The following is a 71,565-nucleotide window of genomic DNA, read 5'->3' on the forward strand; positions in this document are numbered from 1 at the left end:
GATTAGACAAGAAAGGTGGGGAGTGGCAGAAAGACACACAGAGAGAGGAAGAGAGAGAGAGAGAGAAAGAAAGGATGCAAATCAACACAAATGTAGAGACCGTAGAGAAGGAGGTAGGGAAGAAGGCTAGAGAGCAAAGTCAATGAGAGCAAGATACATGCTAATGTTAGACTCCCATGTTCATTTTTGTTTCAGCAAAGCCGCTCACTGCAAGGTGACTTCTCGCCATCACTTTCAGTCGGCGGCCCTTTCTTCTGAATTGCAGGAAACGAGAAGAGCCCGTTCCTGCCATTCACCAGGACCAGGAGAGTTCTTGACGACAAGAGGAGCAACCAATGATGCCTGTAGGAGGGGAGCAGGCTAGAGTCTCATCCTTTCTTGTGATGGCTTGCAGGTATCACGTGACAATGAACTATGAGAAATCCTCAGCTGATACAATAGAGGAAGAGAGTTGGAATAAAGCGACAGAAGAAATGAGAATCACCAAGCAAGGGCGAGAAGGAAAAGACACAAAAGCAGTGGGAAAGAAAGCAAAGGCGATGTGAGCCAAAGCAGAGAGAGCAACAGAGAGGGAGGGAGGGAGGGAGGGAGGGAGGGAGAGAGAGAGAGAGAGAGAGAGAGAGAGAGAGAGAGGGAATCAATGCAGGGGGCAGAGAAGGGAAGTCAAGAGCAAATGAAATGCCAAGATGCTGAAGGTCAAATCAGAAGCAATGCACAGTTATGTGTCTCTTTCCAAGTGGCACAGCCAGCTAATTTTAGATGCTGGACTTCCAGGTCTTCCAGGTGTTGGGGAGGGAGTAAGCCTTAATTTCTCTTCCCTCTTCCCCCCCCCCATGCCATGCTTTGTAACTACTCCTACATTCCCGATAAATTAGAAGAAGAACAACAAAAAGTTTGCCCACTCTAGTTTTTTTTAAGTAAATATATATTCTTGAGAACGTGCAGTTTCACATTTTTAACTGACTTAAATCTTAGCAACGTCATCACTAAACAAATAAATAAATAAATGGCGTTTGCTTCTACTGCTAAATATTTGGGAATGGGCACAATTTTGCTGTAGAAAAGGATAATACTGTATTTACTCAAATGTAATGCACACTTTTTTTGGCTAAATAATGTCGCAAAAAAGATCCACTTGTCGCATACAAAACAGGCCTGGTTGCTAAAGCCGCCCAAAGTATTTGTGCTAGCTGTATAAAAGACAATGCTGTAGACTGTGCAGGCGATTCATTAATACTGACTTATTGTAAGTGGATGTATACCTCTGGATTTCTTTTAACAGCCTTGCTGGATCTGTAATTGAATTTGTAATGGCTTTTAGCCAAACACAATAAATGATTGATTGATTGATTGATTGATTGATTGATTGATTGATTGATTGATTGAATCAGGGTGCACATTAGATTTGATGGCGCATTTACATTCGCCAGCAAATAACATTTTGGGGTGTCAAGGTTTTGAAAATTAAGACACGCATTAGATTCGATGGCACATTAGATTCGCGTAAATACGGTATATTTTTGAAGTAAATGTAGTAATAAAAATGGGCATCTGTGACCATGTACATGCCTGGTCCACCACTCTGACTATAACATATTTAAAAAAAAAAAAATAGGAAGAAAGGATGCCAGGGAGACCACTATCAGCCTTGATGGGCCCTGGCAGGTCCATGCTTGCTCAGGTGCCGATACCAGTCTTCCTTCCTTGTCTCCCCATCATCTCCCATTCTCAGATGGTCATCTGGAGGACCCCTGGATTTAGGCCCTAAGGTCAAGCCCTAGCTGCCCCTTTGGTATTCCCCCCAGTATTTTAAATATATAAAGGTAACCTTGGGAGAGGCTGTGAGTGGAGAAATGGATGGCAATGGGGTGGTAGGGACTGCTTAATCTGTTTCCCTCCAGACTATTACCCTGATCAGAAACCACCCACCTTCAAATTGCTTTTCTCCTTGCAGGGGGGGAAAATAGTATTCCCCCCCCCAATGAGTGGGAAAACAGAAGGGGGCGATTTCAAGCAAAAAAGGGGGGGGCAGATGACACAGGGTTAAGGCATTCCCTCCCTCCCATTTCCTCACATATCACGTCTAATTTGAACCAGAAATAAAGGGTGCCGGTTAAACCACAGAGCCTAAGACTTGCTGATCAGAAGGTCGGCAGTTCGAATCCCCGCGACGGGGTGAGCTCCCGTTGCTCGGTCCCTGCTCCTGCCAACCTAGCAGTTTGAAAGCACATCAAAGTGCAAGTAGATAAATAGGGACTGCTCCAGCGGGAAGGTAAACAGTGTTTCCGTGCGCTGCTCTGGTTCGCCAGAAGCGGCTTAGTCATGCTGGCCACATGACTTGGAAGCTGTATGCCGGCTCCCTCAGCCAATAAAGCAAGATGAGTGCCCCAACCCCACGACTGGACCTAATGGTCAGGGGTCCCTTTACCTTTACCTTAAGCAATAAAAAGAGGACAGAAGCAAAATGGAGATCGCATGCAGGACAGAATGCAAGAGAGAAACAGAGAGCAGTATAGGAAAGGAGAAAGGAGCATCTGTGAGCAAGCAATAGGGGTTCGAGGGAGAGCAGACAAGCAAAGGAGCGCGAGAGTAAGTGGCCAAGGAGGCAGAAAAGCTCAGCGGAAGGCAAATGCAGAGATGTGCCACAGTAAGCAAAGGGCTGGGCTAGAATCTTTCTTCCTTGTATTTTGGTTTTCTACGTGCAGGATTTAGCTTTTATTTTTGAAAGGACAACGTTCGGTATCCCCCAGCTGTAGTCCGGGCCCTACCACACCACCCAACCTCTTCATCCAGCTGCGTATGTTGAACCAGACCAAGTCTTTTGTGCCCAAGACCCTTTAGCTTGACTTTCCAGCATGATCTGGGGCAAGCAGCAATGCTGAAAGATGTCAGGAGGAGGGAATTATGGGATGAATGAGCAGAGAAAGAGTAAGCAGCAGGAAGCAAGGCACTGAGGAAGCCCCCATTCTGACAAAGTACTAAGGAGCCATTTCTCTTCCTTCCTTCCTTGAAAAGGCAAATCAAACAGCTAAGTTTATGAGAAGCTATGCATTGGATAGCATCCCCATTAAAACCGCATCATTTCAGGTCACCTGTTCTGCCCACTAAAGAAACTCAGATTAAGCCCTCATTAAAGGCTATAGTCAGGAGGATGTGTGCTCTGTGCGTGTTTTTAAAAAATGAATCTTGGGACAAGGAACTGGGGAAGAGTACCAGAATCCCACCCTAGACCTACAGTAGTACCCTGGAAGTCGAATGGAATCTGTTCCAGAAGTCTGTTCGACTTCCAAAACGTTTGGAAACCAAAGCGCAGCTTCCGATTGGCTGCAGAAAGCTCCTGCAGCCAATCGGAAGCTGCAGAAGCTACGTCGGATGTTTGGCTTCCAAAAATCGTTCGAAAACAGGAACAGTCACTTCCGGGTTTCAATCGTTTGGGAGCCAAGTTGTTTGAGATCCAAGGTATGACTGTATTTTTCTCAGATCCTGTCTCTGCTTTCTGCAATTTCCACAGGCACTGCTAACATGCATTCAAGCGTCACAGTCAGAAGGATGAGGAACTTGGTTCTTAAGAAGCAAAAGTTTAGGGTGCTGAATGCTGAGCCTCAGCACTTACCCAGGGCAACATACAAACCACTCTGGCTAGAGGGAAATCCAGGCTCCACGGTACTGCAAGTTACAAAAATGCAACCAACCTCGTTCCGTTTCACCATTGGGGTTGGGTGACCCAGTTTATCCCTCTCCAAAGAGCAGCAGGGAAGTTCACGATCCTGTGTTCCATGCTCGACCCCTGTAATCAACTATTCTTAGTCTCAAGGCAGGCAAAACACGCTTAAAACAAGTCAAAGTAGTTTTGAGAGAGGAATCGCTTACTATGGTGTATACAAGTGTCTTTTGTTCCACTGTCACCTGTGAACAAACAGGTTTGGCAGGGTTTTTAAAAAAAACCTACCAGGCCTATTTAACCAGAGGCAAAGGGTGGGATGAAGGCACCAACAGCAGTGCTTTCCAGTTAACTCCAGCCTTGCTTTGCTCCTGTCCTTCACTAAATACCCTTGCCAGTTAGGAGCTGAAAGCAAGCAAGTCTTCAGTCACATCCTTAACATACATTTAAAGCACTCTTAAAGCCGTATAAGAGTCATGCTTCCGCCACCCAAAGAATTTTGGGAACTGTATTTTGTTGGGGAGGGGCTTCAAACAACTCTCCTTAATAAGCTACAGTTATTAGGATCCTTTGGGGGAAGCTGCATCTCTTAAAAAGGTTTAAATGTTTGGTTTGGATGAGGCCTTCATTCCAGACAAGAGGAAGTAGGCAGCAACAGCAACAGAGGAGGAGGAGGAGGAGGAGGAAGAGGAAGAGGAGGAGAAGGAAGTAAAAGAGGCAGAGTAAAAGAAATTAGCCAGAATCAGGATTTTATTACAGTAACAAGGAAACAGTGAAAAAAAGAATAAGCATCTATATAGAAAGGTTTCCCTGAGATATTGCACTGTGAACTGAGCAGACACTGCCAGACACCCAAGCCCAGAAATACGTGGAAAGCAAATTGCTAGAAACAGAAATGGCTTCTGCTTTGGGTTCAGCCTCCTTCAGAGGAAAATAAATTAGCTGCTGAGATGCACTGCAGTTTTGCCTTTGTTCTGTTTTTAAACTGCCTCGTAACATTCCTTAGGCTTCCACTCTGCATGAGTTCTTTAATGCCCCTTTGCTTCATCGGAAACTCCTTGTGTTATCAGTTTCTATGACTTCTTTTTGGATTGTCTCTTTTGCATTTTTAAAATATCAAAATTTCTTTTCCAGCTATAAACATTCCCAACTTGGTTTGGTTTTTTTAAAAAAATGAATGAGTCAAAACCCCAGCCCTCAAAAAAAAACTTTTTATTTTATTTTTTAGGGGAAATCCAGGCAAAATTAGGTACAAGTCCTATGGATTTGAATGGGAAACCATTGAGAACATTCAGATCAATGGGACTTGGAATAGTGTGTAACCTAAGTTTGATGCAGCATTGGCTGAGATCCAGAAGAATGTGTGAATATATACATACATGTGTGTGCGCGCACATCCTTCTCTATGCACAGATATGCAAAACTCTTGCACAATATGATGTGCACAGGAGGGTCCTGCAAAACAGCACCTGATTGTTGAACAGGTTCAACACGTGGCATAGAAGCCCTGCTTGAGTTCATTTGCTTTTTCTGTGTAAGGAAAACTTCCGCTACTAAGCCTTGCACACAAAGCCATTTTGCTGCATCATGGCCATTAGATATATAGTGGACCCTTGGGTTACGTTACCTTCAGGTAACTTAACTTTTGGGTTGTGAACGTGGCAAACCTGGAAGCAAACTCTGTGTGCTTTGCGCATGCACAGAAGCACTCTGTGTGCATGCACAGAAGCGTTCTATCGCACCGCGTGCATGTACAAAGGCAGCACTTCTAGGTGCGGACTTTTCTGGGTACATACAGACCCCTGGAACGAATTAAGTTCATATCTGGAGGGTCCACTGTAGATAGATACACAAAAGAATAAAAAATAGGGAAGTAATATTTATAAAAATATACTGTGATTTACCCCTGGCTTTGATAAAAAAATAGTCTCAAAGTTTTCACAGAAAAGTAAGAGGCTGGCTTGAGCCACTACCTATCATAAGCTGATACCCAAAGCAGATCAGAAGTACAGGAGAGCACAAAAGAATACAGTATGAGTGCAGAATGAAGAAAATATATATTTATAAAAGAGCAACCAAAGAGGAGGGAAAGGACAGGGAATGAGAGAAGGAAGGGGAGAACTCCAGAGACAGATAGAGACAGATCAGCGCCAGATTTAGGGTGGTACGGGCAGATTCCCTGCACAGGGCGCCAAGCCAAGGGGGTGCAAAACTGTGAAGATCCAGAATTGAGAAGATCAATTTGGGGGTGCCAGTTTTTGGCCTTGCACAGGATGCCATATTACAAAAGGTTACCAAAGTCCACCCCTTGCACCGATGATTCTGAACCTCCGCTCGCTAAACCATATGGCAGATCTATAACACGAGGTGGGGGGGGAGACTATACCCCAGGGAACCCTGGGAATTGTGGCCTGGGACGGGCTTAGGAACCAAAAGCAGAGAATTCTCAGCATTTTCAAAACTACACTTCCCAGGATTCTTGGGGAAGCCATAACTGATGCACATGTTGTAGTGAAGGCGAATTGAAATCCAAAACTAGTCTGGAATCCGTTTTTGTTCTCAAAGTTCCCCAGTCCATCTGCCAAACTCGAAGGGCCTGAGTATTCTTGGTTGAAGAAATACACTATTCTATCCTTGAATCTCCAATCCTCCTCAAGGTTCCATAATCAGGCGCCATAACTATTTAAACTGGTTTATGGTTGTGGTGGAAGGACACAAAGGAGATTTACTCTATCACAGAGAACTCCAGGGAATGGCTTTTGCCTAGGCCCTAGCTTGCCCCACTGCCGCAAAGTGAACTGGATTTCATCCTATGCACCTTGCCAATCCTGTAACCTAGCTGTGGTAGCCCGTTTTCAGTTTGCCCTGCATCTGAATTGTGTCGACCATCCAACTGCTGGCCTCTGCCCAACAGCAAAACACAGGAGAGGCCAGAATTTGTGAGGAAAGACGAAGGCTTTGAAGAGACTGGAGGAAACACCTGAGCTGTCGTCATCTGACTGTCACCCAGAATTAGCGTCCTGCTGGTTGAGAGGCATCTTCACCGATCACCTGCCTGCCTTCCTCTCGCACACATATACACCACACACACAAACACACGCAAGGTTCTCAGCGCCAGGTCCCACCACCTGTGCCATCAGCTCACAGGTGCCTCCGAGATGCTCAGCGCCAGCGCTTGGTCCCTCAGTATGGAGTGAAACGGTTGCATCCTCCTCGGTACAAGCTGGCCTGCCGGAAAGAGAGGGAACAGGCATGGTGAAGGGAAAGTTGTACAAGAGGAAAAGTCAAAATAATAGGATAGGAAGGAGTTAACAAAACAAAGCTACGTTGACTTCATAATCCTCATCACCTCCCTTAGCAAAGCCTATATGTCATGTAATCCCTCTTGCTATCTTCTTCTCTTCCTCTGGTACCTCCTACAGTTTTATTATAATAATTTAATAATAATAATAATAATAATTTATTATTTATACCCCAGCCACTTTGGGCAGCTTCCAACAGAATACTAAAATACAATAGTCTATTAAGCTTCCCTAAACAGGGCTGCCTTCAGATGTCTTCTAAAAGTCTGGTAGTTGTTCTTCTCTTTGACATCTGGTGGGAGGGCATTCCACAGGGTGGGTGCCACTACTGAGAAGGCCCTCTGCCTGGTTCCTTGTAACCTGGCTTCTTGCAGCGAGGGAGCCGCCAGAAGGCCCTTGGCACTGGACCTCAGTGTCCGGGCTGAATGATGGGGGTGGAGACGCTCCTTCAGATATACTGGACCGAGGCCATTTAGGGCTTTAAAGGTCAGCACCAACACTTTGAATTGTGCTCGGAAACGTACTTGGAGCCAGTGTAGGTCTTTCAAGACCTACTTAAACTGGGAACTCTGCGAGGACTTGTCTATTTACATGCATTATGTTTCTGAGCACAGTTAAAAGTATTGGTGCTGACCTTTAAAGCCCTAAATGGCCTTGGCCCACTATACCTGAAGGAGCATTTCCACCCCCATTGTTCAACCTGGACACTGAGGTCCAGCTCCAAGGGCCTTCTGGTGGTTCTCTCACTGCGAGATATGAGGTTACAGGGAACCAGGCAGAGGGCCTTCTCGGTAGTGGCACCCGCCCTGTAGAACGCCCTCCCAGTCAGATGTCGAGGAGATAAGCAACTATCTGACTTTTAGAAGACATCTGAAGGCAGCCCTGTTTAGGGAAGTTTTTAATGTTTGGTGTTTTATCGTGTTTTTAATATTCTGTGGGGAGCTGCCCAGAGTGGCTGGGGAGGCCCAGCCAGAGGGGCGCGTCAAAAATAATATAATAGTAGTAATAGTAGTAAAATGCAGTGTACGTGTCTGCATTGTAGAAACGATGTAGGATCCGCAACAAAATGTTGCAGTGTAGAGCACTCCTGTTCAGTATTCCAGCCATGCCCCTTTCCCCAGGGTATTCCATTCTTCCACCACCACCACCAGATTTCTACACTCTCCCCCAGTCAGTTTTCCATGACCACTGAGCCTGCTAAGTCCTAATTATCTCCTATCCGTGTGAGTTGCATTTCTACAAACTTTGGGGTTCCGCTCTAAACCATTCAATACCTTCCCTCTTCTGCATGGATGGCGCTGTTTTAACTAAAGATGGATCTTTATTGAAAGCATTCCCTACTGGTATATGGGATCACCATCATAATCTATTTTAGTTCTTTGCCTAAAGATAGGTACATTCACGCAATTCATCCCTCATAGATCAACTGCATAAATTGAGAATACACCATATGTGAGCACCATGGCACCCTCAAGTTGCTGGGTTTTTTTTAACCTTGGGTGGGTAACAGAAAGTTGAGCCAGATAGGAAGAGCTGTCCTACCCTATTCCTTTCCATTCCCCAGAATTCCTCTTGGGGGCTCTCTTCCCCAACGAATAAGATGCCTGCAGCTCTAGATTATTTGAAAGGAAGATACAGAGGACAGGAAGCCCAAGAGACCTGTGCTTCTTGTCTGTCTAGGCTTCCCCTTCACATGCAATACAGTGGGGCCCCGCAAGACGAATGCCTCGCAAGACGGAAAACTCGCTAGACGAAAGAGTTTTCCGTTTTGGAGGTGCTTCGCAAAACGAATTTCCTATGGGCTTGCTTCGCAAGACGAAAATGTCTTGCGAGTTCCTGCAGGTGTTTTTTCCTCCCCCCCCCCCCCTTTTCCTAAGCCGCTAAGCTGCTTATCCGCTTATCCAATAAGCCGCTAAAAGCCGCTAAACCGCTAATAGCGCTAATCCGCTAAGCCGACAATGGGCTTGCTTCGCAAGACAAAAAAACTGCTAGACGAAGAGAATCGCAGAACGGATTCTTTTCGTCTTGCGAGGCACCACTGTATAGAACTCCCACCAACCACCCTACTTTGGGGAGTTGTATGGCTGTCCTCAGGTCAGAGGTTTGAGCTAAATCAGACACTGTGACATTTCTAATTTACAACGTTATGCACAAGCTCAACGCACTGTTTCGTTTCCGTCAGAACTTTTTAAGCTGCCAAACAAAGCACCGAAACTGGAATCCCACATAGAAGCAAAAGGAACAGGGATTGTACATGCTTGTACCCTTAATAGACAGGTAAACACTGCCCTCTGCTGGGCATTTTTCAGTCAAGCTACACCCAGTATTGTGATGAGAATTTTCACATATCTATGATGGTCCTCGCTTAAAATAGCACACCAGAGTTTGGTTTTAATGACTTTAGCTTTTCTGTTTCTGAGCCTTCATGGAAAACCTACTGCCGTGCTAGACCCTTGTACGAACAGCTGTATTCTTTTGATCTATGATTACATTATGGTAGTTTATTAAACAGCTGTTTGTTTGTTTGTTTATTCCATCCTCCTCTTTTTTTATATATAAAAAGAGCCAAGCCAAATCGTCCCCCACTATAATTTTAAAGCTGAAATTACTGCTCATGCTCATGTTTGCAGACATTGGGTTGAATCCAGTCTGACAGGGCAATCCTATATGTGTGTATTCAGAAATATATCCCATACAGTTCAGTGGGACTTACTCCCAAGTAAGTGAACACAGAACTTTAACTCCTGTTGCTTAAACCTGGCCCATTGACATTAGTGGGACAAGTTAGTCATGACTTCAAAGTCCCACAGATTTCATCAGGAACTACCTGCTGCAAACATGGATCCAGCACATTATTTACCCCTGTTGCAGCTAGACACCATCATCTAATCACTATGTCTTCCTCCTTGTCCTCTATTAGTCACATGGGCAACAACTGAATCACAGTACAGGCAGTAAATGGAACAATACTACAATTCTGCAGAACCAGTTTGGCTGCAGGCTGACATCATCAAGGGCAAATAAAGCCAATTCAGAAAGCACGGCCCTCACTCCAAACAGGCAGACATTTCCCAACCTTTTTATGAAGCAGCCACCAAAATGCCAGCTCAGTCCCAGGGGGTAAATGCTTCCTTGGGGATGAGGGGGTTGTCTCATGTGCAGTTATCTTCTGAAGCTAAACTGCTGCTCTTAGAATCATAGAATAGAATCATAGAATCATAGAGTTGGAAGAGACCACAAGGGCCATCGAATCCAACCCCCTGCCAAGTAGGAAACACCATCAGAGCACTCCTGACATATGGTTGTCAAGCCTCTGCTTAAAGACCTCCAAAGAAGGAGACTCCACCACACTCCTTGGCAGCAAATTCCACTGTCGAACAGTTCTTACTGTCAGGAAGTTCTTCCTAATGTTTAGGTGGAATCTTTTTTCTTGTAGTTTGGAGCCATTGCTCCGTGCCCGCTTCTCTGGAGCAGCAGAAAACAACCTTTCTCCCTCCTCTATGTGACATCCTTTTATATATTTGAACATGGCTATCATATCACCCCTTAACCTCCTCTTCTCCAGGCTAAACATGCCCAGCTCCCTTAGCCATTCCTCATAAGGCATCGTTTCCAGGCCTTTGACCATTTTGGTTGCCCTCCTCTGGACACGTTCCAGTATGTCAGTGTCCTTCTTGAACTGTGGTGCCCAGAACTGGACACAGTACTCCAGGTGAGGTCTGACCAGAGCAGAATACAGTGGCACTATTACTTCCCTTGATCTAGATGCTATACTCCTATTGATGCAGCCCAGGATTGCATTGGCTTTTTTAGCTGCCGCGTCACACTGTTGCTCATGTCAAGTTTTGAAGCAACTTCCTCCATTCTGCCTGCTCAGTGCTTACATTGCTGGGAGCTAGATCGCCTGAGCTGATCCTGCCTTGCAGCGGGTGATTGGGCACGCATGCTCTTCCATGCCCACCCAGCTTTGTGATTCTGTGATGGGGACGTGATACGCCTGGCCATTAATGCAGTGACTCACCATGGCACCGACTCCATAGGCGGGGGTCATGGTGTGATGATAGGGGTCGGCGGTAGTATAGACCCGTCCATACCTGTGAACCAAAAGACCCGAGAGGAGATAATCAGATAAGCCTCTAGGGCAGGGATCAGCAAACCTTTTCAGCAGGGTCCACTGTACCTCAGACCTTGTGGGAGGCTGGACTATATTTTTGGGGGGTGAAATGAACGAATTACTATGCCCCACAAATAACCCAGAGATGATGATGATGATGATGATGATGATGATGATGATGATTACTATTATTATTTATTTGTACCCCACCCATCTGGCTGGGTTTCCCCAGCCACTCTGGGTGGCTTCCAACAAAGATTAAAAATACATTAAAATGTCACACATTAAAAACTTCCCTGAACAGGACTGCCTTCAGATGTCTTCTAAATGTCAGGTAGTTGTTTATCTCTTTGATGTCTGGTGGGAGGGCGTTTCACAGGGCGGGCGCCACTACCGAGAAGGCCCTCTGCCTGTTTCCCTGTAGCTTTGCTTCTGGCAGTGAGGGAACTGCCAGAAGGCCCTCGGAGCTGGACCTCAGTGTCCAGGCTGAATGATGGGGGTGGAGACTCTCCTTCAGGTATACTGGACCGAGGCCGTTTCGGGCTTTAAAGGTCAATACCAACATTTTGAATTGTGCTCGGAAACGTACTGGGAGCCAATGTAGGTCTTTCAAGACCGGTGTTATGTGGTCTTGGTGGCCGTCACCAGTCTAGCTGCCACATTCTGGATTAGTTGTAGTTTCTGGGTCACCCCACATAGCCCCACGTAGAGCACATTGCAGTAGTCCAAGCAGGAGATAACTACTCATGTAAAACATGTTGATTCCCAGACCATCCGCGGACCGGATTGAGAAGGCAATTGGGCTGGATCCAGCCCCCGGGCCTTAGTTTGCCTACCCCTGCTCTTGGACAAAGCACACAATCTGTCTCAAACTTACCCATCGCTATAAGCCGTTGCTGTTGCTGCAGCTGCAGGCGTCTGGGCCACTCTGTAAGCTGCAGGATAACCCTGCAATTCAAAGATTCAATTCAATTCAATAGCCCATCATGCATGATTCTTGAAGGCCGCCCCATCTCCAGTTCTTCAAAGGAAAACAAAAAACTTCCTCCATGCACCTTCTTCCCCCCTTTCTGAATCGTGATCAAGAGTGACCACTGGAACTCACCTCGCAGTTCAACCCGCAAGAGAACCCATGCCTATTTTCTGCTTCTTCTTACACAAGAATTTTGCCCCTCGGCCATCCACTAGTGCGCCAATTTTGCATTTCGGAGACCTGCCTAGCCACCAGATGTTTGCACGAGCTCTACGCTGTACACACAGTCTTATGAGTGATGTTAGTTCACAAAACCTCTACATGACACTCTATTTGTTATTACTGTTAATTTTATTTATTAACTGTATGTGCATGGCCACACAACAAGATGCAGTCTCTGGACCGCTCTTCAATAGATAAAATACAGTCTTAAAGGATGGATTCCCACTCTTTCAGGCCCACATGAAACCCCCACATCAGGAGCAATTCTCATGCTGGATCACCCAGACTTGCACATGGCTCAATGCCCTTTTCCTTCAGGCCAAAGGTCTTGCCTCTAAAAGGAAGATTCTCATGTTCCTCATTCTCATGCCATCTTGTTTCCAATGCAATCCTTCGTTCTACCCAATTTTGTGGGTCCTGCCAGTTTCGCAGGACTATTTTGCTAGCTCACCTGCCCTGAGAGATGCACCCCCGAAGAACAACCTTGACCTTTGCCTTGCAAAACCCATGAAGCCAGTCCCCAACCCACTCTGTTTTCTCTACTCGCAGGTAACTGGTGCCTGCACATACCCAGGACCTTTGAACCCTAAAACCCAAAGAAACCTGGGTAAAGACTTACGTAGAGGTCAGAGCCATACAGACTGTCTGGATAGAGCACACTAGGTGGGAAAAGAAAAAAGAATATCAGCACAGATGGTCCTCTACCTTGCCCATCTTATCAACAGGGGATGATAAATCTGTCAATCTGTGCTTTTCTCAGTTTCTTATTGTTCTAATCTTAAATTCAGTTTGTCCTATTTCTGTATCATCTCATGCATTAAAAAAATATCTATTACCACCTACCCAAAAAGTGTTTTCAAACACATTTCTCCTAATACACACATTTGTGCCTAATATACGTCATGCATTTTTCCAAGCTGTTTCTGCTAATATAAGGCATATTTTGGATGTTACTTTCAGTAACGTACACATTTGTGTGCAAACTTCCCCTTAATAAGAAACTTTAATAAACTAAATAATAAACCTAATAAAATTTCCCTCAGTTTTTACTGATTGATTCATTGACAAACTGGATTAGGAAATTTGGAGAAGTACTTTCCATTTTTTTTAGGAGAAGGTAAAATGACAACGAGCATTCTGCCTGCATTCATTCACGTTTCCTCACGGGATGTTTATATGTCTTCCTGTTAAGCCATTCATTCTGCACTTTTCAATGCATTTCCCCGTTACTTTCCTAACTGCAAGAAGTCCATTTTACCTGTTCTTGCCATTAAGTCAGGCATGGCCAAACTTGGCCCTCCGGCTCTTTTGGGACTACAGTTCCCATCATCCCTGACCACTGGTCCTGTTAGCTAGGGATGATGGGAGTTGTAGTCCCAAAAACAGCTGGAGGGCCAAGTTTGGCCATGCCTGCATTCAGTGGAATGTTATATTTGCATCTGTTTTACTTGATTGAGGTTTTTACATTCCACTATGAGACTGATTACGATTAAAGGGCAACTTAAAATATTCCAAATGAACAGAGAAAAGAAATAACAAAGCTTTTTTCCTTGTTAAGGGCCGCATTCTCTTGGGTGTAATCTGCTGGGGGCCGAATACCAGCAATGGCCAGATCCCCAAGTGACTTGGGCTCATTTCTCTCTTTCTTTGTGCAGATTTGAAAAGGAAATGCACATTTATAATGCAAGTGTGCCTATTTAATAAAAACATATTTGCTCGTTGCAAAGATTTTGAGGGGGACTTTTAGCAAAATCTCCAGACTTCAGGACCTATTTTTAGGGCTATAGAAGTTGTCCCCATGAAAACAAACAGAACAGTTTCCGCCTCTCACCTGCCATAGGCTGGAACTGGAGACGGGGCAGGAGCTGCTCGAATGGGGTTATAGATGGCAGCTCGGCCACGCCCTCGCAGAGCCCCACGATATGCCAGGGCAGCTGGTGCCATCATGGGGTAAGGGATGCTCGCCACTAGATGGGAGGGAGAAGGATATTAATGTGTTTATTTCCAATACTTATATCCCACTTTATAGCCCCGGGAGGCTCTCAAAGCAGCTTGCTAAATATTCTCCACAATAAAAGTCACATTCAAGTCGGGTACCAGGAATGGAAATGACGTGGTGCCAGGATTATTCAGGTGCCCTCATTCTTGGCCTTCTATGGTAAAGGTAAAGGGACCCCTGACCATTAGGTCCAGTCGTGGACGACTCTGGGGTTGCGACGCTCATCTCTCTTTACTGGCTGAGGGAGCCGGCGTACAGCTTCCGGGTCATGTGGCAGCATGACTAAGCCGCTTCTGGCGAACCAGAGCAGCGCACGGAAACACCGTTTACCTTCCTGCCGGAGCAGTACCTATTTATCTACTTGCACTTTGATGTGCTTTCAAAGTGCTAGGTTGGCAGGGTTTCGAATCGCCAACCTTCTGATTGGCACGCCCTAGGCTCTGTGGCTCTGTGGCTTAACCCACAGCGCCACCCACGTCCTTTGGCCTTTTATGGACTTTGCCTAATAAGAAACAGCTTTTTTCACAGATGTCCCCAAAGGCCAGGGAGTGTGTCTAAGCATCTGGAGCTTGCTCAGTCCATAATGGAAGGAAATGGGACATACATATCCCACTAGGGGCAGAAATGGTGGAGGCAAACTTGAGCATGAACTCAAGGGGAATTGGGTGACTTAAAGAAGGAGTGGGTGGCCCAAATTCTTTTTCAAATAAGGAGAGAGAGAGAGGAAGCCCTAGAACAGGATTCTGAGAAGCCACAGAAGAATTTCACCACAACTGAGATTTTCAGTCAGGGTTGGATATAAGGAGGCAACCATTTCTGTCCCATCCTGTTTTCGCCACAATCGGGGCTGTTTCTCTTCCTCTGCAGTTCAGCTTCTTCCAACAATTCCCTCGTTCTCCAGTGGGGCTGAAACTAGCACAATGAATTAAGCAGCTGATTTCAATGAAAGGAGAACGTCAAAAACACTGGCGTTTGCATAATGTTTGCAGACTAAAAAGAAAAAAAAAGATAGCCAGGAATTGTTGCATTCTTCTTGCATGATTTTAGCGCCTTACCTTGCACGAACATACAAACTGCAGCAATTGATGCTCCTGTTTTTGATGAGATTTCCCCACATCCCTAGCTGAGAGACGCCTCAGGAATGCTAGTCTTGATACTCCTGAGGCCTTAGGAAATTATACACATACACGTTCAAAAAAAAGACCAAACCCAGCATGCTCCAGCTGGATCTCTGTCAGCCTGACAACACAGACTGCTTCAACTCAGCTGGGAAGCCTCTCCAGAGCTACAATAAACAGCAGCGAAGCCCTGAGCACAAATCAGGATGGCAGAGCCAAACAACTCTCTGCTCTGCAGCCCCTTGAACCCCAAATGAACGAGAAAATTGCAGGGGTAGAAATGCTAAACCTTGTATTCTGGTTTGGTGCTAGATAAGTCCACTGATCAGGCACAAAGCCAACCCACAAAATTTTGGAGTCTGAGGCAAATGGGGCATACATCTGACACTATTATTATTATTATTATTATTATTATTATTATTATACATATGACTGTTTAGTATTGCTTTCTAATGATCACAGAAATCTCATTCTAAGTCATGGAAGGACCAGTCCAGCGTGGGATTGTTAGTAATTGGGATCATAAAATAGAACTTACAGTGGTACCTCAGGTTACATACGCTTCAGGTTACATATGCTTCAGGTTACAGACTCCACTAACCCAGAAATAGTACCTCGGGTTAAGTACTTTGTTTCAGGATGAGAACAGAAATCGTGCTCCGGCGGTGCGGTGGCAGCAGGAGGCCCCATTAGCTAAAGTGGTGCTTCAGGTTAAGAACAGTTTCAGGTTAAGAACGGACCTCCGGAACGAATTAAGTACTTAACCCGAGGTACCACTGTACTTGATTCCAAGCAAATCCCCTAAATAAATGCGTACAGGAATTGGGGTCTTGGGTAGGTGGTGAATGAGAAAGGAAGGCAAAAATGTGGAACTTGGTGGAAGTTTAGGAGGGGAAAGTAATCGCAAAGAGGTGGGGATTTACCTGTGTACAGGTCAGGGGCATAGACAGCGCCAACCATAGGATTGATCTTCCATCCTAAATGGACACAGACAAACAAGGAGAGACTCAGAGAAAAAACTTGTCCTATCTTCATTTCTATTTCCCGGTCTATCTCCAGTTAGTCTTGACCCTAACCTTAATGAACCAATTATGATGATTTTGCTGTTCACAAGTTACAGTGGTACCTTGGGTTACAGACGTTTCAGGTTACAGACTCCGCTAACCCAGAAATAGTACCTCGGGTTAAGAATTTTGCTTCAGGAAGAGAACAGAAATCGTGCGGTGGCAGCGGGAGGCCCCATTAGCTAAAGTGGTGCTTCAGGTTAAGAACAGTTTCAGGTTAAGAACAGACCTCCAGAACAAATTAAGTTCTTAACCCGAGGTACCACTGTATATGTTTTTGCTGCTGTTTCGTTGTGTCTGTTGTTTGATTATTGTAAAGGTAACATGTAAAGGACCCCTGGACGGTTAAGTCCAGTCAAAGGCAACTATGGGGGTTGTGGCGCTCATCTCACTTTCAGGCCGAGGGAGCTGGCGTTTGTCCACAGACAGCTGTCTGGGTCATGTGGCCAGAATGACTAAACCACTTCAGGTGCAACAAAACAACAAAAGCCAGAGCACACGGAAACTCCATTTACCTTCCCACCACAGCAGTACCTATTTATCTGCTTGCACTAGTGTGCTTTCGAACGGAGCTGGGACAGAGCAACGGGAGCTCACCTCATTGTGCAGATTCAAACCGCCAACCTTCTGTCCGACAAGCCCAAGAGGTTTAGACCACAGCACCACCTGCATCCCACATTTTGATTATTGTCAGGGCCACCTTAAGTATATCTGGAGCTGTGGTTCAAAGATCCCCCCACCCCACCCCCCATTTCCCAGAGTTGCTCTCCTCCCGCAGAGGCTTGGGAGGCAAGCTGTACGCCCGCCAACCATATGGTTGACGGGGCACAGCTGGCGGGCATGCAGGAAAGGGGAGGCCGCCGGCAAAGCTGCACAACTCCCCCACTCGCTGGGGTGCCCCCGAGAGGCCAGCGCCCTGGCGCAACGCGCCAGTAAGCCCAATGGGAAAGATGGTTCCGATTATTGTTTAGTACTTACAGCTATGTATTGGTGGTTTTTTTTTTCTTTTTAAAATGCTCTTAAAAATATGTAAGCTGCTTGGAGAATTACTACGTGGCAAGTGAATCATAAACCAAATTTATTGTTGCTATTTTTATTCCAGCTGCTACATACCATTCACCACTGGTGCTGCCGGTGGTTTCTTGGTGACTAAACGGGCTGTGGCGTTGTTGACCTGGATGGGAGAAGGAAGCAGGAAGTGAGGCCACATGCATAACAAGTTGTTGTTAGCATCTTTTTCCTCCAAAGAAGTGGGACAAGTGAATAGATAGGCACACAGTGATGATTTTGACAAGGCTCTTAAGGGGTTTGAATTAAGATGGATTTGTGTGTGTGTGTGTGTGTGTGTGTGTGTGTGTGTGTGTGTTCAGTACTGGGCCTATTTGTGCCTGTGTGGTGTTCCTGGTACGCTCAAAGGCAAGTGAGGACAGGGATTCTGCACCTTTGATAATTGTACAGAAGAGGGGATTCATGCAGGTAAGGCTTGTCCAATATCTGAGCACCTCAGGTATTTCTCACATGTGGTATCTGAGCACCTCAGGTATCTCACATGTGCACATATGCACATTCACACGTAGTTATACAGGATCCTGCCTGGTGGGCAAACGAGAAGAACATGGCCTGTGACAAATTGTGTCCTCCCTAAAAGAGGGCACATGTTGTGGTGAGGCCTGGAGACTGACCTCCTGTGTTGTGGGTGGGTTTGATTGGTTGCCACAACACCCAATTGGTAGGTCCCTCGATGTTGGGTTAAATCTGGCCAATGGGGCGCAGTCCAAATGGATCGAGGGACCTATTTATACCCATGCATGTGACCCAGAGCTTCCTCTTTCGGCTCGTGCATTCGGAACACCCGCCCACCTCTCCCTAATATTAGGGCTTTGTGCTATTGACCTTGCTATGCCCTTCATCTGTTGTTGGGACAGGGGCACGGTTGGAATTTCCCCTTGACTGATGTTGCCATTTGGGTTTCGCCTGTCGCGTAGCAAATCGTCACAACTTGTAAGGTTGCGGATAGGCTCTGGTTCAAGTGATAGGGATGGGGGAACGCTCTCACTCTCGCCATCCCTATGTGAAGGGTATTCTGTTAAAGAAATCCAGGGACTCAACTGGTTTGGTCAACCCCTGAGAGGGGGTTGTGCCCATACCTGAGTCCAGGGGGGCATCTGGGTGGTGAACAGAGTCTGTACCCGGCTTTTCACCTTCCCAGGTGTTCACCCTTGGCTGACCTATGCTGGTGGCCTGGGTCAGCACTGCCTGCAAGAGTGCAGGGAGCTAGTTGAACCAGAGCCTATGCAACCACTCACCTTCTGTAATCAGTAAAGTTGTGGCCTAAATTCTGCCGAAAACCAAAACTAAAATTTGAGTCATGTGTGAATTTATTTAGTGGGGAGGTCTCTGGGTCTGAACATGCAAACTGCTGCCGCGTGGGGTGCTTCTGTTCCAACCACTCCATTCTACCCCTCACTTGGGTTTTTTCTGGTCCCTCCACATGCACTGAGCATGCTCAGTCCTTATTTATTTAAGGAGTTGCCTTCCACATGAGCAGGGCTGGATTTAGGTTTGATGAGGCCCTAAGCTACTACAGGTAATGGGGCCCTTTATATGTCCAGCTGTCCTTTGCGAAACAACTAATTGTCGCTGTTTTTTTATGTTGAATATATGCTATTTGGTAATGTATAGACCTAATACGTATCTAAAGCCATTTGCACATGAAGAATGTAGGCACCCTATATATAGAAATGAGCAAACCAGCGATATTTTAGGGAGCAGGCTAGCAGGCAGGGCCCATTACTTACATTATAGGAACCTACACAACACAAAACACTGTTGCTGTATGTAGGTTTTATTTTATTTGTTTTTTATCTTTTATTTTGGAAATGTACATCCAGATTTTTTCCCCTTTACATTTTTTGGGGGCCCCCAAGAGAGTGGGGCGCTAAACTATAGCTTGTTTAGCTTATACGTAAATCTGGCACTGCACCTGAGTCCCAAGGCAGTTTAAAGAAACTCGACTAAAATAACATTAAAAAGACTACACAACAAAACAACAACTGCTAAAGACAGGGGTTTTTTAAAAATTGTTTTTAAAACTAAGGCTGTGGGGGATTTTCCAGAAGTTTTTTATATATATACCTCTGCAAAAAAAAGCCCCACTGATATTTCCCTTTGGTATGCGGATGGTACAAGGACTAGCACTCGGAAAATTTAGTTCAGTATTAGCATATATAGTATTCATTGATCAAGGGACCTCTTTTTTTTTTTTTTTCTTTTTTAGGGACTAAGCTCCCAGGCAAGAGCCCATAGCATGTGGGTACTGAAATGCACACAGGCATTTATGCTGTGGACACGGTAAATTCTTACCTCAATCTTCCTTCCTTCCACAATGCTGCTGTTCAGCTTCTCCCGCGCCCGGTCAGCATCCTGACCGTTTTCAAAGGTGACAAAGCCAAAGCCCTAAGAGAGAAGATTCTTCGTGATCATGGTGTCCCCCCTGCCAGGTAAGTATGCCGCCAGGATGCTTTTAATAATAATAAATAATAATAATAATAAATTTTATTTATACCCCGCCCTCCCTGGCCAGAGCTGGGCTCAGGGCAGCTAACACCAGTAGAATTACAGTAAAATCATAATAGGAATAAAAACCCAATTTAAAATACAGGTTAAAATGCAATTTAAAATGCAGCCTCATTTTAAAAGTAGCCCATAGATCAAAACCATAAGGGGAGGGAAAACATAAGGGTCAGACTGAGTCCAAACCAAAGGCCAGGCGGACCAGCTCTGTCTTGCAGATCCTGCGGAAAGATGTCAAGTCCCACAGGGCCCTGGTCTCTTGTGACAGAGCGTTCCACCAAATCGGGGCCAGTACTGAAAAGGCCCTGGCCTTAGTTGCGACCAATCTAACCACCTTGCAGCTCGGGACCTCCAAAGTGTTGTCATTTGTGGACCTTAAGGTCCTCCACAGGGCATACTAGGAGAGGCGGTCCCGTAGCAATGGAAAGATGGCAAGGTCCCTACCAGAGTGGAATGGGAGACCAAGTTGATGGACTACACAGAGATGGCAAAAATGACCGGGGAAATCAGAAACCAGGAAGATCAAAATTTTAACAAAGAATGGGGGGAGATTTATTTTGTATTTGGAAGACCACTGTAAACAGCTGAATTCATTAGCAGAACTCTAATAATAACACTTGTAATGTAACAAGGACTTTGAATATAATGGACCAGGCATAGGCAAACTCCGGCCCTCCAGATGTTTGGGACTACAATTCCCATCATCCCTGACCACTGGGTCCTGTTAGCTAGGGATGATGGGAATTGTAGGCCAAAACAACTGGAGAGCCGGCGTTTGCCTATGCCTGTAATGGACAATCAAATAATTGGAGCGACTTAAAATATGCAGTAGAAAAGGATAAGTACGGAACCCAGGGAGGGGTGGAGGGAAGTCCAAAGATTCGGGAGAATCTTGTGTATTTGTTTTTATTTGTGATTTTGAATGTTAATTTTAATTTGTAATACCAAATAAAAATTAATTTGGAAAAAAGGGGAAGATTCTCATAATCTACCTGGCCCTTGAGATTCCAGGCCGAACACCCCTTACCCACCCTGCTTTGTCCTCTCCCCTTGAGTGTTTTGGCCTGGCTAGAATGTACTCTTGGATTCTGTTAACGCCTCTTGCTCGTCCAGATGGAAGACAGAAGGAGTTTGAGAAACACTGATTTAAAGGGAGATTAGGGGGATTAAATGGGATGCGGGTGACACTGTGGGTTAAACCACAGAGCCTAGGACTTGCCAATCAGAAGGTCGGCGGTTCGAATCCCCCCGACGGGGTGAGCTCCCGTTGCTCGGTCCCTGCTCCTGCCAACCTAGCAGTTCAAAAGTATGTCAAAGTGCAAGTAGATAAATAGGTACTGCTCTGGCGGGAAGCTAAAGGGCATTTCCGTGCGCTGCTCTGGTTTGCCAGAAGTGGCTTAGTCATGCTGGCCACATGACCTGGAAGCTGTACGCCGGCTCCCTCGGCCAGTAAAGCGAGATGAGCACTGCAACCCCAGAGTAGGTCACGACTGGACCTAATGGTCAGGGGCCCCTTTACCTTTACCTAGGGGGGGAAATGTGGAGTAGGCGGCTATCAGTGGCTCCTCTGCCATAGGGGGCATATGGAACCTCCATGTTCAGAGGCAGTGTGCTACTAGATACCAGTTGCTAATGGGAAGTGGGCAACACAGTGTGCTACCACATTCTAGCTTTGCTTGTGGGCTTCCCATAGGCATCAAGTTGGCCACTTGATCAACATCAAGTCCTGCACTTGTACAGTGTGCTTGTGAGACCATCGACTAGGGATGGGGAATCTGTGGCCCTCAAGATGCTGTTGGACTTCAACTCCCATCAGCAAGGCCAGTGGCCAGGAACGATGGAATTTACGGGCCAGCAATGTCTGGAGGGGCAGAGGTCTCCCATCCCTGGCATAGAAATTGCTCAGCTTTGCCCAGCAGACCCTGACTTTCTTGTCCACACACCTCTGCACTCCTTCTTGGCAGCTAGTATTTTCATACCTTGGAGCCACGTTCGTTAAAGATGATCTCCACATCCAAGATCTTTCCAAATTGCTAGGGGGGGAAGGGGAAAAGTCAGTCTTTGACATAGACAATACACAGCCTGCTGCCCTAGAAACCGTGCATAACGAATTTATGACAGTGTCTAATACAAAACTTAGACACTGACCCTACAACTCAGCCATCCTCCAGCATGGCTGGATACACAACTTATCCCTGAGCAGAAATATGGCACCTGCATCTCCTTATGCATTCCATGTGGCAACAGTGGAGAACTTGTGGCCTTCCCTATTTTGTTGGTCTACAACTCACATCACCCTTGGCCATTGGCCATGCAGCTGGGACTGGTGGAAGTTGGAGTCTAACAGTATCTAGAGGGCTACATACTGAGCCAGTGACATAACATGGGTTGCCAGTGCCCAAAGCCACACAGTGGAGGGGAGGAAGCACACTATGCATTCACATTCAACTGCCTAACAGCATCCACATCACCCAGGAGATTGCAGCTGCAGAGATAAGAAAAGAAGAGTTGTTCTGCTGTCTGAAGAGGTCACTTCCTGGTTCGCATGGAGAAGCCATTTTTGATGGAACCCAGCAACAGAAGAGTGCAGCACCGAGTGTTGAAATTTTGTGTCCCTAACAATTTTGCACCTGGGAAAAACCACCCCTGGGGAAACCTCCCTCACGCTATGCCACTGGATTCAGCCACCCCTGCAATATGACCATGCCACCCCAGACCTCCAAATCCAGCAAAGTGCTGGGATTGGCACCACAGCATCAACATCCAGCAATGTTGGGCAGCAGCCCAGGGCCCATTGATGCTGAAGGGCTCTTACACACCCACTCCAGACCAAGCCCTGAACCTTCCCTATTCTAGAGACCCGTGAGGAGGATGAATTAAAAGATCAATGCATACAAAAGCACCACACGACATGACTCAGGTTGGAGGGAAGCAGGGAAGAGGAAAGACTCACCCCAAACATCTGCCGCAGGTCTGGGTCACGGAAGCGGAAGGGGATGTTTGACACATGCAGGCGTTTGGGCTGGGCCTTGTTCTCGCTGCTTTCTGCTTCCTCTGCCTCGGGGGACAGCTCAGGCGCAGGGGCTTCTTCCGGCTGCTGTGGGGAGGGGTGGGGCAAGGAGGAAAAGAAGCAGGATCACAAACACCACTGAGGCAACCCTCCCCTTGCAACACTTGCACAGAGGGCATGTAGTATAACACTCCCAAGTCGTGCCATGGGCAGAACAAGGTGGTCAGAGCTGGGCAAGTTCCAACAATGGGCATTCTCCAGTTCATGTGCAAGTGGTCTTGAGGATGTGCAGAGACTCGCAGTGTGGCAACAACAGTCTATGGAGTCTAACTGTTGCCAAGATGGGGTGGGAGGAAATTGGGTACCATGGGGTGGGGGGATATTCAGCAGCATCTTTGTAGCACGTTTACTCTGTTGCTCTGATCTTTGTACAGGAGAAAGCAAGCAGGTGTGGCCTGTGTATATGTGTGTAGTGAAAGTGGTGTCCAAGACATCAGATGCCAGCAACCAGCATCATCCCAACGTTGAGCATCTGAAGCTGCCTCACACTGAGTCAGACTATCGCTCTGTCTAGCCTTAGTACTATCCATTCTTCTGACCAGCCAGAACATAAGAAGGACCGTTTCTGGATCAGACCAAAGGCCCATCTGGTCCAGCATTCTGCTCTCACAGTGGCTAAGGAGATGTGTAATGGGTTCAGAGTCCTATCATTGGTCCTTGACCATTGGCCATGCTGGCTGAAGCTGATGGGAGTTACAGTTCAAAGCATAAGGAGGGCACCAGCTTGGGAAAGGTTGCTTTAGACAAAGCAAGGGCCAATCTGCTTGTAGAAAGAAATTGTGAGAGACTATGGTGGCGCTGTGGGTTAAAGCCTCAGCGCCTAGGACTTGCCGATCGAAAGGTCGGCGGTTCGAATCCCTGCGGCAGGGTGCGCTCCCGCTGCTCGGTCCCAGCGCCTGCCAACCTAGCAGTTCGAAAGCACCTCCGGGTGCAAGTAGATAAATAGGGACCGCTTACCAGCGGGAAGGTAAACGGCGTTTCCGTGTGCGGCTCTGGCTCTGGCTCTGGCTCTGGCCAGAGCAGCGATGTCACGCTGGCCACGTGACCCGGAAGTGTCTCCGGACAGTGCTGGCCCCTGGCCTCTTGAGTGAGATGGGCGCACAACCCCAGAGTCTGTCAAGACTGGCCCGTACGGGCAGGGGTACCTTTACCTTTTTATGAAATCCCCAAATTGACTTATTTACTGCTTCCTTCCCCGTTCCTCTTTTCCTTTCATACTGTTTGTCTATTACCTTGTATACCATTATTTCAAAACAGGAACCACCTTGAGTGCTTTAGCAGAAAGGCAGTATAGTAGATGAATACATAACCATAATAATGGTGCAGTCTTCCTGGGACAGCACCATTTCAGGTTCAAGTGGAAGCTCCTTAGATGTATGGGTGTTCACTCAGATAGTTTATAAACAAGAACTGGACTCACTCCCCTTGGGGGGGGAAGCAGATCAAAGAGGAGCTTTTTTTTTTTTTGGCCTGCTTTTCTGCCTGGCACGCTAGCACCGCATATGCAGATAAATTTTCTTAAATGGAGGGGGGAAGTCAGTCAATGAACTCCTTTGCCCTTGAAACCTAAAGTCGTGCTGTCCAGCAAGAGCTGGTATATTTATCTGCAGAAGGATTCATGTGAAACTGGGAGGCCAACTCAATGTGACACCTGTCACACATTTTGCAATTGTGTGAATAGCAAGTGAGAAAGGGCAGAATTCATTTCTGAAGCTCCCCTGCCAGAATTCTGCTCAAGGCTGGGCTCCCCCATCTGCTATATTTACTCTTAAACAATTCACACAATTGCTAATTCCACAAATTCATTTGGTCATTTTTGTTTATCTTGTCTGTTGGCATGAAAGTTCAGGAGAGAGAGGGCCAGATCCCCTCCTTGTTTCCTACCCAATCCCACCCCCCAAAATCAGATCCACTCCTTTTGCAAGGAAGATGGGGCCAATCTTCTTCTTCCCAAACTTTTCCTGGTCAACCAGAAGGGGAAAAACAGATGTCCCAATGCATCAGCAAAACATTCTGGCTTGGGTTAATGGAGAGGATGGACACAAACCAACACACAGAAGGACATTAGTGGAGAGAAGAAGCAGGGCCAAGTGAGAGAGGGCACGATTCACAGAAACCTTGTGGAGAAGATTGGGGGACCCCAAACCGGACACCACCACCCCTCTTCTCCATGCAGATGGTCCCCCTCGACTCACGATGCAATCACCACGATGCAACATTCCAAGGCCACGGCCGAGATGTGGGCAGCCTCTCTTGCAATGTCTTTTAAGTGCCAAAGGGTGGGGGGAGGGGAGAGAAGAGCCTGAGAGAAGCAATTAATCCGGCAGGGGGACAGAGTTGAACTTGTCTTTGAAATTCCTGCTGCAGCCTGGCAAAGAGGGGGAAGGCCCTGTCTGGGGCATGTGCTACCACCTAGCGCCTCCTTGCGATGACAAGGAAGGCAGGAATGTCCAAACAGGCTTGGTGGAGCACGAAGTCTCACTGTTGACCTGCTAATCGCCAAAGAAGCCTGGGCTCTGTGGCTTTGTTCTTAGAAACGGCAGGTAAGGCCGTAAACTGTGTCTGGACTCTGCCATGTCAACGGCGCATGATGGGAAGCTCCCACATGCAATCTTGCACATTAAGAGCAATGCATTCATGCTCAAAGAAAACTAGCCTATCCAGTGGGGAAGGAAGGAAGGCTAGGATCCTTCTTCGCACCATCAAACTTCCTCTGTGTGGTGATTTGTTGGGTGTTCATAAGCATTCCATCTTGTGAGCTCTTAGCTCCCATCTACAATGGTACAGTCCAGACACAGGAAAGGAGTACAGGTGACACCCCCAATGCATTGGAAGAACATGTGGGGCACACAACTTATGGACTCCGTCCAGCCATTACCTATACCTTTGGTATACCAATAGAGCCCCTTTAAAAATAAAAAAATAAAAATGAAAAGTAGCCCTGGGAGGCTGTGCGTTTTGAGTGGAGAAATAGTGCTGAGGAGAGGCTACTTTCGCCTCCCCTCCATTTCTCTCTGCTAAGGAAATGCTTCTCACAAGCTGCCTTTCCAGCTTGGTGGAGCTCAGGAAAGTTTCATTTGAGCACTGAGAATCAATGGTGGTGAGGGAACTGGGCTTAGATAAAGATTCCTCTGAGCCCTTTCTCCTGGACACACACTTCTGTGAACAATCTTCAGAAGCCAAGGGGAAGAAGCACGCATGTACAACGTTGCCAAGGGACAATTTTTGATAGTGTGCGTGTCTCGCTCTGACCCACTGCTTCCCCCGCCCCCCCCAGTGAAAGTCAGGAGTCTCTGCTGGCAATGATCCACGCCCTCAGCCTGTCCACATGCAGACATTCCATTTTAGGGACAAGAAGCCTTAAACCGAGTGTGAGCCATTGGTGCATCTAGGTCAGTGATGTCTACCCTGATCGGCAGCGGCTCTCTCGGGCAGAAGTCTCTCTCTGTGCTGCTTGGAGATGCCAGGAACCGAACCCAAGACCACCTGCAAGCGAGGCAGATCCTCTACCGCTGAGCTACAACAGCCCTTCCAAAATAAACAGTGGTATCTGTGGGACCTGTGGAGAGCTCTACAATACGCCCGCTCTGTGTCGGCATGCTTACAGGCTGTGCTGGGAGTGTGCCAGCCTCTGAGCATGCCACACCTGCAGAAAGGAGCACCCTCATGTTGCTAGTAAAAAAAAAAAAAAACCAAGACACGCGATTCCAGCCACTCACAAATGCAAACAATCCACCAGGCAGTAGCCAGTCCTCCATCTTCCGCCGCTTCCTCCCCACCCACAACCCTCTGTCGTCCCACCCCCCACCCTGGCAATACACTCCACAACTCCCCCCCCCCCAAAAAAAAAAGCTGGATGCATCCATCAAATGCTACGCAGACTCTTTGCTCATAAAGACAAGTTCAACAAGGATTAAAACCTCCCCGATTTTGGCTGGAAGGGTCAAATGCACAGGAGTGGTAAGGGCGGGCAGGTGTCAGGCTGAGAAGACAGGCAGGTGCAGTTGCACAGTGAGTAAGAGGTTAACTATTCATATGTATTAATGAGAGTAGAACAAGAGAAACGTGATGGATGTCCAAGATGCCTGGGACAAAAACCTGAGCTTGATGGGAGAGGTCCACGAACCGTCGCTGTTAACACCCCCAGGAAAAGACCCTAGTCCGGGAAAGACACAGTCATTGAGTGGGGGTAGGAATTGCTACAGACCAGGAATCCTTTGGCAGTTGGCACTTAGGAAAGGCTTTCCAGCAGAGGGAGAGAGAGAAAGGAGGGGAGGGGGGAGAGAAGAGAGACACATACAGACATTAAAGCAGGGCTGGGGAAACTCATGCCCATAAGGTAGTGGTGGCAGCCTCTGTTTGACCCATGGGGATCTCCCCAGGCCGCACCCCTCCCAAACAACACTTTCCCTCCCCAGACCACATGGTTCACCTGCCCTGCTCCACATTCTCCACAGGTACTTTTGGGCTGTCCTGGAACGGCGAGGCTGCCTCTTGCTTGGAAGGGTGAGGGCTGCAGAGACACCGCTTTGACTTTTGCATAGACCAGAGGTTCCCAAACTTATTTGGCCTACCACCCCCTTTTCAGGGGAGGGGGGAAACCCACTACTCAGCACCCCCTCTTAAAATCCAACTTCTTTAAGTGAGCAAACAGAAAGGCACAGTGACAAATTTGTGTTCTTTTATGTATCTACAATATATTTCCACCTATGTCCTAGAGGGACGCGGGTGGCGCGGTGGGTTAAACCACAGAGCCTAGGGCTTGCTGATCAAAAGGTTGGCAGTTCGAATCCCCGCGACAGGGTGAGCTCCCGTTGCTCGGTCCCTGCTCCTGCCAACCTAGCAGTTCGAAAGCATGTCAAAGTGCAAGTAGATAAATAGGTAGCGCTCTGGCGGGAAGGTAAACGGTGTTTCGTGCGCTGCTCTGGTTCGCCAGAAGCGGCTAAGTCATGCTGGCCACATGACCCGGAAGCTGTATGCCGGCTCCCTCGACCAATAAAGTGAGATGAGTGCCGCAACCCCAAAGTCGGTCACGACTGGACCTAATGGTCAGGGGTCCCTTTACCTTTACCTATGTCCTACAACATAGTAAAGAAAATGTTTTGTAAGTAAGACACGTTGAAGTTTGAAATCAAAAACCCCTTGACTCCAGCACAACCATCAGATCCAGGGGAGACACTGCCACTGTCCCGCAACGGTGCCCGACCTGGCGGTAAGCGTCATTACGCAACAAATGAAACATGTACAAACGTTTTCAAAATTTTCTTCTCTTCTTTATGCTTCCACCACCCCTATATTTTTATTCAATGTTCCCCAATTGCACCTGATGCTACTAATGCCCCCAGATGGTTCCAGCGCCGCCCAGGGGGCATAACAAACAAACAAATAAATAATAATAATAATATTAATAATAATAATATATTTATACCCCACCCATCTGGCTGGGTTTCCCTAGATACTCTGCACAGCTCCCAACAGAATATTAAAAGCAGGATAAAACATCAAACATTAAAAACTTCCCTAAACAGGACTGCCTTCAGATGTCTTCTAAATGTCAGATAGCTGTTTATTTCCTTGACATCTGATGGCATTCCACAGGGCAGGTGCCACTACTGAGAAGGCCCTCTGCATGGTTCCCTGTAGCTTCACTTCTCGCAGGGAGGGAACCACCAGAAGGCCCTCAGAGAGGGACCTCAGTGTCCGGGCAGAACAATGGGGGTGGTGACGCTCCTTCAGGCATACTGGACCGAGACCTTTTAGGGCTTTAAAGGTCAACACAAACACTTTGAATTGTGCTGAGAAACGTTTTGGGAGCCAATGAAGGTCTTTCAGGTGTTATATGGTCTTGGCGGCCACTCCCAGTCACCAGTCTAGCTGCCGCATTATTACCCACTTGGGAAATACAGGCATAGACGGAATGAATCGCACTGCGCCAAAGGTAAGACCCACAGCCTCTGGCCCCACCCATCTCCCTCTTGTGCCTCTCACTCCGGAAGGCTCTCCATTAGGGAATGAGCTAAAAAAAAAAAAGGCTCCCCACTCCTCCAATTTAGCCTTTGTGTTGCCCACCTTGGAAGCAGAAGAGTGGAAGCACCTGCAATCGAAGTAAGGTGAGCTACAAAACATATACCTGGGGTGGTAACAACCCAGAGCTGGACACAGTAAGCAATGTGAAATTGAACATTATAATTCAACATCAGATAATGAAATATGTTCTAAGGCAGCCATCTCCAACCTTCGGCCCTCCAGATGTTTTGGACTACAATTCCCATCATCCCGGACCACTGGTCCTGTTAGCTAGGGATCATGGGAGTTGTAGGCCAAAACAACTGGAGGGCCGCAGGTTGGGGATGCCTGTTCTAAGGGCTCCTTCGAAAGGCAGGTATTGTCAGGCTGAAGACCAAAGCAACCATTAATTCTTATTATTATCAGTGCTTTTTTCCCAAAAACAAATATTTAGGGGTACTCTCATTTTCCTACTCACATTGAAATACTGCCCCTCAATGAGGCCAAACTTAGATTCACAAAATGTTTAGGGGCAGAGGAACAGGGCTGTAGGGAAGGAAAGGTGTCAACCCCAACTGTGGCCGAGGAGGGAAGCTGGAGGCAGATAGCCAAGCAGGATTAGAGCTTGTGGGATAATTTGTAATATAATTGCACGAGAGAACCAAAGATCAGGGTTTGCCTGGACGTGAAACAACCAGACACTGGATTGACAAGTAGGGCTGCCAATTTATCGGCCCCAGCAGCTGTGTCCTAAACAACAGTTTGGTTTGCAGGAATCAGCAGGTGATGGTGGGTTTTTTGGCCCTAGAAAAACTTCACCTGTTGACTTCTACAGCTTATGCAGTTGTTTAGAGGCCAGTTTTTTAAAAAAAGAAATTCTGGACAGATGGCAACTTTATTGGGGGCGGAGGCAGGGGACGACGGCACAGGACTCTGTGAGGGAGGGCATTTGTTAGTCCAGCCTAAGGCTTACCTCACGTGGTAGATTTTGGGGTGCCATTGGAAAGCAGCCAACTGTCAGTTTGGAAGCTAAACTTTAGACAATTGGTGGTGGTGGTCAATAAGAGCTACTACTACTACGACTGCCGCCACCAGGGAACGGAAAGGGAATCCGTCAGGATTTATTTATTTTTTTGCCTCGGGCACCAAATTGTCTTGAGCCCTCTCTGTTTACAGTCTCTCGGAGGGCACAGTGTCCTTGAGATGAGGCTATCAGCAACACAGCACTTGTCTCCCATGTGGAGATAAACAGCTGTCAGCAAAGATGGTGAAACTTGAGGGCGGGGTGAGGGGGGAAGGGGAGAGAGAAAACAGGGAATCTGATAGGGGGTGCGGCGCAGCTGTCCTGGCCGGCGAAAAAACGTGTTACCCAATATGGGCAGAGAGGCCATCTCTTCGAGGGTCACTGGCTCAGGCGAGAGGAGGGAGGAAGCCGTTGCCCTGAAGGGTGGGGGAAAGAGGGGCAGATCCACCTAATGCATATGATGGGAGAAGTGGGCCTCACCCTGCTTCCTTTGGAGCAAGAGTCAGGAGTTGTTCTAATCTGAAACCTTCCACAACAATGTCCTGCCCGTGTGACTCGATTTCTGCATGAGCAGTAAGGCTGGGTCTACACATGCAGCGGAAGAAGGTGGCATAATCCTGAGGTGCCAAAGTGGACCATACTAATTCAGATTGAGGGGTGTGGGTGTCATTTCGGAGTGCTCTCTTTTATTAAAAAGGAAGCCATGCGAATATGAAACCTAGCACACCGAAGAGAAAAGAGAGGTTCTAATCCGACAACTTTTAACAGTGCTAATATCCTACTTGCAGGAAGGCATTTTGTTTTTTAAAGGTAGGTTTTCCTCTCCCCTCTGCCCACCTTCCCCATAAACTTATGTGGTGGAGTCCTTTCTATCACCTCAGAATGACTGCCAGTCCATCATTCTGCTATGTGTGGGCACCAAGCATGAGAGCTCACATAATATGAAACTGTTGTGCCATGTACCCCCTTCCCCACCACTTCTGAACAGCGTCCAGCTACCCTCAGGCCCTGATGTGCTCCCAGTCATGGCTCCCCCACAAAGGATAATGGGAACTGTAGTTTGTTAACTCTCAGCTCCCTTGGCAAACTACAGTTCCCATTATTCTTGTGGGGGGGGGTGTCATGACCATTAAAGTAGTATATGGTGTGGGTGTGATTTATAATAGACCTGTTCTTTTCTCTACAAACCTGGTTTTGGGGTTAGTCTGGAGAGAGCCAAACCACAAGTTCAGAGGCACGCTATGCCAAACATTGGCTTGGTTCTGTGTGGCACAGCAGCAGATCAAAGGAGGAGGAGCAAAGCAGCCGTGATCTCCTCTCACACACCATACACAATATTCCCCTCTCCACAAAGCATATTCTCCTCTCCACAAAGAATCCTGCGGACTGGAGTTCACTAATGGTTCTGTGAGCTGTACTTCTGTGATGCATAAGCTACTGTTCCCAGGAATCTTTGGGCAGGTGCTTTGAATGTATGGTGTGTACCCAGGTGAATAATACAGTGGTACCTCGGGTTACATACGCTTCAGGTTACAGACTCCGCTAACCCAGAAATAGTACCTCGGGTTAAGAACTTTGCTTCAGGATGAGAACAGAAATCACACGGCAGCGGGAGGCCCCATTAGCTAAAGTGATGTTTCAGGTTAAGAACAGTTTCAGGTTAAGAACGGACCTCCGGAACGAATTAAGTACTTAACCTGAGGTACCACTGTACTCCTGTTTCTCCTACCACAGTAAAAATTGCTACCATATTTGACCTCAGCTTGCTGTGAATATGGTGTTTCCTGCTTGGCTAAGGCATCTGGGTGATTTGTAGAGAAGCGAGAGAGAGTTTAGGCAAGACTAGTGAAACATCTTGGGGAGGTTCAACACAGCGCAATTGAAAACAGAAGCTCGGGAGTTTCTGACATGTCAGAAAGATCTTTCTCCATGACACATCTCTCCATGAAGAAACTCCCCACATTCGGAATTTGATTACTTTCCTCCTAAATGTATGCAGAGGTAAGAAACCAACAAGGCATGGTGTGATTCTGCAACTGGGAGCAGAGAAAGAAAATGATGCCCTTGGTCTGCAGCACAGACTGGCATGAAAAGAAATGGAAGTCATCAGTAGGAAGTCCATGTCTCTAGCCCCTATGATCACCTCACAATTCCTACACACTTGCCTACGTAGCATCAGAGAGAAAGTGGGGCAGAGGGAAGCCTCCATTGCTCTCAATTATTATCTAGAGGAAGAGATGACTGTGTCAGCATCTCTGTGTGCAAGTGCTTTTTCCTTTTTTATTAAAGCCTCTGGTCCACCAAAATATCCATTGGTCTCTCTTCCTCGCGCTAATCTTGTCCTTCCTCAGAAGTCTAACTTTGGGAAATTCCAGTGGGAGAGCTATGTTACATCACATGATGTCCCTAAAAGACATGTTGTTATTTCAGGAAAAAGCTCCTCTGTATCTGGAGGGGAAGAAGAGGCTCCCTGGCATTTAGGCCCAACATCAGGACATGGGCAGCAATTAGCTGAACTAATACCTGCCCAGGGCCACCCACCCATCCCAGGTGGCTTGGAGCTGTCATTTTTAATTTCCCTCAATGTCCTGGAATGATGCTACATCAGGGGCATCATGGGAATGTAAAATGGCAGCCCCAAACCACCTGGCCGTGGCTGCCAATATCAGATAAGACAATCAGGGCGAACCAACATAAGAGGGGGCTTAGCAGAAGACATTGTGCCTAGGGCCACCTCAAACCTCAGCCAACCTTTACTGGTACTAAGATAAATTCCAGTCCTGCGCTCAGGCACAATGCAGCCATGAGGGAGGAGTAAAAATTGAGCACTTACAAGATGGCGAAGCGGATTGCTGCAAGAGAAAACCAGGGAAATCAGATCTATAAGGAACTACTAAAATGGGTTTGGAAAGGACCATAGGTAGAGTCTTGATAGGAACTAGTTTTTCCAATAGTGTAGGTCAGGCATCCCCAAACTCGGCCCTCCAGATGTTTTGGGACTACAATTCCCATCATCCCTGACCACTGGTCCTGTTAGCTAGGGGTGATGGGAGTTGTAGTCCCAAAACATCTGGAGGGCTGAGTTTGGGGGTGTCTGGTGTAGGTAAAGGAGGAAAGGGCAGTGGTTATTTTGGGGTGGAGGGTAACTATTAGGTCCCATGAATCTGAATCTCTCTCTCTCTCTCTCTCTCTCTCTCTCTCTCTCTCTCTCTCTCTGCTGTCAACAAGCAGCAGTTGTTTAGTAGTTGACCAAAAGCACATTCTACATATGCTCAGAGGCACTTCTCCTTGTTTGTTCCAAGATTTGGGTGCTGTGGCTTGGGTGCTTGTAGAAATCTGGTGCCTCTCCTTTTGTTCAGTTTTCTAAAATGAACAGCCTCGGTATCTGAGCCTGTCGCAGAAGATTTATCCTTTGCTTTGGGAGTCCATTCTCCCCCCTCTAACTTTTCAGACGTAGGAGTTGGTAATGGTTTGCTTCACGGCGTGAGGGTGGAAAAACACGCCACTCTCTGCACATGGTTAGAGATGCTTCACAGGTGTCAGGGCTCAATCCTGAGAACCCAAAGGGCTAAAAGCAGCCCCCGTGGTGAACCGTGACCACGCAAAGTCCTGCAAGCCCAGCACACACCCGTCTTAAATCTACTTTCATTCTAAAATCCCAAGATCCCCCTCTCCTTTCAGAAAATCCACCTGCCGAACACCAAACCCCCAAGAGATGTCACTCTTTTCCCAGAGAACCCTGGAACTGAAGCTCCTGGAAAAAAATCAGCCCTGCCCTACACAGCTTCTGTTGGGGTGCAAGATGTGGATGCAGGAAGGAAGAGATGGAAGTGAAATGCAGCTCTTTCCTGCACTCAGGTTTTTTCCTATAACAAATAGGGGGGGTCCAGATCCTTGAACCAGCTCCTGAACAATTTCGGAGGAATGTTACAAATGGAATCAGGGCCATTACGATGCATGGTACCCATAACACACCCCTCGAAATAAAAAATACCGTACCCCCAAACCACCCACAATTTCCCATCCATTTGCCCAAGTGAAGCCAGCCAGACCTTCAGCCATCACTTACCGCAGGTGGTGGGGGCAGAGGCAGGGGATCTGGCGCAGCTGTTCCCTGTTCAGGGAAGATACGAAGGCTGTGATCTGGCGCTGTTGGGGATGGGTACTCTGAGGGGGTGCTGTGGAGATGGTATTGCGGAGGCAGCCGGGCCTGGGGTGGCGGCGGAGGGTACTGAGCTGGGAACGTCTGTGTCATGGCATCTGCTGGCGGTACCGCTGCATCTGGACTACCCTAAAGGCAGGAAGAGCAGAAAGACAACAAAGTTAGAATCATAGAATCACAGAGTTGGAAGAGACCACAAGGGCCATCGAGTCCAACCCCCTGCCAAGCAGGAAACACCATCAGAGCACTCCTGACATATGGTTGTCAAGCCTCTGCTTAAAGACCTCCAAAGAAGGAGACTCCACCACACCCCTTGGCAGCAAATTCCACTGTCGAACAGCTCTTACTGTCAGGAAGTTCTTCCTAATGTTTAGGTGGAATCTTCTTTCTTGTAGTTTGGAACCATTGCTCCGTGTCCGCTTCTCTGGAGCAGCAGAAAACAACCTTTCTCCCTCCTCTATGTGACATCCTTTTAGGATGTTAGGAGATGTTTTAGGAGTTAGGAGATGCGAGCAGTGAACAAGAGGGGAGCAATCGCAGCCCTTTTCCAGAATCAAGCAGGACGGGGGAGAAACACATCCACCCCTCTTACTAATGCGCTGCCCTCCTTTCCAGACGTTTTCAGTATCCTTTGTCCCAAAGACAACATATCAGAATAGTATGTAGCTCTCCTCCTCAGGGACCTATAGACATTGTCTCAGTAACTCTTACAACACCCCTGTGAAGTAGGACACTATTATAATCCAAAGCATGCAGGGAATGGAAAGAGAAAAAAAGAAAAATGCCTAAGGTTGTCCAATGATATGGGTGGAGGCGAGAGCTGGATCAGGGAGGTCCTGATCATTCATCCCCAATACTCTAAAATCCAGCACTAATAAATTCTTTTCTCCACAATTCCTGCTCACAGGAAACCCAGGCCTCCCAGTATCCTGACTAGTTGTCTTTCCAATACAGGAATAAAGACATACTTTTAACCCACCCCTAACCTGATAAGCAGGGACGCAGGTGGCGCTGTGGGTTAAACCACAGAACCTAGGGCTTGCCGATCAGAAGGTCGGCGGTTCAAATCGCCATGACAGGGTGAGCTCCCGTTGTTCGGTCCCTGCTCCTGCCAACCTAGCAATTCGAAAGCATGAAGTGCAAGTAGATAAATAGGTACCGCTCCGGCGGGAAGGTAAACGGCGTTTCTGTGCGCTGCTCTGGTTCGCCAGAAGCGGCTTAGTCATGCTGGCCACATGACCCGGAAGCTGTACGCCGGCTCCCTCAGCCAATAAAGTGAGATGAGCGCCACAACCCCAGAGTCATCCGCAACTGGACCTAACGGTTAGAGGTCCCTTTACCTTTAACCTGATAAGCAACCCACTCCTTCCTCCCAGAGGACCCCGGAGTCTCATCTCACAACTGCTCTTGCCTGAACCAATTACACTCCTTTTTTTTCCCCCTATATGGGAGCTCAGGCTCTCAAGCCAAACCCCACCCCAATTTATCATAACGAGGACAGCGAGGCAGCCTGCAAGATTTCACCCACCTACGCCAACAGGCCCCATCCCTTGGCACCTTCCAGAGTCTCTGCCGGGATAAGATGCTCAGGAAAAATGCGCACACCCTTTCTCTCCCCCTGGCCCAGGACTATAAAGGCATCCCTTGTGCTTTCCCCTCCGCCAATGAGGAGAAGTCTCAACAGGCGCAGGCTCTCCCATTGGCCAGCTTCTTATCAACACCTCCTCAGCCCTTATTTGGAGTTGCTGAACTGTCTCTCTTTGTCTTTCAGCTGTTTGGGGGCTTTTGGAAAAAAAACTGGCTGCAGATAAAGAAGAAAGACAGCTGCAAGATTTCGCTGGAATCTGCAGTTTGCAGGCAGGCTCAGCCCCTGTGGCCCACGCACCTGCCCCACCTGTCCCAATGGCAGGGGCAAGGATTAATCTGAGCCCAAGGGCTTAGTCCTAGAAGGGGCCAGGTTGTTTATACATTGGTAGTATGAAGATATTAGGAATCTGAGGGTGTGTACTGGCATCTCAGACTGAAGAAAGCAAACGATGCTCCTGTTAGCACAAAGGGCTTTAATTTGGGCTACATGTTTCAGTTTGCTTAATTAGGAGGATTAATCGACAAAAGCTTGAGTTGATTAACTGGCGGGGTTGAGAGTTAAGATCACATATATTGCATTCTAATCTTCTCCCACCCTGTCTCCAAAGGGCTTGTGTATCTTTCTCCCCATCCCCATTATGATAGGGTGAGGGTGAGTGGGAGGGCACGCTTCAGAGCTGTAGGGATTTGGAGAACTTCCCTGTTCTGGTCCCAAACAGCAGCCACTACACACACATACACATTGATGCTGTTTTAGTTCTTGTGCACCACTGTGTTAACAGGGATTCAAAAAGGAACTACTGAAGGTGGAATTTCCTTCAAGCGTTACGTGATAGCTTTTGTTATGTTATCTCACATTTTTTTCAACATCTCAAAAAGGCATTTATAGAATCACAGAACGGAAGATTTGGACGGGACCACTAGCATCACCTAGTTCAACCCCCTGCAATGAGGAAATCTTTTGCAATGAGGTTCTGGTGAGGTGCAAATGTATTTACACATATTAAATTGGTTAAAAAAGATGATTCATTGACAAAATTCTTGGTGGGTGGCTCTGTTTTGACTATGGGTCCCTGGTGCCCTCATACAGTCCCTGGAAGTCGTACAACTGTTGGCACAATTTGCAGTAATGCACACACACAAATGTGCTGTGAATTTATTTTTTTCAAATATCAACATTTCAGATAGAATAATCAATACAAACTAAGATGACATAAAAAGAGTAAAAATGACTTCCCTCCACCCATATGTGACTTTTCCTTTTAAATTTTACTTCTCTCATTGTGTTCTTGTGCTATCTTATACCACCGTTTCTGTTATGCCTATTACTCTGTCACTTCTCCTTGCGATATCTTAGACTTCATATCAATATTTTAATACCAAAACAACGTTTTTCCATATATTCCTTTACGCAACTCCATTCTTTCTTTATTTTTTTATTTGATTTTCCTCTTATAATTGCGGTCAATTTTGCCATATTTATGAATTCACAAAATTTGCTCTGCCAATCCCTTCTTGTTGGGGCTTGTTCCCCTTTCCAATTTTTTGCGATCAAGGTCCTGGCAGGAATATATTTTTCAAACTTTTGGGGATATCTTCCGTTACTAAACCCAGAAGGAAAGCTTCTGGTTTTTTCGCCTAAATGATATTTTAAATATGCTGTGAATGGTGGGATTTGTCTGCCAACGTGATTTTCTACCTCTCCTGTGAAGAACGATGCTTGAGGAGGGCTGAAGCACAAAATCCTTGAATCAGATCAGACTTTATCTTCAAGAGCCTCAATTCCCACACATCTCCTTTGCTAGAGCTTGCAAGAGATGGGATGGGAAGCTTTTATGTGAACATGCCACTGTCCTACCAAACAGTAGGGCCGGCCCAATTCATTTTGGCACGTATGGCACCCACTTCCCTGCCAGGGAAAAAGGAGTGAGTGAAGATCTGCATCAGAAGGGGGGGCAGGGAATAAAGATCTACACCGGAATAAAGATCTAATTGTGATCTGCTACCCCTGTGGATCCTGATGCCTGAGGCGGTCACCTTACCTTGCGTCATGCTTGGGCTGGCCCTGTCAGACAGTGTAGAAGAAACTGAGACCTTTGCTAATCTACCCAGCCATGGCCATAACTGGATCCTAGCCACAATTACCCATGCTCTCGCTACTCCCCATTTAGTTTCTTGCAATGCGCTGTTCGAAAAAGGTGTGGAAACATCAGGTGGTTCAAAATAGGGCTGCAAGAGGTTTAGCTTGGACTGGCCAATTCCTGTTGGAAGTGCATCAGCAGGGATCACTCAGCTTCTTACATAAGTGCTAATTCTGTTAGTGTTAAAGACGGCTAACCAAGAGGGGTAGAAGTATTGCTTAGCAACCAGGCAGAGTGACATGAACTTTACTGGGCTCAGGAACGCAATACCTCAAGGATTGCCTCTTTCCATATGAACCTACCCGGACCCTGAGATCATCTTCTGAGGCCCTCCTTCAAGAGTCTCCTCCTTGAGAGGTGCGGAGGGTGGCAACACGAGAACGGGGTCTTCTCTACAGTGGCTCCCTGTCTGTGGAATGCTCTCCCCAGGGAAGTTCGCCTGGTGCCTTCATTATACACCTTTAGGTGCCAGGCAAAAGCGTTCCTTTTTAACCAGGCCTTTGGTTGATTTGATTGACATCGTATGCCCTTTTAAAATGTGGTTTTTTGGGGGGAGGGGGTTATTGGGTTGTTGTTTTTATTTTGATTATATATTTTGTGGTTTTATATTTTGATTTTGTTCTGTGAACCGCCCTGAGACCTCCGGGTATATAGGGCAGTATATACCGTATTTTTCAATGTATAAGACGCCCCTTATTTGTGGGGACTCAAAATTAAGAAAATGCACTATGCACTATCCGTGTATAAGACGACCCCTTATTTTAAGCTTCAAAAACTTAGGAAAAAATATAGTCTTATACATGGAAAAATACAGTAAATTCAATTAATAATAATAATAATAATAATAATAACCGCCGAGGTAGCACACACTCTGACTGGCTATGTAGTTCCGGGAGGGTTTTCTTCTGTATGTTTAGTTGAATGTCTTCATGCTATGTACAAGGCCTGAACTAAGAAAGACAAAATCTCTCTTTCTCCTCGAAACATACACGGGTCTTTTCCCCTCCCAGCTTTTCAGTTCCTCTGAACTTTGCTTGCTGGACTCCATCTGTGTTATTTAAGTGACTTTGCTCACATCTACATCACGTGATGACACCAACATTTTATCAGCTTCCATGGCTCCGGGCCCAATTCAAAGTGATGATCTTAGCTTTTAAAGCCCTTATTGATTTGGAGCCAGGATGTCTGAAAGATTGCTTTGGCTCACTTATACCTACCCTTAACTTGAGATATTTAAAGCGGTTCTCACCATGTGGGAGGGGTTGAGGTGCATACCGAGTGATTTACGTTTGCACAATTGAAGTGGATTAAAGCGCTCTGTTGCTCTTGCACAGCAAATCCACTTTTTAAGACATTCAGAAAGAGATGGGGAAATGCATTGAAAACTGTGGAATGAATGAATGGCTTAAGAAGAAGACGTATAAACAACCGCACAAGCAAATCAGGATGAATGGAAGATGAAAGCTCATTGTCACATAATCGCCTCATAAACAAATCAGAATGGCTGTTTATTGCCAGGTGACGACTATTTTTATTCTCCCAAGCCTTAAAAACAAACTGTGATTTTCATGCACTGAGCCTCGGTTTATGTGCCGTGTAAATTTATTTATTTTTTAGTCATCTGGCTTTATTCTCTCTGCTGAAAATGTTTAGGCTGCAAGTTATCCTTTTATGATTTTGCTATTTTCTTGCATTGCGTTTTGATAGCATTTTATCATTGTATGTTAGTGAGCTATCTGTAGAACAGGGTTACTAGCTAGCCTTACATAAATATAGCAAATAAACAGAGAGTTGTCACTGGAGTGGGAAATCTGGGTCTGTGCTGCAGCACTGCAGACAACATTTGGGGACTCAATAACTGAACACCCCTTCATATCACACATACACCAAACTCATAACATGGAAAATTCCCACAAGCATCTGCTTGGCTTGATGAGCCATTGGCCTGATCCAAAAGACTCTTTTTATGTTCTTAGATCAGACCCTCCAAGTGTTGCTATTTTCCAGGGACGTCCCTGATTTAGAGAAGCCATCCCAGTTTCTGATTTGATCCCAGAATGTCCCAATTTTCCTTAGGATGTCCCTATTTTCTTTGGCGAAATGTTGGAGGGTATGGAGTCATCCAAGCCCCTGCCCCTCTATGAGCTGTCTGAAGGCAATCCTGTATAGGGAAGGTTTTTAAAAAAATGTTTAATGTTTTATTATGTTTTTATATAAGTTGGAAGCTGCCCAGAATGGCTGTGGCAACCCAGTAAAATGTGTGGGGTATACATAGTGAAATTATCGTTAAGGACTGGGACGTCCCCTATCTTCATCGGATAAATGTTGGAGGGCAAGTTCAGTATCAGAGAGATCTTGTAATAATAAAACAAGTTATATAGAAAGCAGAAGGGGAGGCATTTTTAAAAGGAGGGCTCTTTGCCCATTGTCCGAAGCAATATACTCTCCAGATGAAAAGAAAACAAAAGTTCCGGCCAATGCATTTTGTGGGACTTTGGTTACAGCTTCAGAAAGAGATGTCAGGCCCAGACACTGAGTTCAGGAGAAGTGCTAAATTGAAGAACCATATAAATATAGGTTAAATGAGCATTCTGCTGTTCTTCTGAAGAGGCAATAACTTGCAAGACAGATGGGGCTCCAGAATTCCCATTTGTGTAAGAAACTACCGTATTTTTTACTCTATAAGACTCACTTTTTCCCTCCTAAAAGGTATGGGGAAATGTGTGTGCGTCTTATGGAGCGAATTGAGGCTGCGCAGCTATCTCAGAAGCCAGAACAGCAAGGGGGATTCAAAATATTTTTTTTCTTGTTTTCCTCCTCCAAAAACTAGGTGCGTCTTATGATCTGGTGCGTCTTATAGAGCAAAAAATACAGTAACTGGTGCCTCAACTTTATCACTATCGGGCCAAACTACACTTGCCTGTATCTTATGTTTTTCCTCCTGTAGGGTAAATAGCAGCCAGGGGAGGGTGTGTGTTAATCCTTGCCCCCTCTCACACCCACAACTCTGCAGTTTTTACATTACCTGGAGTTCACTTTCCCTTTGTTCTTTCACTTTCCATCCTGCATTAACATTCTAAAATCATGGGCAGCTTTTCAGATATTGTTTTAGGCTTTCCCACCCAGGCTGATGCTTTGAAACAGGAGTGGTTTCTATGCTAGCTGGGGCTGATGGAGTTGGAGCCCAACAGCCTTGGAAGGACAAGTTATCAACGCCTGCTTTAAAACTGCTTTAAAACACACTGAATGGGAGGGAATATGTCCAGTTTCCTTGAACAGCATAGAGTTTGGTAGCATCAAGAGATAAATCTCCCCTCGCCATGAAATCCCCTCCCCACAGCTGAAGGAGCTTAGGGCGTCCTACGCTATTTAGCATTGCAATAATTAGGACACTTTTGACAGTTTTATGAAGCAAAGTTTCCGAGACTGAATGCCCTTCTCTAAAAACCTGAGTGCAAAATATTTTTTCTTCCCTTTGGAGCTAAAGGCTTGAGCTGCACATGAGAAGACATGTCAGAGAGAGTGCTTCTAATCTGAGGAGCAGATTACTCATGTGTGTGAGAGAGAGTGTGTGTGTCAGGCGCTTTAAAAAGCCACCTGTCTCCTACGACGTTCTTTTCCTCATTTAGGAAACAAAGGGAGTAAATAACCAGCTGAAATTTTCCAGCCTTCCAGCCTGTTCCCTGGGTTTATGCGCTACCGTCCTGTCCCGTCGCTGCGCAAATCACAGACACTCGTCACCACCACTGGGTGGTTTAAGCAGCCCCCGGGAGGCCATTTCTTATCAATGCTAGCTCCACTTCCAGGTCTTATAAATAGCTCCACTTCATAAACAGCACCTTCTTGTCAGTCACAGCCCAAGAGGGGCCTGAATTGGGGGGTGGGTCATAAATAGATTTACTCTCCAGTCCCAAGGGATCTTTCTGAGGCCCAGGGATTGCTGAAGTGCCTTTGGCAGGAAGCCAGGTTAGCCTTGTATTTTAAAAACAAAACAAAAAAAACACTTCTGTAGATAGTTTCTCCTCTAGCCCCCATCCCAATGACGGGGAACGAAATACAATCAAGCCACTTTTGAGTTGCTCTGAAATTAATAAAAAATAAGAGTAATAATAATGAGGAGGAGGAGGAGGAGGAGGAGGATAATGCTATTATTTGTACCCATCTGACTGGGTTGCCCCAGCCACTCTGGGCAGCTTCCAACGTATATACAGTGGTACCTTGGGTTACAGACACTTCAGGTTACAGACTCCGCTAACCCAGAAATAGTACCTCCGGTAAATAACTTTGCTTCAGGATGAGAACAGAAATCGTGTGGCGACAGCGGGAGGCCCAATAAGCTAAAGTGGTACCTCAGGTTAAGAACAGTTTCAGGTTAAGAACGGACCTCCAGAGCGAATTAAGTTCTTAACCCGAAGTATCACTGTAAAAACATAAGAAAACATTACATGTTAAAAGGCTTCCCTATGCAGGGCTGCCTTCAGATGTTTTCTAAAAATCAGATAGTTTTGTTATTTCCTTGACATCTGATCAGAGGGCGTTCCAGAGGGCAGGGGCCACCACCGAGAAGGCCCTCTGCCTGGTTTCCTGTAGCTTCACTTATTGCAATATGGGAACCGCCAGAAGGCCCTTGGAGCTGGATCTCAGTGTCCAGAGGGGGAACTTAAATTGTAAGATTTTCCCCCATGGCAGAAGGTTTATGGGTTTGGGGCCTATTTAAAAGGCCACAGCTATGCAGCAGAGCACATACTTTGCATGCAGAATTTCCCAGGTTCAACACCACTGATTAAAAGACTCAGATAGCAGGTAATGGGATATATCCTTCTCTCTGAAACCCTGGACAGCTGCTGTTGCCAGTCAGAGTGGACAATATTTGTTGAGCTACAGGAAACTTCCTATGTACCGTGATGCTAAAAAGTGAACAGGGTCTCCCACCTATATATGAACTGTCAACAGGGTTAAAAAGGAGCAGCAGGTTATGTTCACACGAAAATTACTGTTATTTTAATATGACTTTTGCAGTGGATCTGCAAACATAGAATTGGGCACACCGGGGTGGTGACTCCTCACATCTTGACATGTTAGCTGCAACTAGAGCCTGTCACAACTGGTGCACATTTCAGTAATCCAGCCAATACATTGGAGCTGACATAGAAATAATGTCGAGATAATTTTTCCCCACACCATCCAGTACTTAAATCACGTGGGGAAACTATAGTAACCCCACTTAAACTCCTGTCATGGACAAATAAGTTGCAGGATTTTGGGGGGTGAGGGTAGTATTTGTCCCAATTTCAGTTATTCGGCTTACAAGATACCTGGTCCCAAACTACTGAGGCTCAGGGCTTTAGTATGTTTTCTGTGCCCTAAGAAAGGAAGAAGAGGTAGCCTTGTTTTCGGTGTGGCTGCTAGCCTACAAAGTAAGGGCTCAGCCAACTAAAACTAACTCACATTTGTCTTCAAACTACTCACTTGACCAGCAAAAAGGCTCTGGAATTAATATGCAATGAATCAAACCAGAAAGGGAATTTTCTGAGCTGTTCCTCACAGCCACAACAGGGGAATATGGAAGACCTTAAAGCAGGCATGTCCAAAGTCTGTTTTGGGGGGCTAATTTGGCCCCCTGGTAGGTTTTATCTGGCCCCTGTGGCAGTTTATTTATTGGGGTCAAATCCTAAAAAAAGCTCAACAACTCACACACGTTCACTTAATCAAATCTGGCCTTCTTTGAAAAAAGTTTGGGCACCCCTGCTAAAGTCTCGTTCTCATAAAGTCCTTTATTTGCTATACGTGAAGCAGCAATCATTAGTTGCTTGCTTGAGAGGTCTTGTGAAGGCTTGCCCTTTTGCTCAGGCAGGCTTGGACCCGGTTTTACATGTTAGAATCCTCTGGTTTCCTTTTTATTTGCATTTATTTTATTTATAAGAAATGCTTCTATTCCACTGTATCATTCATACATACATATATATATATATATATATATATATATATATATATATCAATCACAGCAGTTTGCAACAATATAAAAACATAAAACCAGACAATAAAATCATAGGAAGTGAAAAAGAACAAGTTAAAAGCAGAAAGAAATTAAACGCAAACAGCAATAGACATCTCTGAGGGGATGTACTCTTAATTGCCTGCATAGGCCTGGCAGAATAGGAAAGTTTTCAGCAGGTGTTTAAAAGTTGGTACAGGGGGCACCCACAGAATTTCTAGTGGCAGGGTGTTCCACAGGACTGGGCCAATGACACTAAAGGCTCAGTTTCTCATTGTTGTCAAAGGAGCCTCACCAATTCAGGGAATGAGCAAAGATACTCCTGCAGATGGTCTCATGTGAAACAATCCTCCTCATCATCATTATCATCATCATTATACTCTGCTTATCTGGCTGGGTTTCCCCCACCACTCTGGGCAGCTTACAGCATATATGTATGTGTTTGCAAATTGTTGTCTTATTCTTTTTAGGTTGTGTTTTAATACTTTTGACAATATATTGGTTGGTTTTCAGTATATATATCAATCCAAGCTTTTTGAAATGTTAAGCAGTTTCAAAGAAAATAAAGAAATAAATACAGCAGTCCCACTTTGAATTCTACAGCTTGTGATCATGCCTTGTTCATGCCAGATCCATATGTGCAGAGGTTCTACCAAGCTGTTAGATCTTTTTGACAAAGCCCCAGCCTGCATATCATCTGGAATACTTTTTATTCCAGCCACGGATGAGCACTGATGTTTGTATCAGCTTATTCCTTGCCAAATATACTTCAGTAGGATTTCCCCTGCAATTTTTCCCCTGAATATTTTCGCACCTCTCACAATATGTGTGAAATGACAGATGCAAATATTTAGAAAGCTTGTCAAGATTCTCTGTTCTGCCAGGTTTTCGGTTGGCAATTAGGGCCGCCTGAGATATTATGAATGCATGAGGCAGAAAATCACAAAGCGGGTGTCCTGTCCCTCTCCCTATACTAAAGCAACAACTGATCATTTGTAAACTTTTAATGGCACACGAAAAGGGGGCCTCTCAGGTCAGGTCTTTTGGGGGGGGGTACTGGCAGAAAATATAGTGGAACCTCGGCTCCCAAACCGCTTGGGAGGCAAACGTTCCGACTCCCGAACAATCGAAAATTGGAAGTGATTGTTCCCGTTTTCGAACGTTCTTTGGAAGTCACACATCTGGCATGGCTTCCAATTGGCTGCAGGAAGCTCCTGCAGCCAATCAGATGACACGCCTTGGTCCCCAAACCATTTCAGGAGTCGAACGGACCAATGGCGTAGCGTGGGGGGTGCAGGGGGGGCCGGCTGCACCGGGCGCAACATCTGGGGGTTAGGGTTAGGGGGCGCAAATCCACGGGTTAGGGGGCGCAAATTACTTGCCTTGCCCCGTGTGCTGACAACCCACGCTACGCCACTGGAATGGACTCCTGGAACAGATTCAGTTCAGGTTCTACTGTAGTCAATTATTGATCAATTATCAATCATGGCATTGATTACCATCAGCCATTTTGGTGGTGTTGTTGTTGTTTTGCCTCAGACACCAAAATGCCTCTGTTGCGCCACAGTTTATCATTGCTGCTGTTCCAAACAGACATTCATATTCTGCTTTTGTTGACTCATGACTCGTAGTTTTGTTGTCTCGTTTTTTAAGTTGTGTCTTTTCATGGGTTTGAATCTACTACCGTCTAGTGTTCAAGGTTGCTCGCGAAACAAGTCACTTCTGTGTGTGACTTTGAGCACTTATTAAAGCTGCGGTGGAAAAGGTGGTATTTAAAAAAGTAGTTACAAAAAGGGGCACCAACTTGCACACCACATGGAGGCAGCCCAGAATTCCCCCTAGCACACAAGCCCCTGCCTGTCAGTGGTGGGGGAGGCTCAGCCCCCTGCCCAAAAATATTGAGGGGGCCAGAGTCCCTTCCACCCCTATAGTTGGTGCCCCTGGTTACAAAAATAAAAGAAAATAAACTGGGAGTTTAAACTTCTTTCACATGTGGTGGGCATGCAGAAAAAGTTAAAGAATATTGGGAGATGATATATAATGAGTTGAAAAAATTGTTTAAAACAATGTACCACCCACAAAAAAAACCAGAGGCATTCCTGTTAGGAATGGTGGCTCAGATTTTGTTAGCCCAAAAATGGAGGGTGAATGAGGTCCCTAGTAAGGAGGATTGGCAACTTAATATGATAGAATAAGCAGAGTTAGCAGAATAAGAGAACAAGAAGAACAAGTATTTAAAGAGGAGTAGAATTATTATTTTTTAAGTAAGTGGAAAATAACTGTACACAGTTGAAAACGCTGGCAGTATTAAGGTAAATTCAGCAGTATAACATATTTAAAAGGGATGTAAAATGGGGGGAGTGCTTTAGATGGATATACAAGAATATGCAGGAATTATGGGTAAATTAAAAGAACTTGGAATGGGAAGGAGGGAAGTCATTGAATATATGTGTATAATGAAATATGTTCATGTGGAAATGTAAAACCTGAAAACTTCAATAAAAATTATCTAAGAAAATAAACTGGGAGTTCAGCCGTACTGTTCAGCAGATGAGGGGCACAGAGAGAAACTGTCAGCCACAAATCATTCTGCAGGAACCTCAGCCTTTGTCATTTTGGCCACACACCTTTAAATCCTTTGCCCCTTGTGCACCAACGTTCATAATGCACACAAAAATCAAAAACACAAAGAGGGGAAAGAAGAAGCGAAAACATGGAAGCTGTGTCATTCCTCTCAGTGTGCAAAATACAGAGGGCCTGCCCAGCAGCGCATACAGTTCCTGAGGGCAGCCATGTTGTTAAGGGCACCAGTGAAGTAGCTCAAAGTTCATGTGGTTGCACCTCAGCATAACCATGTGGGATCTTAAGGTGCACCACCCATGTGGTGAAACCAACCGGGTGTCAAAATATCTTTTGCTAGGCCTGCAAATGCCACTTCATTTGCTCAGTAAAATTATTATTATTATTATTATTATTATTATTATTATTATTATTATTCACACGTGCCCCACCTTTCTTCCAAGACATTCAGCCTGAGCAGAGTCTCTGGCTGCTTACTACACACACATTTAAAGCACATTTGCCCCCCAAAGAATCCAGGGTTCTGGGAATTGTAGCTCTGTAAACTACAGTTCCCAGGATTATTGTGAGGGGGCCTTTAAATGTATGTATGGTATGTATCCAGCCTATGAGGTAGATTAGAGCATTCATGTTAACCTGTGTATTGTTCCCTGCAAGAATACAGTGGTACCTAGGTTTACGAACTTAATCCGTTCCAGAAGTCCGTTCTTAAACCAAAACCATTCTTAAACTGAGGCGCGCTTTCCCTAATGAGGCCTCCCGCCGCCGGTGCCCTTCCACTGTTCAGATTCCGTTCTTAGACCAAGGTAAAGTTTGTAAACCAGGACACTACTTCTGGTTTTGCGGAGTTCGTAAACCGAATCGTTCGTAAACAGGGCTGTTCTTAAACCGAGGTACCACTGTACCAGAAATGACCCTTCACTCAGAAGGACTCAGATATGGCGTGACATTATAAAGAACCTGGAAGCCACTGTTAGCTTAGGGGGCTTAAAGGCTTGTGGACAGTGAGCCCCCTAGAGAGAGCCAGTTGCCAGAGTTTGTCCCTTCTCTTTATTCACATGTAAGGTCTTCCTCTCCTTTCGGATTTATCTGGCTGCGTCCACCAAAGTCTGAAGCTGTTTTATGACACCACCATTTTAAACCGGCACGTAATTTAAATCCGCAGAGACTTCTCCCATTAGGTTTGCAGGGCTTTCCCGCTGACAGAGTCCATCTGCTCTACAGAACCCACGGAATCAGGTACAAAATGGACTGATCTCCACGTTTCCCACCGGAGCCGTGAATATCTCTCCCCTTACAAGGAAAGGACTTTCTCTCTCTTTCTCTGAGCAATTCTGTAAAAATAACTCGCCGGGAACGAAGGGATTTATCGTTGCGGGAGTCTTTATCAGCTGTCCCCCCTCAAGACCACCAGCCAGCCACAGCTGGGCCCTGTCAATGACACAAATCTCGCTCCATTTCACTCTCTCACACACACACACACAAACACACAAACACACTCCAATGCATAGATAGGAAGACAAACAGTCGTACCTGAACCAGCCCGGAGTAACACTGGGGTGCCGGCGGGTAGACAGGCAGGCTGTAGGGGTGCAAAACCACAGCTGGAGGGGAGAGCATGGCACATAATAAAGTCAGGGCCCAACCACCCAGTCCCAAAAGGAGTCAAAAGCACCTCTGTCCAAGCGGCTTTGGCACCAGCTGAGGGAGTGCTGAGTGGCAGATGGGACGGTGCCATTGAGAGACGCCAACAGCTGTTGAGAACACAAGCTCCCGTCACAAACTGCCTGGGCAAAAAGCATCTGCCCTGGGATACGGTCTCGCCAGGGACGTGCAATTTTACGAGGCACAAAGTCAACACGAGGTACGGAGGCAAACATGGCCTTTCCATTTACTGTATTTTTTGCTCTATAAGACTCACTTTTTTCCTCCTAAAAAGTAAGGGGAAATGTGTGTGCGTCTTATGGAGCGAATGCAGGCGGCGCAGCTATCCCAGAAGCCAGAACAGTAAGAGGGATTGCTGCTTTCATTGCGTAGCGATCCCTCTTGCTTTTCTGGCTTCTGAGATGCAGAATTTTTTTTTTTCTTGTTTTCCTCCTCCAAAAACTAGGTGCGTCTTGTGGTCTGGTGCGTCTTATAGAGCAAAAAATACGGTATGTGTCGTCCAACCACACCGATGCTGCAAGTTCCACATGATTTGTCAAGTTTTTGAGGGGCTGCTTATGGGTCATTTGTATTGGGATGTTTTGGGATGTGCCGGACACTGTAGAACAGGGGTCAGCAAACTTTTTCAGCAGGGGGCTGGTCCACTGTCCCTCAGACCTTGTGGGGGGCAGGACTATATTTTTTGGGGGGAAATAATGAACGAATTCCTATGCCCCACAAACAACCGAGAGATGCATTTTAAATTACACATTCTACTCATGTAAAAACACGCTGATTCCCAGACCGTCCTCAGGCCGGATTTAGAAGGCGATGGGGCCAGTTCCGGCCCCCAGGACTTTGTTTGCCTACCCATGCTGTAGAACCTATTCTTTTCGACTGTGCGCTCTACAACCAGCTACGTAAACACATGTTACCCTCCCCACTTTGGGTAATTTAACACCATGGCACAATGAAAATATCAGATTCTACCTGTGTGATGTTAACCTGGAGGTAATTGCAAGGGTGGCTGAGTTTCTGTCAAATAGTATCTCTTAAGAGTGGCATTGTTTAGCAGGAAGACACTCGAATGAAAACTCCTGTTATATGGCTGTTTCTTTGTATATATGTTTTTAAAAATTGTACAGTGGTACCTCGGGTTACAGACACTTCAGGTTACAGACTCCGCTTACCCAGAAATAGTACCTTGGGTTAAGAACTTTGCTTCAGGATGAGAACAGAAATCATGCGGTGGCGGGGAGGAGGCCCCATTAGCTAAAGTGGTACCTCAGGTTAAGAACAGTTTCAGGTTAAGAATGGACCTCCAGAACGAATTAAGTTCTTAATCCGAGGTACCACTGTACAGTCAAACCTCGGTTGTCTAACGTAATCTATTCTGGAACCCCGTTCAGCTTCTGAAACGTTTAAAAACTGAGGCGTGGCTTCCGATTGGCTGCAGGAGCTTCCTGCACTCAAGCGGAAGCTGTGTTGGATGTTCGGCTTCTGAAAAATGTTTGAAAATCGGAGCATTTGCTTCCGGGTTTTCATCGTTTGTGAGCCGAAACGTTCCAAAACAGAGGCGCTCGGGATACGAGGTTTCACCATATATGGATGTTTTAAGATGGTCTTTATCTGTAATGCCTAATAAAGGCTTGGAGGAAGAAAGGAAGCAAGGGAGGAAAGGAGAAAGGATTGGGATTCATTTGCAGTTTATAGTAGTAGTAGTACAGTGGTACCTCAGGTTAAGTACTTAATTTGTTCCGGAGGTCTGTTCTTAACCTGAAACACCACTTTAGCTAATGGGGCCTCCTGCTGACGCCGTGCCGCCAGAGCCCGATTTCTGTTCTTATCTTGAAGCAAAGTTCTTAACCTGAAGCACTATTTCTGGGTTAGCGGAGTGTGTAACCTGAAGTGTATGTAACCTGAAGCGTATGTAACCTGAGGTACCACTGTTGTAGTAGTAGTAGTAGTAGTAGTAGTAATAATAATAATAATTTATTTATTTATACCCCGCCCATCTGGCTGGGTTTCCCCAGCCATTCTGGGCGGCTTCCACCGAATATTAAAAACAATACAGTATCAGACATTAAAAACTTCCCTAAACAGTTGTCTTTTAAAAGTAAAATAGTTTATTGCCTTGACATCTGATGGGAGGGCGTTCCACAAGGCATGCTTCAGACAACATACCCTCCAACATTTCTCCAGTGAAACTAGGGTCCTATTCCATGGTGGTAGTGGTGGTGGTGGTGATAATTTTATTATTTATACCCCTCCCATCTGACTGGGTTCCCCCAACCACTCTGGGAAGCTTCCAACATGTATAAAAACATAATAGAACATTAAACATTTAAAAACTTCCCTACACAGGGCTGCCTTCAGATGTCTTCTAAAAGTTGCCTAGTTACTTAGCTCCTTGGCTCAGGAGCCACATAAAATTAGGGTTGCAATACCTATCCTGGTGTAAATCTGTAAAAATGTCCAGGAAAATCCCGACATATGGCAGCCTATGTTGGCAGTGCTGCTTTTGCCGCTTTTCCATAAAAATAGGTAAAAAAATTGCCTTTTTTTGTAATTTTCCCAAAAAAGCTGAACTTTGCCAAAAAAAGCTGAACAACTTTGCCAAAAAAACTTGAAATATGACAGCCCTACATAAGTCCATACCCTCCAACGTTTCTCCGATGAAAATAGGGACACTTGAAAATGCTTAAGGCCCATCGACTCCAACGTAAGCCTCAGGCTCTCGCATAAATGTCAGCCTTTGAAATCACTGGGACACGCAGCTCAATTCTTTTTGTTTTATTTATTTATAGAATTACTTATAGACCACCCTTCATACAAAGTATCATCGTGCTGTACAACAAAACTGAAGTTCAGAAAGCATAAAGTAGAAAATAATACAGAATGATTCTACAAATGAACCTCTATTTGGAAGACCGCTGTGCTCAGTAGGGCTTACCATACCTCTGAGTGGGGATGGGGGACAAATTTGATTCAGTTAGCATTTAAAACTGAACCTATCAAATCTGTGCTATCCAAAACAACATGAGAACTGAAACACAGCCCTCCTTAAAAATTGAAAATACTAAATGCCAATTTCGTGATGCAGTTCTCCAAGTAACCAAAGTTGACAAAAATTCATACATTAGGGGAGAATGTGCATTAAAAAATGAATAGATTAGTCACTGAAATATATTATATTAGGGGAAATTTCTTGCAGAGATATGTACATTAGTCAAAACTGTATGTAAAAAAAATGTGTTTTTAAGGGAAATTCACACTAAAATGCTAGCAGATATTCATGAGTATCTACCAAAAAAAAATCAATAAATTGCTGCAGAATGTTTCTGGGGTAACTCCCCATTTGCAGAATGCTCTCCTCAGAGAATCTTATCTGGCGCCTTCATTACATATATTTAGGTGAGAAGCGAGAACGTTTCTCTAAACCAGGCCTTTGGATGATTAAACAATCTATGGCCTTTAAAGGTGTGTTTGTGGGAGGCAGGTTATTGGTTTGTATTTGTGTTTTTCTGTTATGCATTGTGTGGTCTCTTTTTGTATTTTTATGTGCCCTGTGATCTTTGGATGAAGGGCGGTCTACAAATTTAATAAATACAAATAAATAAAAAATAAATAACTGTGGAGAACCAGTTTTAAGATTGGGGGGAAAATGAGAAACTGAGTCAACTGACCTTGGCACCTTTATCCCATAAACCCAAAATATTGGTGTCTGTGTGTTTTATTATCCAATAAATGGAGGATGCCATGCAAGTGGAATAGGCTTTTGCAGAAGATGACAGACTCCCAATTTGTTGGTGGCTTTTAAGCAGAGGCTGGAAAAGTCACCTCTCATGGGTCCATTATGAGCAGATTTCCCACATAAAGGGGGGGGGGGTTGGACAAGATGACCTCTAAAGTCCCTTCCAACTCATTGATTCTACCCCACCCTTTTATTTATTTTTATTTATTTTTTTAAAATAATATTTATTAAAGTTTCAGAAAAGTTACAAGAATAAAAGAAGAAAAAAGAAGCAAAAAATACATAATACAAAAAAGTAAAAACAATTAAGAACAAATCAACCTTTCCATGTCTTGACTTTCATTTACTTGTTTCCCTGACCTCCTTGCACCTCCCTTTTTTGTATTCTAGTTCAATTAGTTGTTTCAGCAAATCCTTTCCATTTTTGCTTTTATCTTAATAATTTATCTTAATATATTATAACTTTACATTCTCACCTGTTGACAATCCATCTTTAAATACTCCTTTATAACATTACTGCTAAAACCACATAACTTCATTCCAACATCCTTCTAACATTCCTTAATTTTACAATATTTTTGTAAATAGTCTTTAAATTTCTTCCAATCTTCTTCTACCAACTCTTCTCCCAGGTCTCGGATTCTGCCAGCCTTTTATTTATTTTCAGCCCATCTCCTCATTATATATATACCTTCCCACTCTAAAATCTAGTGACGAAAATCTTCCATCTGGCATGCTGGCAGCCACTGCTGAATATGCTTCTTTTGCACTCCTGGGAGATCTGGGGGCTTGTTTGCTGCTTTTGAAAGAGAACAGTTCAGGCTTTCCCCTCCCTCCCCACAAGCTATCCATTATTCTTATCTGCTTAATCGCTGCTGCTTTAATGCCAGGTCTGGGGTTTGCTACTGTTTTCCCTCCATTGTTTTATTTGCTGTTTTATCACTGCCTGATTTTATCTGTATTGTTAATTGCACCCAGTTTGGAAAGCTGTTGCGAGTGAAAAAGCAGGCTAAAAAATGCCTAAAACAAACAAGCCATTCAGGACAGCTAACACTGTAATAGCTGTACGAGGTTTCCACTTTTTCTTTTAAGAGATCTTTGTATCTAACCCTTTGTTCCACTCTCCAGGTGGTGGTTAATTGTGTGGCCAGGAAATCAATCAGCACGACTCTCTGCTGCCACCTCAAGTCTAATACGGATACTAAAAAATTCATAAGAAAGCAAAGGAAGCTGTGCTCTCTCTTTTTCGGGGGTCAAGCAAAATGTCAAAAAATAATGAGCAAGGTTTCGAGTTCTTCTTCATGCTGGGTGCTAAGCAGGGCAAGAAGAGAGAAAAATATGGTGATGTTGAAGTCACAGGCAGGCATAGGCAAACACGGCCCTCCAGATGTTTTTGGGACTACAACTCCCATCATCCCTAGCTAACAGGACCAGTGGCCAGGGATAATGGGAATTGTAGTCCCAAAAACACCCAGAGGGCAGAGTTTGCCTATTCCTGCCACAGAGTCGTCACAGTCTTAATAAAGGTAAAGGGACCCCTGACCATTAGGTCCAGTCGTGGCCGACTCTGGGGTTGCGGTGCCCATCTCGCTTTATTGGCCGAGGGAGCCGACGTACAGCTTCCAGGTCATGTGGCCAGCATGACTAAGCCACTTCTGGCGAACCAGAGCAGCGCACGGAAACGCTGTTTACCTTCCCGCCGGAGCGGTACCTATTTATCTACTTGCACTTTGACGTGCTTTCGAACTGCTAGGTTGGCAGGAGCAGGGACCAAGCAATGGGAGCTCACCCCGTCACGGGGATTCAAACCGCCAACCTTCTGATTGGCAAGTCCTAGGCTCTGTGGTTTAACCCACAGCGCCACCCGCATCCCTTCTGCACAGTCTTAATAATGGAGACTAAAAATGCAGACTTTGTGGCTGATGTCAACCAGATGTCTCTGTCCTTCTCTGCCCCTTAAACATCTAGTCCAAAGACTTCTGAAGATCTCTACAGCTAGCTGACCCTCCAAGTGTCCCTATTTTCCAGGGGGCAGTCCCAGATGCACAGAAGCCTTCCCAGTTTCTGATTTGATCCCAGAATGTCCCGCTTTCCCTTAGGATGTCCCTGTTTTCATCGGAGAAATGTTGGAGAGTATGAGGCCTACCTGTTTCTCTTGCTTGCAGGAGAAGGCAGCTTTACTGCTTCATCGGTGAAAGGTCTTGTTTTTTGCGTTTTTGTGTTTTGTTTTACCGGCTGCAGGAGACCCTGACAAGACTGGCTGCGCATGCAAAGTCCCTCCTTCCCCCAATACCCCATGGCCCACATTTGCCAGTACCCAAGGCCCACTTTTCACGAGGTGCAGAGCAAGCCAAACTGGCAACACAGGTCTCCGGAGAAGACCAAAGAGCATTGAGGACCAGAAGAAACTCCAGTTTGTTTGGTCCTTCTTACCAGCCTGGGGGCCCAGTTCTGCAAAGAGGTTAAGACACTAACAGCGTTATTCGCCTTTCTTTTGACCCAGTAAGAAACTCTGCATGTGTGCACTTGCTGCCCACCCCACCGCTGCTGCCCCACCACCATCACCACACCAATCAAAACACCCAAGTACTCCAAGTGACCCTTTCATAAATAGGGGAAAGTTTCTCTTTCTTGATACTTGTGGCTAGAAAAATCCCTCTCAGTTTTGTTCATTTTGCCTTCTGGGGAAGATACCTTTTTCATTCAAGTTAGTCAAGAATCCAATCTCCTCTGTTTTCAAAAAGTTAAACTGCTGACTGGAGAGGGCAGACACACTTGGCCTCTTAACATTCGCCACATGTAAATTGGTACATACGGACACAAATCTGCTCCCCCTCCACCATGACAGAGGAACATGTAAATTTGGAGGTTCTCCGTTTCCTATTTTTCCAGTCTTAAATTCAGTTCTCTGCATCAATTTGCTCAAAAAGAAAAAAAAAAATCATGAAACTTCACAAGCAGTTTCATATGAATTTCTCTTTATACCATTTTGTATGCAGTTTTGACTAATTTACATTTTTATTTTTTATTTTCAGAGAAGCTTGGGGCAATAATGCTTTTTAGATGTTACATTCACGAACAGATGCATTTTCACGTGCACCTGATTCCGTGCATTTGTGTGCATGTTATTTGGCTGGGGAACCGCATTGGAAACTTTGGAAAACCGCACGTTGTGAAGGACGGTCATGTTTCAAATTACATCTTGTTTTGAAAACGGCGAATGAGGTGGGTTCGCCTTTAAACGAGAACGGAATGAAATTACCCTGCCCCCCTCGCCAGCCATAGCCATCTGTCCCCAATTCTAACATATTGCTGGATGTTAGAGCTGTAGCGTTTTGCAATTACGTGTATAAACAGATCCCATGAGTGATTAAAGTGTTCCTGTATTGGGACGCAGTTATGGTCACCTTGCTCCTACACAACACAGGAGAAGGAAGGGCAAAAGAGGCTACCATAGAATCATGGAATCATGGAGCTGGAAAGGGACTCTGAGGATCATCTAGTCTAACCCCTGGCAATGCAGGAATCCTGCCCACAGCCATCCCTGGGTGAGCTCAAGCCACTAACCTTCTGGTTAACAACCAGATCCACTGACCCACTGCACCACAACAGAGTTCTCATAGGGCCTTAAGTGGCGGGATGGGAACATACAGTCATATGTGGTGGGATTGTCCGTTAGTTAATGAATTTTGGAAGCAGATTGGTATAGAAATATCGGGAATTGTGGGTAGGAAGGTGGGAATATCTAAATTAATGGTTCTTATTAGTCTGAGTAAAAAGGTAAAGGTAAAGGTACCCCTGCCCGTACGGGCCAGTCTTGACAGACTCTGGGGTTGTGCGCCCATCTCACTTAAGAGGCCAGGGGCCAGCGCTGTCCGGAGACACTTCCGGGTCACGTGGCCAGTGTGACATCGCTGCTCTGGCGAGCCAGAGCCGCACACGGAAACGCCGTTTACCTTCCCGCTGGTAAGCGGTCCCTATTTATCTACTTGCACCCGGAGGTGCTTTCGAACTGCTAGGTTGGCAGGCGCTGGGACCGAGCAGCGGGAGCGCACCCCGCCGCAGGGATTCGAACCTCCGACCTTTCAATCGGCAAGCCCTAGGCGCTGAGGCTTTAACCTTTAGCGCCACCTGCGTCCCATTTTAGTCTGAGTAGTACCGAGTTAAAAACAAAAGAGGAATGTAAATGGGTAAAATTGATGGTAACTGCAGCCAGACAGGTTATAGTGAGTAATTGGAAAAATGCAGAAGAGTTAGGGGTGAACCAATGGAGGAAAAAACTGAATATTATTATAATTTTAGAATACCTAACTGTGCAGAATGAAAGGATTTAAGGTCAGTGAGAAAGAGGAGGATTGGTTTGAGAAGATATTGAATTATTTGGGTAGGTTTGAACAATTTGGGGCAATTAAAATGTTAAGTTAAATAAACCTTCTGGATGGAGGAGTGTTAACGTATATAAAATTGTACATATGGTTGATTTGAAGATGTTATTATTGATTATGTATAACCAATGTACCATACGCCTGGGGGGGTTTCACTGTTTGTGTTTTGGTTGTTGGTAAAAAATAAAAATAAAAATGTGGGGAAACTCTGCCCCCTCTCGCCAAATTTGGCCAGTGTGGCTGTCCCAGGCAATGCAGGCCCACTCACCAGGCACCCAAACATCAAGCATGGAACTGTCACAAACCCAAACCCGAGTCTAAGCAGAATGGAAACCCCCGCTAGAACGAAATTCCCTCCCCATCGCCTTTCCATTTCAGAGCAGTTTCAGCACAAAAGCCCTTCCTCCATCAGCAAGGGGCTTGCACTAAATCCTACCAAAACTCTAATTCCTAGGGATTAAAGTGAGTTTGGACTTCAAAGCGGCTCAGAGGCAGCAAAATAAAAGGGTCTTTGCTTTCACAGCTGTTTCAAGGCAAAACCTCTTTGGGACTTCAAAGCACCAAATCCCCTGATGCCACCAGGCGATTGATAGGCAGCGGAAGGAGGGGGGAGCCTCAAAAATATCTGGCCTGTGACCCCAAAAATGTCCCCATCCTTATTGGAGGCCATCTAGTTGAAACTCCTCCTGGACATATAGCTGCCCAAACTTTGCCAAAACACCTCCGGCCACCCCTCTCGTTTCACTGTAAAACTGCTCTTAGCAGTTAAGAGCATTTCTCCCAATGGACATTCAAAATCTGCACTCCTGTAACTTAAGCCCAGAAGATCTAGGCCACATTCATGCCAGGATACCCTCCAAGCGTCCTGATTTTCCAGGGACAATCTCGGAATTACACAGCCTCTGCTGCCAGCCTCCTGCCTTGGGAAGGTTGTAACAGCTGCTGGAGAGCAGGCGAAGAAGAGAAGACGACTGAGAAATGTCCCTATTTTCACCTGAGGAATGTTGGGAGATATGCCCCTACATTTGTGAGATGTAGTTTGTTCAAGGCGCTTAAGAGTTGTTGAGACGCGGGTGGTGCTGTGGTCTAAACCACAGAGGCTAGGGCTTGCCGATCAGAAGGTCGGCGGTTCGAATCCCCGCGATGGGGTGAGCTCCCATTGCCCGGTCCCTGCTCCTGCCAACCTAGCAGTTCGAAAGCACGTCAAAGTGCAAGTAGATAAATAGGTACCGCCACGGCGGGAAGGTAAACGGCGTTTCTGTGCACCGCTCTGGTTCACCAGAAGTGGCTTAGTCATGCTGGCCACATGACCCGGAAGCTGTACACCAGCTCCCTCGGCCAGTAAAGCGAGATGAGCGCCGCAACCCCAGAGTCGTCTGCGACTGGACCTAATGGTCAGGGGTCCCTTTACCTTTACCCTTTAAGAGTTGTTGGGTGACCCTTATTCCCCTGGCAGAGCTCCAAATTCTAGGGTGGTGTAACAATCAATTCCTTCTCTGGGAATCAAAGCTCTAGAAGAGGAATAGGGGGCACCCAACAACTCTCAGCATCCTTAACAAACTACAGCTCCCACAATCCTTCAGGAGAAGCCATGACTGTTTATAAAGTGATATCACAGTGCTTTAAATGCATGGCATGAATGTGACCCTAGCTTTGCCTTCTGGAAAAGCAGAGAACCAGCCTTTGACCTCTTCTGTAGAGTAGCTCTTCAGTTTAATAAACAAATGCAATAGGTAAGGGGGGGCAGGAATGGGCTAAGCCAGGACCAGGACCCCGCAATCATCACCTGAGGCCCTTCCTCATGTGCCTCTTCCGCAACAGGTCTGGAGAATGGGCCTTTTCTGTGGTGGCCCCCTGCTTGTGAAATGGTCTCCCCAGGGCAGGGAGGCTCGCCGGCACCTTCATTACAGATATTTAGGCACCAAGCAAAAACATTCCTCTTCTTCTAGATGTTTGGCTAATTGAACAGTCTATGGTCTTTTAAAATGGGGACGGGGGTTGTTTTTTATATTTAAGCATTTTTGTGTTTTTGTATTGAAAACTGGCCTGACGTCCTTAGAGGAAGAGTGATATAGATATTTTAATGAAGATACATAGGGTTGCCATACGTCTGGATTTTGGCAGCCCATGTCTGCAGTGCTGATCTTGCCATTTATCCATAAAAATAGCTCAAAAACAGCATTTTTTAAAGTGATTTTGTGCCCACCAAAAAGAAAAAGAAAAACAAACTTTTCTGTCCGGATATTCACTGTTTGAAATATGGCAACCCTAAACGTACATGAATAAATAAATAAATAAATGTACTTTGATGAAAAAAGAGGGCTAGCACCACCCTACAAAGAGAGTGTCTCTGTTTTCATCTGTGAAGTGGTGGGGACACACAAACACTCACTCACTAATATAATTAGCAACACAGAACTGGTTTCTTACCTGCAATAGACAACCTTTCCCGCTCCACTCATGCATTCCCCCAACACAGTCACAGTGACTCTTCCAAAACAACAGGCTGACTCTCCCTGTGCAAGCAGGTGTGACACCCTCCGCCCATTCCAGGCAAGAAGAAAAATACATTCCACGCGGAACAATCACAAACTCCAGCACACGTTTTATTGGTTTTGCATCATTTAGTTTTTTCCTTCTTTTTCGGTTTTCCGAGAACTTAAAAAGGTTCTTGTGTTTTGGAAGAGGGGGGATATTTTCCTTGTCAGGAAAAGGACAGCACACATTGCTAAACAAAGCATAAAGACTGGAAGGGTTATTACGCCGGGGGGCGAGAGAGCACTGGGCAAGGTACTAGCCTCACTTCCTGACTGCGACCGAAAAGCTGCGCAGCTCCCACTCATTTCTGACCTACTGCAAGGAACGCCATGTACCCCTTTGCAATTTTCCTCCTGGAGGATGAGAAACACAACTTTTCCTTTAAGAAGATTCCCTCCACCCACAAAAATAAAAACCAAAACCTACCTCTTCCCCCTACCCCAGTCCAACCTGTGCTTTGGAACAGGTAGAAATCCAACAGACAGATTTTCCCCAAAACCTAACATTTGTTGGGAGAAGCTTCCTGGTTGAATTTATGTTAGCCAGCAATTATGGGCACAGGAGTTAAGTGCTTGCAGCCCTGCATCTCTGTGCAAGCCAATCTGTGACTCCAGCCCAATAATTCCTCTAGCCAACTTCACCCCAGTTCCCCGGACGTGCTAACAAAATTGCACTTTCACACTCCTGTTCTCTCTCTTTCCCAACTTCACTCGTCAAGACAGCCACTCGAGAGTTCTTAACCCCATATATCATTCCTACGGCCTTCTGCAGGAAAAAAGAAAACGAGATGTCCTGGAAATTGCCCCTCCCAATATCCTCCCTTTGGAGACACCCAGCACCTCGCTCCAAAATGAAGAGGCAGCAGATTTAAGGCAAAAGGCAAAGGAAGTCCTTGCTTAGCCCAAGGAACTCGCTGTGATGCACTAGCAGAAATGGCTTTTCACAAAAGGGATCACGTATAAGCAGAGAAGAGAGGTCTGCTATGCCATAGTGGCCGGAAGCAGAACTGGGTAGTCAGACACATTTATATCACCGACTGCCACATGCCAGGAAACGCACAAGGGTTGGACAGAACCATCATAGCCTGCCTGTAAAGCTAGACACATATACACACACACCCCTTCAAAGATCTGGCTGGTCGCTGTTGGAAGACATAGCATGACTCATCTCACAGGTCTTAACTGGTCGCACCAGGAGACCTGCCACCATTTGGGCACTGCATCCTTTATTCCACACTGTCCCAGGACAGGCCAAGTCTTTAAAAAGCAAGGGGGAAGCTGGGGACTCCTATTTCCTGGAGAGGGGAGGAGGACGGATCTCGTACTGTCACTCCCAGACTGGCAGTGTAGAAACGGGAGGACGTGCAGCTTCTTCCTCCCCCACAACGCATGCAGCAGCCAGCACAACAGGGTGGGGCAGAGTGCTTCAGGGCAGGCCCCAACGTGGATCCATAGGCGCCAGGGGTCACCTGACTGTGCTCAGCCAGTTCCCTGCTTCGCTCGACTCATGGGGCACGACCAGCAGCAGCTCGCAAGGGCCCTGGGACAGTATTTCCTGCAGGAACACCCTGTGGTGAAGAAGAGGGAAGGAAGAAGAGGTTATGGACAGGAATGTAGAAAGCTGCCATTGGTCCATCTAGCTCAGTGTTGTCTATACCTGAAGGAGTGTCACCACCCCCATCGTTCAGCCCGGACACTGAGGTCCAGCTCCAAGGGCCTTCTGGCAGTTCCCTCGCTGTGAGAAGTGAGATTACAGGGAACTAGGCAGAGGGCCTTCTCGGTAGTGGCACCCGCCCTGTGGAACGCCCTCCCACCAGATGTCAAGGAGATAAACAACTATGGTGGAACCTCTACTCACGACCACAATCTGTTTTGGAGGCCCATCTGGAAGTCGAAACGGGTTGCTGGGAGAGGCGTCGTTGTGCGCAGGTGCAGGCGGGTGATTGCCCGCTCCTGCACATGTGCGAACGGTGGCAATCCCGTCGGTTACTTCTGGGTTTGCCGCAGACATTGGGCGAAATGGACGCAAGCGGAGGCAGACGTAAGAAGAGGTTTGACTGTATCTGATTTCTAAAAGGCACAAGACTTCCAAGATATCTGAAGGCAGCCCTCTTTAGGGAAGTTTTTAATGTTTGTTTTATCATGTTTTAAATATTCTATTGGGTGCTGCCCAGAGTAGCTGAAGAAACCCAGCCAGATGGGTGAGGTATAAATAATAAATTATTATTGTTATTGCTGCTGCTGTTGTTGTTATTACTCTTGACTAGCAGTAACAATTTGGGGGTTTTGTGCAGGGGGCGATTGCTGGAGACACCAGCAATTGAATATTCTGGGATATTCTGCACAGAAGGCATGTGGTCAAAGGTTCTTCCCCAAACAGGATCTCGCGGGGCCTCTCAAAGCGAGCTCCAAACACCCATTGACAGAATTCCAGTTGCAGAACCGTCGCAGCACAAAATAGCCATGGCTGTTTACCAAACTTCACCCTTGCCCTGCTGCCAGCTCACACCAGAAGGAAATTGCTCATTTTGCCTGGCACTAGTGTAGCGTTTCAAGAGGAGGAACAAAATTCCAGGAGAGTTACTGGGCTGGTCTTTATCAAAGGTAAAAAGGCACTGCAGCGTCTCTGAGGAGTAGCTGGCTTACCGTGGCTTTTGAGGGCAAGAGGTTATATGCTTTGATGCTGTAGCAGCTGTTTAGATTATGGATGACATTCATGTCTCATGCGCCCAGATGACCAGGCTGTGTTCTCCACGTTCCTACCATCTTGTGCCTCCTCACGTGGTTAGCTTGGTTGATCCTGAAATGACCCTTTTGCTAGGTGCACACCCCAATTTTGATACTCTATTTCATGAATCCGATGAACGAATGGAGAAAAAATATTGCCTGCATGATTTCTGGCTACAAGAAGTCGGTCTGGTTTTCTCAATTTAGTTCCTCTTTAATGACTTGCCTTTGCACCATGAGGTTTTCAACGCAACTTACAACCCTAAGTCAGTCACATACATTCTGAAAGTGGGACACACAGCAACAGAACCAGCAGCGCCACAGTCTAGTGATAGAACACATGCGCTGTTTGCAGAAGGCCTTTAGGTTCAATTCCCAGAATATCCAGGTAAGTACTGGAAGAGATCTCTCTCTGAAATCCTGGAGAGCTTCTGGTGGTCAGTGTAGGCTGGGAAGTGGGAACCTGTAGCCCTCCAGATTGTTGCTGGACTGCAACTTCCATGATCCCAGACAACTGGGTTGATGGGAGTTGAAGTCCAACATTCTGGAGGGTCACAGTGTCCCCATTCCTGATGTAGACGATACAGTGGTACCTCTGGATACGCACACCTCTGGTTGCGTATTCTTCGGGTTATGCGTGCGGCAAACCCGGAAGTATTTTTCTGGGTTTCGCCAGGTGCGCATGCGCAGAAGCACCCTACTGCGCATGTGCATGCTCAGAACAGGCACCTCCAGTTGCAAATTCCTCGGGATCCGACCGGAGCTCTGGAACGGATCCCGTGCACAACTGTACTTAGTTACATGGACCAAAGCTCTTACTTGGTGCAAGGCAACTGCCTGTGATTGTAACAGGCAGGAAACAAACGACCTATCACATTATTAAAGGTAAAGGTAAAGGTACCCCTGCCCGTACGGGCCAGTCTTGACAGACTCTGGGGTTGTGCGCCCATCTCACTCAAGAGGCCAGGGGCCAGCGCTGTCCGGAGACACTTCCGGGTCACGTGGCCAGCGTGACATCGCTGCTCTGGCGAGCCAGAGCCGCACACGGAAACGCCGTTTACCTTCCTGCTGGTAAGCGGTCCCTATTTATCTACTTGCACCCGGAGGTGCTTTCGAACTGCTAGGTTGGCAGGCACTGGGACCGAGCAGCGGGAGCGCACCTCGCCGCAGGGATTCGAACCGCCGACCTTTCGATCGGCAAGTCCTAGGCACTGAGGCTTTAACCCACAGCGCCACCTGCGTCCCTTTTATCACATTATTATTACCTGTCAAAAGTTCAGCAGAACGAAATTGTTTTTAAGTCGCTGCTGGACTGACATCTTATCCTCTTGAAAAGCCAAGGGCTCTCACTCCGTCAGATTTCTTTTCTTTACCATTTTTAATACGTATAAAAATCGTGGGTGGCAAATGTCACCTTTAAAGCAATTACCTGCTGTCCGAGAAGAGTAAATGCCTGCTCTGTGACACATCCATGCATCACCTTGTGAAACGAAGCGCTCCGGGGCTACTGCTATTTCCTCATGAGCAGCTGGAATCCATATGCTAGCCTGTCCCTTACTCGGAAGCGAGTAACACTGTGCTCGGCTGGTGCTGCTCACAAGTAAGGACATAAACGGACTGTACCCTCAGAACTCTTTAGCAGCCTGAGTTTTAACACGGTGTCTGCAAACTGGGAGGATGGTTGCCAAAAGACTCACTGGAAAGAATATCCCCTAAGTTGGGGCACTACCATGAAGACAATTTATCTCCAGTGACCACCCGTCACTGGAGGAAGAGGAACCTGGAAAACAGCCTCAGTGAGGACCTCAGGGAAAGGGCAGGTTCCTACAGGAGAAGGTGGTTCATCATCATCATCATCATATGCTACCCATCTGACAGGGTTGCCCCAGCCACTCCGGGTGGCACCCAACAAAAAAACTTCATTAAAACTTCAAAAAAGCCATTAAAAACTTCCCTGAACAGGAGTAGGGCTGCCTTCAGATGTCTTCTAAAAGTCAGCCAGTTGGGCATTCCACAGAGCAGGTGCCACTACCAAGAAGCCCCTCTGCCTGGTTCCCTGTAGCTTCACTTCTCGCAATGCAAGAACCACCAGAAGGTCCTCAGAGCTGGACCTCCGTGTCCTGGCTGAACGATGGAGGTGAAGCATTCTTCAAATACTCTGGCCCTAGGCAATGAGCTCGTTTCAGGCGTTGCCTCTCATCAGTGGCAGAAACAGAAGCACCTCTTCTGCAGCATCAGTAGTTGCAAGTAGAAAAATGGGGCAACATTATGGTCCCTCTGGTCCATTTCCCCAGTATAGCTCTGGCTTAACCCATCATGCAAAGGATATCATCAGACAGAGATGCAAATGGGGACTGGAAGAGACCCAACTGCTTTCCAGAGCAAGACTTTGCAAAGTACCTCGGGGCCGGCTTCTGCCTGCCCCTCCTGCAAAGGAACCCTACTTTTCAGCCTCATTTTAAAATGGCTTTTTGCTCAGGATTCCGGGCGCAGTCTTCACAGAGGAAGACGTTTCATTAAATCAGTTCATCTTGCCACCTGCGTGTCTGATGCAAGACTGCGTCAAGGTCACAGTGACTGTGCAGAAATCCACTGAGCACATATTCCAGCACATATCCCTCCAGAGCTGGGGGGAATATGTTCCCAGGACCTGACCGGCTGACGGAAAATCTACCCTTCTGTATCCAGGCAGTTTTTGATTTATTTATTTTTTAAAAACTGGTTTCTGACCTGGGTCTAACAGCTCCAATTTGGCTGAAGCATCGTAAAGTGCAAAAAGCACGCATGCCTGGATGAAATCTGCTAGTGAGGTGTGTGACTCTAGTGGTTGGTATTCGCGTGAGGCAAGCTGGCCATTTTCTATTCTGTACTCCCAATTCCCAAATACAGTGGATGCTCGGGTTGTGAACGTGATCCGTGCGGGATGCATGTTCACAACCTGCATCTGCGCATGTGCAGGTTGAGATTCAGCGCTTCTGTGCAAAGCACGATTTAGCGCTTCTGTGCATGCGTGACCGCTGAAACCCAGAAGTAACCCGTTCCGGTACTTCTAGGTTTCGGTGGTCCGCAACCCGAAAAAACACAACCTGAAGCGGCTGTAACCTGAGGTATGACTGTACACCATATACTGTTAAGCCTGTATTTTATCGGCAAAGGGTTCTTACGCTTATGTCATACACTCCACTTGCATGCAACCATGTTTACATGGGTCACCGCGTAATTAATAAATTAATTGGTCCTCTCTTGCTCAGAAATGAGCGGGGAAAGGTGTGCTGGGCAGTGGCCCTCAACGTGGGAAGACTCGGGATAAACGGGCAGCGACCCTGAGCGACTTCCAGGCAACAGCTGCAGCGGCATATATGAGTCTCTTTCTCTCTCTCCTCCCCCCCCCCCCATTGAAGTGGGGTTGTTCCCCACTTTATGCAATTTCACTTCTGCACGCGGGGGCCCAGAACATAAATCCCGCATAAGTGTGTGGGGGAAGAAGAGCACCTGCAACCTTCTGAATAAAGCACTGCATTTATCCTTGCAATGCTGCTTGAAGTGAACTTGGTTCTGAATCCCGTACCTTTGTCACACGCTGCCGAGTTCCCTTGTGTAACTCAAAAGGCAGTGAGTGGGCTGTTTGGCTCGTGTCTTTGTGAATCCCAAAGATGTCCAGAGAACAACGTCAGTTTCCTCTGAGCTCAGGAATGGGGGGGGGGGGCGGGGGGGCTACAGAGGTGGTAGCAGTAACATCTCCCAAATATATATCTCTCAAATATGTCTCTCATGCTGGCAGCTCAGAGTAACAAAACCATAATAGTAATGATAAATTTATTATAGAATGTATTATTTATACCTCGCCCATCTGGCTGGGTTTCCCCAGCCACTCTGGGTGGCTCCCAACAGAATATTAAAAGCACGATAAAACATCAAACATTAAAAACTTCCCTAAATAGGGCTGCCTTCAGATGTCCTCTAAAAGTCAGATACAGTCATACCTCAGGTTACAGCCGCTTCAGGTTGTGTTTTTTTAGGTTACGGACCGTCGAAACCCGGAAGTACCGGAATGGGTTACTTCTGGGTTTTAGCGGTCGTGCATGCGCAGAAGCGCTAAATCACACTTTGCACATGCACAGAAGCACCAAATCGCAACCCGCACATGCACAGATGCGGGTTGCGAACACTGTGGGTTGCGAACGTGCATCACACACGGATCACGTTCGCAACATGAGCATCTACTGTAGTTGTTTATTTCCTTGACATCTGATGGGAGGACGTTCCACAGGGTGGGCACCACTACCAAGAAGGCCCTCTGCCTGGTTCCCTGTAACCTCATTCTCGCAGTGAGGGAACCGCCAGAAGGCCCTTGGAGCTGGACTTCAATGTCCAGGCAGAACAATGGGGGTGGAGACGCTCCTTTACTTGTTGGCAGTGGCGAAATTTTTAAACTACACAAACTTCTTTTTACCACCTAGAATATTCTTGGGACCCGTGTATCTTCAGGCTCCTCCTCCTGTATATTCCTTCTCCATCTCTACCTTTGCTCTCTCCCACTGCCCTTTCCAACTCTACATTCTGTGATTCTATGAATAACCTTCCAAGGAAAGCTTGTCAGGACCCAACACTTCATACTCTTCTAGAGGCCTGGCAAAGAGAAGGCAAGACTATTCCACAAGTCTTTTAACCGAGTTTTCTGATGCTCTTGTTATTTAAGCAACGTTTACCTCCAAAACGGATGGTGTTTGGTTTTCCAGTAAGGTTCTAATGTATTTCTTATTTATTGCCGAATGGCCATCTAGCAGGAATGCTATCGCAGCGGATTCCTTTAAATCAGCAAAATGAGCTTTGAGGTCTTCTTTCTCACACTATAAATTCTATTCCACTGCATGATCTGGTTTGGTGTAAGCCAACTCTGATTCGCTTTGGGGTGCGAGGGGGATAAAGGAGGCAGGATATAAAGTATTTAAAAATAAATCACTGGGACTGCACAGTAAAGGTAAAGGTAAAGGGACCCCTGTGACAGACTCTGGGGTGGCGGCGTTCATCTCGCTTTATTGGCTGAGGGAGTCGGCGTACAGCTTCCGGGTCTAAGCCACTTCTGGTGAACCAGAGCAGCGCACGGAAACACTGTTTACCTTCCCACCAAAGCGGAAGTATTTATCTACTTGCACTTTGATGTGCTTTCAAACTGCTAGGTTGGCAGGAGCAGGGACTGAGCAACTGGAGCTCACCCCGTCACAGGGATTCGAACCGCCGACCTTCTGATCGGCAAGTCCTAGGCTCTGTGGTTTAACCCACAGCGCCACTGGCGTCCCTGGGACTACACTGTAGTCGTCCCCAAACCAGCCACAGGAGCAGTACCTGAGGTCAGATTCACCACCGATTGGAGCCGGACCCTTCAGCTTGGAGTCAAGGTTGTAGTAGGTGCCATCAAGCTGGCGCACGGCGATCCAATGGCGGCGCCTCACTGGGAGGGACAGGAAGCCCAGACACACGTTGGACGGGACGTTGATGATGAAGCCAAGAACCCCTTCCAGGGACAGCTGCTCTAGGGGCCTAAGACACAAAGGGAGATGAGACTTGTCAAAGAGGATAGGATTCTAGAGAGAGACACAGATTTCTCAAGTGACTCGTAGAAACTCAGTGGTGTCGAGCTGTTGAGAAGCTAAGGCAGGTCTCAACCAGGGTGGATTTGATTTAAATCACTAGTCAGTAAGACTTGATTTAAATCTTTTTTCTGTTCTTTTTTTACAGAAAGACTCACTCTTGCTGGTATAATCTTAATATTTACAACCAGATGGAGGTTTCGTTTTTGGAATAATAACTTTTCAGAGTAGATTTACAGTTATATCAAAAATTACTGATTTGGTTATACTATTAGAAATACATAGACCGATAATTACAAAATTATTGTGAAGTTTAATAAGTTAACTGTTTATATTTGGACAACTTTTCTGCCATACTTTATTGGGAGGAGAAAAATAATCATTTCCTTAATAATAATTTAAATGATTTATTTAACTAAAACAGTAACATTATAGCACATGTATCCATGTTTGTTAACTGATGTGGCTAAACAATTAAAAAAAAAAAACTTAGACTGAGTTTTAGCACACATGAAAAACTTACACATATCCTTATTTCCTGATGAATAGCCTTTGAACTATAATGTAACAAATACAAAATGATATTTAGAAAGATTTTTCCTCCAAAAGCATTTTATTTTAAAAATCCGATTTAAATTTTAAAAATCTGATTTAATTTTTTTTCATCCACCCTGGTCAGTCCACACAGTCAGTCCTTGGGAAAGGAGATTATCTGGGAGCAAAATGTCACTTCCACATTCTCCAGAATTCCAGGTCCAACTTTTTAAATGGGAGCAATTCACGGTAGAGGACAACAAAAACACCCTATGGCAGGCATATCCAACTACCAAGAGACTGCGATCTACTCCCACTATAACAAAACTGGCAGCGATCTACTCATTAGATTGACCAAAGTTGTTGAGCTTTTTGTGGGGAGGAAGACCAGGGACGCCCCGCAATCGACTGGTAAATTGTGGTTGACCTGGTTTTGTTTTTGTTTTTTTAATCATATTTATTACGTTTTTAACAAAAAGAAAAAGGGTTACCAAACAATACACAGTAAACAAAAAACACAAAAAGAATACAAAAACCAAAATTTAACATAAAAAGAAAAAATGAAAAAATAAAAATCCCTCATTCTTATTCATTTGCTTATTTTCATGACTTCCTCACACCTCCCTTTTTTGTATTCCAGTTAAATAGTTATTTCAGCAAATCCATACCCTCTTTATTTACTCTTAATTTACTCTTAATTCTTTGTCTTCACCTAATATAACTTCAAATTTTCGTCTAATATCAATCCAATTTTACATACTCCTATTTTACCTTATTGCTAAAACCACTTCATTTCATTCCAGCATCATTAACATTCAAAAATTTTATAGTGTTTCTGTAAATAATCTTTGAATTTCTTCCAGTCCTCTTCCACCAACTCTTCTCCCTGGTCTCGGATTCTGCCAGTCATTTCCGCCAATTCCATATAGTCCATTACTTTCATCTGCCATTCTTCCAGGGTGGGTAAATCTTGTGTCTATTGCGGTTGACCTGTTGTACATGCCTACCCTATGGGGACTGCAATCATATAAAAAGAGCAAATGGTGGGAGATTTTAGATGCTGCCTCTAGTTCCATGAGACTTTGGCCTTCCTTACTTAACATTGCAGCACAGACCATCTCACCTCGGGTGCTCGCAATTTATCTCCATGCACACAGGTAACATGGGGAGGTGAAACAGGGACACTTCCTGCCGCATTGAGCCAGCAAGAGCCCCTCCATGAGCTCAGCTGGGACTAGACGCCGATTGGCTGCCCTCTTTCTCTCCAAACGCTATCACTGCAGTGACCACTCCATCCAGTTATTAGACCTGAAGATGCTATGCAACTCTGCTTAGTTTCCTTCCCCCTCCCGCCTCTCCCTTCACTTCTCATTCTGTTTTCCTTTCATATAATAGAATTGCACCTTAGATTGTCAGCCGTGGCCCCCAGCAATTCGGCAGAAAGGCATCCCATAAACATAATAAAGAAAGAAGCTAAAAGAGGAAGGTGGAAGAGGATCTGCCAATGGGAGGGAGAAGGACAGGAGAGTGGCAAGTCGGCCACTTTAGCAATGGCAAGCCGAGAAATGATGGGGAGCCTGCAAAGTCGCCTGCACCAGGGGAAGCAGATACACAACACCAGGCAAAGGTTGCTGCTTTCCTCACCTCCGTTTGTCCCACCAGATGGCTTCTAGACCCACACTCTGAAGAGCTGCCATGATGACGTTGACATCATAATTCCCGGTTCCCAGAAAGCTGCGGTGTGGGTTCCACCTGGCATCTGGGGCCAGCCTGTTGGAAGGAAGGAGGGACTCATTGTAAGAATCAGAGGGCTGGACACCAGTGAAAGAATAAGGCACAGGGAAATTCTTGGGATCAGTGCAGGACCCCAATCCAAGAATTACTGTTTCGAATTATTATTAATGTGTACCCCACCCATCTGACTGGGTCACCCCAGCCACTCTGGGCGGCTTCCAGCATATATAAAAACATAGTAAAACATTAAACCTTAAAAAGCTTCCCTACAGGGTTGCCTTCAGATGTTTCCTAAATGTTATATACAGTCATACCTCGGGATAAATACGCTTCGGGTTGCGCTCCACGGAGACCCGGAAGTAACGGAGCGCGTTACTTCTGGGTTTCACCACTCGCGCATGCGCAGATGGTCAAAATGACGTCTTACGCATGAGCAGAAGCGGCGAAATGCAACCCGCACACACATTCCGTTTGGGATGTGAACGGGGCTCCGGAACAGATCCCGTTCACATCCTGAGGTACCACTTCTGGTTACGTACTTAATTCATTCTGGAGGTCCGTTCTTAACCTGAAACTGTTCTTAACCTGAAACATCACTTTAGCTAATGGGACCTCCCGCTGCTGCCGCGACGCTGCCGCACGATTTCTGTTCTCACCCTGAAGCAAAGTTCTTAACCCGAGGTACTATTTCTGGGTTAGCGGAGTCTGTAACCTGAAGCATATGTAACCCGAGGTACCACTGTAATTACTCAACTCCTTAACATCTGATGGCAGGGTGTCCCACAGGACAGTTGCCACTACCACGAAGGCCCTCTGCCTGGTTCCCTGTAGCTTCACTTATTGTAGTGAGGGAGCCACCAGAAGGCCCTTGAAGCCGAACCTCAGTGTCTGGGCTGAGCGATGAGGGTGGAGATGCTCCTTCAGGTATACAGGGCCGAGGGCATTTAGGGCTTTAACCACATCATGTTGTCTCTCTTCAATACCCACCTTCTGTGGTCAGCACACTTAGTCCATATGTATGATTTAACCTAAGTACATCATTACTGAATTGCATTGCAAATTCCCCCAGCCCCATTTCCATCTTCCTCTGTCAAATGTTATATTGTATTCTCCAAGAGAGCATACAATTCTTTCTTCTATTCTGTAAAAGCACCAACCCAATGATGTTACTATGTAGCTGTTGTTATTTCTTTTCTATCATCCTGCAAATTTACTCATTTATTATCAACCTGCAGATTTTTGGTTCTCCTAAGTTTGTGCCGAATAAAATATATGCGTTTCACACATCCTGATCTCTTTCTGCCCATTTCAAGTTTGTAGAAACTTGTCCCCAGAGAGAGTTACCCTCAAAATATATCGAGAATAAAGGATGTGTACTTCTTTCTATTCAACTGCCTCCTCTGCTTTTCCGGAGAAATATTATACCCCAGGGAGGCGTGCTTGCCCTGAACAACGTTGTATAAAAATGAACAATCAATCAACAGATCTATACGGCAAAAGAAGCAGTATTTCAGATGCTGACTTCACACCTGTTCCATCCGCTGGAGTGGCTGCCGAGTGCAAGATATATATCTGCACTGTGCTAATTAAAGTACCACGATGACCAGTGGATTTAAGTGACTAAAGGAAACAGCATCTCCCGCAAAACACCTTGGGAGTTGCCCAGTCCATCCATCAACTGTCAAGGACACAGGTGGACCATCCCTTTGGTGACAGACACGCAGAATTAGTGCCCTACCCTAGTGTAGCGCTCCTGAATTTAAAGGCGCAGGAGAAGAGACTGGCAGGTCCACGCCAAGCGGAAGGGGTGATGCGCCACCATGTGCCGATGCAGAACTGTGTTTTAAAGATGATTCACTGAAAGCTAGTTAAGCGCAAGCTATGCCGAATCTCACACGCAGTGTTCAAAATTAGCCATCGCTTTTGACCACTTTTGGCTCGGAGAAGATGCCTGGGAGCCAGGATGATGCCTCCATCTGGAGGCGCATGCCTGGGGATGATTGGATCTGGACTGTTTCTTTCACACACTAACACCCCATCCTGCTTTTTCTGGGCAGCCTGGGCAGGA

The 71,565-nt window shown here is 46.1% G+C and overlaps 2 protein-coding genes across 4 annotated transcripts in view; both read right to left on the bottom strand.

The window, feature by feature from the left end:
• Positions 1 to 4,393: 4,393 nt before the first annotated feature.
• LOC307200877 (RNA binding protein fox-1 homolog 1-like) lies at positions 4,394 to 48,311 on the bottom strand. Of its 3 annotated transcripts, none has more exons than XM_079949920.1 (12): positions 48,125 to 48,311; positions 34,196 to 34,417; positions 22,980 to 23,120; positions 22,006 to 22,059; positions 19,817 to 19,909; positions 17,567 to 17,627; positions 16,313 to 16,366; positions 14,104 to 14,239; positions 12,892 to 12,931; positions 11,955 to 12,025; positions 10,985 to 11,057; positions 4,394 to 6,889 (listed from the first exon to the last, which is right to left on the bottom strand). In XM_079949920.1, the coding sequence occupies exons 1-12, from the start codon at positions 48,209 to 48,211 to the stop codon at positions 6,845 to 6,847; spliced, it is 1,077 nt and encodes a 358-aa protein (XP_079806046.1). In that variant the 5' UTR covers positions 48,212 to 48,311; the 3' UTR covers positions 4,394 to 6,844. The 3 variants fall into 3 exon arrangements, with proteins under 3 accessions (XP_079806046.1, XP_079806045.1, XP_079806047.1); XM_079949919.1 differs by having other exon boundaries at positions 22,980 to 23,123; positions 48,125 to 48,307; XM_079949921.1 differs by lacking the exon at positions 48,125 to 48,311 and adding an exon at positions 35,817 to 35,934 and having other exon boundaries at positions 22,980 to 23,123.
• A 10,648-nt stretch (positions 48,312 to 58,959) lies between these two features.
• Positions 58,960 to 71,565, bottom strand: part of JOSD2 (Josephin domain containing 2) — a 15,973-nt gene continuing 3,367 nt past the window's right edge. Inside the window, exons 3-5 of the mRNA XM_079950147.1 lie at positions 69,408 to 69,533; positions 66,985 to 67,179; positions 58,960 to 60,479 (exon numbers count right to left, since the gene is read on the bottom strand). Of these exons, the coding sequence (XP_079806273.1) occupies positions 60,377 to 60,479; positions 66,985 to 67,179; positions 69,408 to 69,533 (424 nt within the window). The 3' untranslated portion in view covers positions 58,960 to 60,376. The remainder of the gene's footprint in view (positions 60,480 to 66,984; positions 67,180 to 69,407; positions 69,534 to 71,565) is intronic.

Source organism: Podarcis cretensis (genome assembly GCF_951804945.1).
Source record: "Podarcis cretensis genome assembly, chromosome: 13".
In the NCBI taxonomy this organism is placed as follows: Eukaryota; Metazoa; Chordata; class Lepidosauria; order Squamata; family Lacertidae; genus Podarcis; species Podarcis cretensis.

Coding starts and splice junctions, on each gene's coding strand:
- LOC307200877 (XM_079949919.1), bottom strand. CDS start 48,211: ATGCTCTCCCCTCCAGCTGTGGTTTTGCACCCCTACAGCCTGCCTGTC. Junction 23,124..34,195: donor CTCTGCCCCCACCACCTGCG/GTAAGTGATGGC, acceptor CCCTCCCCACAG/CAGCCGGAAGAAGCCCCTGC. Junction 12,026..12,891: donor TGTATGGCTCTGACCTCTAC/GTAAGTCTTTAC, acceptor TTTGAATTGCAG/GGTTATCCTGCAGCTTACAG.